This window comes from Medicago sativa, chromosome 4 (assembly GCF_051527215.1).
Source record: "Medicago sativa cultivar Bolivia chromosome 4, Bolivia_mono, whole genome shotgun sequence".
In the NCBI taxonomy this organism is placed as follows: Eukaryota; Viridiplantae; Streptophyta; class Magnoliopsida; order Fabales; family Fabaceae; genus Medicago; species Medicago sativa.
In genome coordinates this window covers 49,293,649-49,365,737 of record NC_140752.1, presented here as the reverse complement: position 1 = coordinate 49,365,737, position 72,089 = coordinate 49,293,649, and the positions used below count along the sequence as shown (strand labels likewise).

At 33.9% G+C, this 72,089-nt stretch overlaps 6 protein-coding genes and 3 pseudogenes across 7 annotated transcripts; 5 read left to right on the top strand and 4 right to left on the bottom strand.

The window, feature by feature from the left end:
• Positions 1–9,299: 9,299 nt before the first annotated feature.
• LOC146929554 (expansin-A23-like) lies at positions 9,300–10,677 on the top strand. The gene is made up of 2 exons (XM_085701425.1): positions 9,300–9,480; positions 9,931–10,677. The coding sequence occupies exons 1-2, from the start codon at positions 9,333–9,335 to the stop codon at positions 10,542–10,544; spliced, it is 762 nt and encodes a 253-aa protein (XP_085557551.1). The 5' UTR covers positions 9,300–9,332; the 3' UTR covers positions 10,545–10,677.
• Positions 10,678–13,718: 3,041 nt separating this feature from the next.
• Positions 13,719–22,085, top strand: LOC146929553 (uncharacterized). Its single transcript, XM_085707352.1, has 2 exons — positions 13,719–13,815; positions 21,673–22,085. Exons 1-2 carry the CDS (start codon positions 13,719–13,721, stop codon positions 22,083–22,085), a joined length of 510 nt encoding a protein of 169 aa, XP_085563478.1.
• Positions 22,086–22,489: 404 nt separating this feature from the next.
• On the top strand, positions 22,490–24,550 carry LOC146929552 (uncharacterized; annotated as a pseudogene).
• A 1,465-nt stretch (positions 24,551–26,015) lies between these two features.
• Positions 26,016–29,680, top strand: LOC146929551 (equilibrative nucleotide transporter 3-like). Of its 2 annotated transcripts, XM_085701422.1 has the most exons (9): positions 26,016–26,186; positions 26,254–26,358; positions 27,772–27,927; positions 28,016–28,159; positions 28,244–28,349; positions 28,557–28,729; positions 28,832–28,992; positions 29,081–29,339; positions 29,424–29,680. In XM_085701422.1, exons 1-9 carry the CDS (start codon positions 26,154–26,156, stop codon positions 29,529–29,531), a joined length of 1,245 nt encoding a protein of 414 aa, XP_085557548.1. In that variant the 5' UTR covers positions 26,016–26,153; the 3' UTR covers positions 29,532–29,680. The 2 variants fall into 2 exon arrangements, with proteins under 2 accessions (XP_085557548.1, XP_085557547.1); XM_085701421.1 differs by having other exon boundaries at positions 28,016–28,349.
• A 7,078-nt stretch (positions 29,681–36,758) lies between these two features.
• LOC146929550 (putative GPI-anchored protein At4g28100) lies at positions 36,759–39,093 on the bottom strand. The gene is made up of 2 exons (XM_085701417.1): positions 38,019–39,093; positions 36,759–37,403 (listed from the first exon to the last, which is right to left on the bottom strand). Exons 1-2 carry the CDS (start codon positions 38,655–38,657, stop codon positions 37,089–37,091), a joined length of 954 nt encoding a protein of 317 aa, XP_085557543.1. The 5' UTR covers positions 38,658–39,093; the 3' UTR covers positions 36,759–37,088.
• Positions 39,094–46,946: 7,853 nt separating this feature from the next.
• LOC146929549 (uncharacterized) lies at positions 46,947–48,913 on the bottom strand (annotated as a pseudogene).
• A 4,169-nt stretch (positions 48,914–53,082) lies between these two features.
• On the bottom strand, positions 53,083–53,809 carry LOC146929548 (F-box/LRR-repeat protein 13-like; annotated as a pseudogene).
• A 1,022-nt stretch (positions 53,810–54,831) lies between these two features.
• Positions 54,832–55,518, top strand: LOC146929547 (uncharacterized). The gene has a single exon (XM_085707351.1). The coding sequence runs from the start codon at positions 54,832–54,834 to the stop codon at positions 55,516–55,518; it is 687 nt and encodes a 228-aa protein (XP_085563477.1).
• A 5,196-nt stretch (positions 55,519–60,714) lies between these two features.
• LOC146929546 (threonine--tRNA ligase, mitochondrial 1-like) lies at positions 60,715–66,128 on the bottom strand. The gene is made up of 14 exons (XM_085701416.1): positions 65,919–66,128; positions 65,573–65,661; positions 65,387–65,483; positions 65,211–65,297; positions 64,840–64,924; positions 64,019–64,227; positions 62,983–63,015; positions 62,808–62,894; positions 62,240–62,332; positions 62,066–62,158; positions 61,654–61,965; positions 61,348–61,419; positions 61,197–61,268; positions 60,715–60,959 (listed from the first exon to the last, which is right to left on the bottom strand). Exons 1-14 carry the CDS (start codon positions 66,063–66,065, stop codon positions 60,864–60,866), a joined length of 1,572 nt encoding a protein of 523 aa, XP_085557542.1. The 5' UTR covers positions 66,066–66,128; the 3' UTR covers positions 60,715–60,863.
• Positions 66,129–72,089: the final 5,961 nt, after the last annotated feature.

The following is a 72,089-nucleotide window of genomic DNA, read 5'->3' as shown; positions in this document are numbered from 1 at the left end:
TAAAAAACCTTACTTTATATATATACTATTGATTGATTGATTGATTGAGATAAAAAATACTGAGTGCATAAGATCAAAAGTTTGTTGAGATATTTATGTTAAATAAAATAGAAAAAATAATAAAAATATTGAAAATGAATGTGGAAGTGACATGTGGCATAAAAAACCTTACTTTATATATATACTATTGATTATTGATTGATTGATGTGTAGTTTGTTGAGATAAAAAATACTGAGTGCATAAGATCAAAAGTTTGTTGAGATATTTATGTTAAATAAAATAGAAAAAATAATAAAAATATTGAGAATGAATGTGGAAGTGACATGTGGCATAAAAAACCTTACTTTATATATATACTATTGATTGATTGATTGATTGAGATAAAAAATACTGAGTGCATAAGATCAAAAGTTTGTTGAGATATTTATGTTAAATAAAATAGAAAAAATAATAAAAATATTGAGAATGAATGTGGAAGTGACACGTGGCATAAAAAACCTTACTTTATATATATACTATTGATTGATTGATTGATGTGTAGTTTGTTGAGATAAAAAATACTAAGTGCATAATATCAAAAGTTTGTTGAGATATTTATGTTAAATAAAATAGAAAAAATAATAAAAATATTGAGAATGAATGTGGAAGTGACATGTGGCATAAAAAACCTTACTTTATATATATACTATTGATATATATATATATATATATATATATATATATATATATATATATATCTGTGTGTGTGTGTGTGTTTGTATTTCACCTTTATATTGTAACAAACTATGCATATCTTTTTCTTATTAAAAAAAAACTAAACATATTTGTTTCCATGTCACCAAAAATGTAACAAATATAATATCATATAATATAAATTCTTATTTTTTTGAAAGGCACCAAAAATATGGTATTCTTATAACGAAATTTATTATAGAGTATAATTGAAATAAAAAAAAACCAACTATTTTGATACTATTTATGTTATTATTTCATCCTTAAATTGTTTCTCCTATTCAAATATTTAACAAGTCATTTATAGGATGATACAAATTTGTATTCATGTTGCACAAAATAAACGTTATTGAGAAAATATAGTATTTGTAAAAAAAAAAACTTTTATTTTTTAACATTTTTAGCCTTCAGAAAATATTTTAAACATTTTTTTATTTAGTATGTTAATTCATAATAAATTCGAAGTTTTGTCCTCTTGAGCTTAGCTCAGTTGATAGGAACAATGCATAAATATATACCAAGTCTGAGGTTCGAACCCCGGACACCATAAAAAAATAATAAATTCAAAGTTAGTACAATATTTTGCCAAACAACATTTAATTTAAAAATAGCTTTAAAACTAAAAAAACAAAGAAACCAAACAACTTTAGCTTCTTTCTTAAAGGCCTTTATTTTAACTTTGTTTTGAAGTAACTTTTAGACCGTAAAAAACCTTGGCCAAACGGTATCTAAGTTCAGCTGGGAACACTGTTTCACTTTCTTCTTCAAAAGAGGTCATTTTCTTCCTTTTTTCATGGTTCTAAGACCATGCATGACTTTATTTGACTGATTTTTATGGCTTGAGGGGTTCATTTTTCAACACAGTTTTAGTTTTTGCTTCATCATAGATGGTTTTCTTCCTTTTTTTCACGATTCTGCATTTTAAGGGTTTTTTTTTTCAATTGTTATTGGATTGTGTACCAGATATTGGTATGTTGCTTGGCTGTAGAAAAATCTTTCTTTGTTATGTGGAGTATAGTAGAGGTCATGATGATTGAATTTTAGCCATGATAAGGTTTTGACACAATTGTTATTTTAGCTTATGGTACTGTAGTTGAAAAAAATTTGATGCATGTGGGTTATTTTAGTTTTTGTGAGTAATCCTAAAGTTGTAACAGTTTTCATATTTGGTTTATGCTTTCCTATATCATTGAGCCGTACGAAAGTTGATTGGTGTAAATTTATTTTTGTCATATCATTGAGGTCCATAAAGTTGATGATACAGAAATTTGTGCATTTAAGATCAGATCGATTTGATGATACAAAAATTGATCACATAGAAATATGTTAGCTTCTTTCGATATCAGAATGAACTGAGGGAATAAAATTAAATGATGTATTATTGTATTTCTATATAGGACTTTCAATATCAAGGGATTATGACTACATTAAGGATCTCAAAAATGATTTGGACATTTAAAAAATAGGATTTGGAGTGCTAGATTCTTGGATTGTGACTGGTAGCAATGAGAATTAGCATATGAATTTGTGATGCAAAGGTTAGATGAGTTAGTTAAGATTTGTTGTAATTTCCTTTATGATTTATCAATATTACTTATTAATGTACATTTTGATTTATTTATATTTTTTGGTTTCTTTCTCGGATTTAGGGTGATCGAGTTCATGTAATAATTCGATATAGAGAATTGGAGCATTGAAAGGCTTTGATCGAGGAAAACAAGACTTATACTTTGTATAATTGTCATGTGTTTGATAATGACATTGCATTTAATCCCTTTAACGTTGTTTTTGGTTCTAGTACAAAGGTGCAGAAGTATGACAAGTTAACTAATGTTCTTACTCATGAATTTCGCTTTAAGTCATTTAAGAAAATTCAAGATGGAAAATTCAAAACTGACGTTTTATATGGTATAGTTATGTGCTTTAATTTATTTATGTGTTTTCTCCGATTATAATGTTCTTATAGATGTAATATTCTTTTTAAGAAATCATCGGGCTTCTTCATGAGATTGTCAAGACAACGTCAATTGGGACTGGAAAGAAAACGTGTACGAACATTGTGTTGAAAGATAAAAGGTATTATTTTCTAATTTGCCAGCATCAGATGATAGGATTTTGAATAAGTTTGATAATGATCTGAAAGATGTCTTTTCTTATGCGGTGGGAATATGGTTGATGTAACACTATGGGAAAAATACTTCGTAACTTAATCATTTACCATCTATTTACCTTGAGTTCTTTGTTTCCATTTTGTAGTCAATGGCAACCTAAATATATGTAACAATTGGTCAGGTTCGAGGCTGCTCATCAACCTACATCATCCGGTTGTTGAGAATTTTAAGAGTTAGTAAGTTTGCATTATGATTTCACAATACAGTGTTAGAGTAACTTATTATTTCACAATATGATTTTATTGTTTTTTGACCATGTTTCTTGAATTATTTTCGTGACCTTAACATTTCTCAAGCTCAGAGTCAAAGCTTCAGTCAGAACTTAAGTCAGAGTTCAGCTTCTTCTCAACGTACTTCGTACAACGATTTTTCCAATCTGTCTCAAGTTAGGCCAATTGCTGAATTTATAAACTTAGTCAATGTCTGCTTTTTTTATACACAAACATGCTTTGAGTTTTTTTACGCACAAATTAAAAATACATATTGCATTATTCTTTATTTCATGTGCATAATTTGTGTTAGGATACATACTGCATCACTATTTGGAAAACAGCTAAATTCAATCCTAACCAGTTTGGATGGTATTATGACAGTTGCACCAAATGTTCGAAGACATCAATGTCAAATGGTGCTAGCTATAGATTCACATGTGTGAGTGATGCTTAATTTCCATTTGTTTCAACATTGTTAATTGATCAACGGGTACATATAATCCACTTGCATGCATATATCTAAACTTTATAGGAAGATAAATTAGAAGTCATGGTACATTTTCTTTAGCTTAAAATCAATTATGCTACCTTCATTTTATAAATTATATGTAACTATATTCGCATACATCTTATCCATGTAAATATGCATTAGACTAATATTGCAGTTATTTCCCAGTGGTAAGCTCATCTTTGATCTCGAAAATTCACTGAAGAAATTGCATGTTCGAGTTGTTCCAAAGTAGATCTTTGCTGCTGAAATATTTGAACTTCTACTATTTTGGCGTATTGTTTTGAACTGTAATCGTAAACTATCTTGACTTTTGGACGCCATTTGTTCTTTTCATTTTGTCTGATGTAAATATTGGCAAAAATCCATTTTTGGTTAGTCTATGACACTTGCAGTCTCTTTTATAAACCTAACTATTATGTAACGTTAATCTGCACATTGTTGGTTCCTTCATTGGTTCCAATTAGTATCATGATAATTATAATGTTCTTTTCCTAATCTCTTGAACAAAATAGAACATGCTCTTTTCCTACAGCAAATCTTTATAATGCTTTGGTAAATGTTTTAGAAATGTACATATAGCTGAGATTTGTGTAATATGCTTGCTTGATTTTCACATTTATGAACGGCAGCAATTTCTTAGAAAGATGTAGCTATTTCCCTTAATTTGCCTCATGTTTTGGGGTTTTCGTTCGTGGCCGTTTTTCATGCATGTATCTGGATTGTGGTGTGTTATTGTGATGTTATATGTTTTATTTGATTATTGAATACTTATGATAAAGAAAATTCTGTCAATGATACAGAAAATTTGCTTCCTTTCTCATTTGATGTATCGAAAATTAATGATATGGAATCTTTTGATATTGATGGTTCTCAAAGGTTTGGTTCTTCTACACAATTTGTTGAATGCTAATAAATTTACCTTTCCCCTTCCTCAGGATTGATGGTTTCGAATTTTTATATGATTATGGAATGTTTATGATACAGAAAATTGTCCTAATGATACACAAAATTTGCTTACTCTCTCATTTGATGTCTGAAAAAATCATATAGAATTTTTTGATATTCATGGTTTGCAAAATTTATTTGGCATATTCTCAAAGATTTGGTTCTTCTCACATTATGCAACGCACATAATTCATTTTTGTTGAGTGAGGTTTGTTAATGCACAAGATTTTTTTGTGGCCTTGGCCCAAATATAGCCATTTTTTCGGTTTATTTGACTGAGGACAGTAGAAACACAATGTATTGAGGACAATAAAAGTTGAGGTTCCTTTAAAGGGTTATAATTTGTTCAGTCATTTGGATTCAGCTTTTTTTGAAATAGTGTATCAGCAATTATGAGTATAGATACTAGAGATTGCAACTGATTTGTGTTGGTTTGTATTGACAATTATATTCCTTAACAAGAAGAATCTAGAAGTAATTGGTGATTGATGCAAAAACAGTAGGCAATGAGTGCGCCACTATTAGTCTTGCAAAAACACAACGAGCTAATTTTGTTCACCCATTTATTCTTACCTATCTCAGTCTCAATTGATTAGCAATTTACTCAATTTCTTGCAATCTCTAATTTGTATTGATGAAAATGTCATTTTCCATGCAACAACATGTGCTTAATCATATGTACTAAATTTGTTGCTTCTGACTGTGTCTTTGCATCCTTTCACAACAATAATCGACGAAAATTCTGTTATTAGTGCAAACACAAGTTTGTGAGGTGTTGCAATATGGTATGGTGATGAGTTGCTTTGTTTTTATGTAGGGTTTTCAATGTCGAGGGATTATAATTATATCAGGGATTTCAACAAGGACTCCGACATTTGGAAAATCGGTTTTAGGCTGCTTGAGTCGTGAACTGTCATTGAAAGTAATGGAAATCAGCTCGTGAAACTGATTATCAGTGATGCAAAGGTTAGAAGGATTTGGTCATAGTTGTTGCAAAATCTTTTATGGTTTATTTACGTTGTTTGATGTTGTGCATTTGGATTTACCTCCGCATCTTTGTTTTCACAAGTTTAATGAGTTTCTAATATAACTACGATTTTCCTTTTCAAATTATATTCATCACACAATTAGTGATTGTTTCCATAGTTTCTATACTGGTTCCATTCAAAAAATTTAATGTTAGTGAAAACTCCTTTAAAGTTACATTAGTCATCATATAACTTGTGCACTGAATGTACATAGACTTGTGCATTATATTCAGTGAATGAAGTCTTATTGTGTATATGCCACTAATAAAATACTCCATAATTAAATGTCAATCTCTGGAATTATAATAGCAGGCAACTTTTCTTCAAAAAAAAAAAAATAGCAGGCAGCTTAGAATTTGTAAGTTAACATCTTAATATTTTATTTTTACTATGAACTCTATGCTTGAGTTTTTTTTTCCTACTTCTTTCTTGAGTTACTCAAAGTAAGTTTTTCTTTCCATTCATTACTCCATTAACATTATTTTATTTTAGAGTCACTTTGAATTTCTGTAATGTGTTGTGTACTTTCACTTTGTTTGCTTACGGTTTGAACATCAAAGTAGAATTTTTTGAGTTTGGCTCTTTACAAGGACTTGAATTTGAGGCATTTATCTTAACACTAAAATCATCACAATGGTGTCTACTTGTGTGAACTTTAAGGCCAATATCAAATTTACGAAGAATAGCAATGTTCCGTAATTTGAACATCTCTCTTTTAGAGTAAATTTTTAAAAAAATAAGTAATTCAACCCGTGAGAAGCACGGGTTTGTAACTAGTGATACATTAAAAAAAAAAAAAAAACAAAGGCAAACTATTTGTTAATAATAACTTTGTTTTCCGTGATGCATAAAAAAAATACTTAAGGAATGTTAGTCACTAAAAAAACATAAAAAACCACGGGATAAATATTTGTAAGTAACACGTAGAATAACATAGGTCTAATATTTTTGACAAATACAAAAAAAATAATAGAAGACAGATATTTATCATGGATAACTATAAAAAAAATGATACAAATTTTTATCTTTTTTATGGGAGAATAAATATTTATCACTAATCTTCTTCAAAAAAAAATATTTATCACTAATACATTAAAAATGAGACATAAAATGAGACATATATTTGTCACTAATAAATATTAGAAATAACATGAGATCTAATTTTTTTTTTTTTTATACACAAAAAAAGCATAGCAAATCTTTGACATTGAAAAATATAAAAAACTAAAGGGACACAAAAAATTTAAGTGATACATTAAAAAAAAACACAGGCAAACTTTTTGTTAATGATAACTTTCTTTTTTGTGATGCATAAAAAAAATACTTAAGGAATATTAGTCACTAAAAAAATAAAAAAACAAAAAAAAATGGGACAAATATATTTGTTTTATAAGGCAAAAGCCCAATGAAATAAAAAAGGAATAGAAAATACTCCAAAAGTTAAAATTTCTTGCAGATTCCAGTATATGTTAGTCTTCATATATATTATTAAAAAAAAGGAAAAAATAAATACAGAAAAAGAACTGAGGGTACATAAACATAACCCAATCAATCCACACAAAGTGTATGCCAACCCAATCGGGTGATACAAAGAAATAAAAAAACAACACCAGTGAATGTCTAACATGCGGTGTAGGGCAAACCGTCAACACATAATGGATCCAAAAACCAACAACTCCTTGCGACAGCAACAAGCATAACGTCTCGTTCGAACCAAACAGTCCAACATCAGGTAGACTGATGAGGATTTTCAAACTTCCCCCATGTTATATAGAGCCAAACTTCGTGAAGGTGGGAGATTCTACCACCAACACGGTAACACCCGCACCCACCATTCGCAACAACAACGCACAACAAGTGCATGACCATTTCTATCTTAGAAGACTTGTTACGAAGCACATCCATGATCTTGGAGGAGCAATACAACGCTGAGGGTGCCAAACCATTTTATCACATGATATTTATCACATGATATTTTTTTTCACATGATATTTTTTTTCTTCATAATTATCAATGATAAATATGAGTCTCATTTTTTGAACGTGTATATTATTCTCATATTTTATTTATTTATCATGTATTAGCCTCATGTATTTTTTTCCTTCAAAAGAAATTATTAAATAGAGTAACTCATAGAATCAATTCAACCTTTTTTCTTAAAAAAAAAAAAAAATCAATTCAACTTATCCTCACTCAGAAGAAATTGAAATTCAAAATTTATGTTATTTTTTGTGTAAAAAAAATTGTATGTTATTTTTCTTAAAATAAAGTTGATAGTCAATAGTTTCAAATCAAAGGAAATATCAAAGGAAATATCATTATATTTTAATGTGAATTAATTAGCATAGTCAACCGTTTAATGTTATCAGTAGAACAAAAAACTTGTTTGTGATATGTTTTCTGGAAATATCATTATATTTTAATGTGAATTAATTAGCATAGTCAACCGTTTAATGTTATCAGTAGAACAAAAAACTTGTTTGTGATATGTTTTCTTAAAATTGGACATGTGGCAATTGCAATTGCAAGTATAGAGAATTTTGGAATGTGAATTATGCATTCTTTTTTTTTTTTTTTGGTACAAAATATGATGATTCTTTTTAAGGAAACTATGATATCATGATTGATGAGCAATATTGATGATTAACATTTATTTCCTTTTATTTTATTTTTTTGGTCAAGTATTTATTTCCTTTATTATTAGTTGGTGATACATGATCAGCGTGAATTAAATTTTTTTTGACAGGGTCCGTGTGAATTAATAAACGAATGATATCATATCAAAAAATTCTCTCAAAAAGAAATCATATAAAAAAATTACAATTGTGTCAAATAATCTTTGAAATGTGGATCGTGGATGGCCAAAGATACAATTAATAATTAAATTGGAATTCTCTCAAATAGAAATCATATCAAAAAAATTACAATTGTATCAATTAATCGTTGAAATGTGTCCTCGTGAGCTTAGCTCAGTTGGTTGGGACAATGCATAAAATATGCAAAGGTCCAGGGTTCAAACTTCGGCCACTACCAAAAAAAAATATTAATCATTGAAATGTGGATCCGTGGATGGCCAAAGTTACAATTAATAATTAAAATTAAATTGGTAAAAATTCATAATAAATTTAAATAAAAATATCTTCAAATATTTATTTTTGTAGATTTGTTTTATTTTACGAATTTTGTATATCTGTTTATATATAATTTTTTGACAAATGTATATATATATTTATATTAATATGTACTAAATTCACAAAAAGAAAAGTTTATAATATGTAATAAATTCGTAAAAAGAAATTTTTTATTTCTATTATTCTATAAACTCTATATATGTAAACAATTCTGCAAATATTTTTTGAAAAACATGTCGAAATTACTATTTTTAAATTTATAAAAACAACGAAGGAAGACAAATGTTTATTATAGATATATATATAGAGATAGAGATATTCTCAAGTCAAATTACCAAATCAAATATCAATCAAATCATTAAAGTACATCAATTATCAATTAAGGTACACGTATGTAGTTTAATGAGATATTAATTTTCTTTGTCAATAATAATGATAAATTAATTGAATTTTTAATTATCTTTTAGTATTTCCTAAACTAATGGTACACTAAAGCCTATAAAAATCACCTTTCTTCAGCTTCTGTAACATACAATTCCTACCTTTTTGTGCCTTTAACCACAAAAATTTCTCCCCTTTGAGTGCCTTTTACCTCAAAGAAATGGCAAAGTCTAGCTTTTTGGTTCCTTTGGCCTTTTTCACATTGCTCTTATTCTTGCATGAGACCATGGCTCGCATTCCCATTAACTCAAAATGGCGCAATGCACATGCAACCTTCTACGGTGACATCAATGGTGGGGAAACCATGCGTAAGTATCAAACTAAATTAACTCCCCTTTTGCTAATGAAAAACTATATAGGATCAATCTCATCAAGTTGTAACTTTTTTGTAATTTAATCTTTATTTTTATTTTTTGATTGATTTTATATACATTGAGTAGGATCCTCAATAGTATTGGTTATCCATGTTGATTAATTTTGAGGTATTCTATTTTACCTTGGATTTGGTATAATTTGGTTGTGTACAATATTTCTTTGACTATGTTATATAATTACTACCGATATTTGAGATATCTATGTATCTTAAACAAACCCAAATTGGTGATTCCTACAAAAACTAGTATATTTAATAATACAAATATAAATTCTTCAAAAAAAAATAATAATACTAATATAACAAACCCTAATTGGTGATTCCTACAAAAACTAGTATATTTAATTTAATAATACTTATATATTGTATTTATCTGTTTCTGCAGAAGGGGCTTGTGGATATGGAAATCTCTTTGATCAAGGCTATGGGCTTGAAACAACAGCACTGAGCACTGCACTGTTCAACAATGGTTATAGTTGTGGTGCCTGTTTTGAAATCAAGTGTGTCAATGACCCACAGTGGTGTAAAAAGGATGTAAAATCAATAACGGTAACGGCCACCAATTTTTGTCCACCAAATTACATCGATGGCAGTTGGTGTAATCCCCCACAAGAACATTTTGACTTGAGCCAGAAAATGTTCACGACAATTGCCATATACAGAGCAGGGATAGTCCCAGTTCAATATCGCCGTGTTCCCTGCCACAAAAGTGGTGGTGTTAAATTTCAACTAAGCGGAAACCCTTATTTTTTGATGGTTTTGATTTATAATGTTGCCGATTCTGGTGATGTTTTACGTGTGTTAATCAAAGGTTCTAATACCGATTGGTCTCCGATGACACATAATTGGGGACAAAATTGGCACACTGGAGTAAAATTGGTTGGACAAGACTTGTCATTTTGGGTTACAACAAGTGATCGCAAAGCATTGAAGTTTTTATCCGTTGTTCCTTCAAATTGGCAATTTGGACAAACCTACCAAGCATCGATCAATTTTTAGATGTGTTAGAATTTTGTTTAGAATTTAAAAACACATCTAGTTATTATGAAATAAATTAGTAGGCATTTTAAGTTATTTCTGTTTTCCTCTCAAAAGAAATTAAAAATGCAGTTTCTGTTTTGTGCACTAAAAACATTTGTCTTTGTTATTTTGTTCCATGTTTCGAGGAAAACCTTATTATACTTGTTCCTTGCTTTGTGGAAAACCATATTATACTATAATAAATGATTATAACAAGTCCTTGACCAAAAAAAAAAAGATTATAACAAGTCCCTTTGGGCACAACCGATAAAATAGTAAGAAATGATTTTCATTAATAATTCTCCTTTCTTTGATGATTTTTCGTATCAATTTTCCTTTAATAATTTCCTCATGGCCAATTTCCTCTTAATATTGTATGTCAACGGATAGTTCCTTTCTAATAATTAAAGATTTTTATTTTAAAGAAAAGGATTAATGATTTTTTCTTTGAAAGAAGAAAAGGATTAAAGATTAAATATTAAATGGTAGCAAATATAAATAAATCAAAGATTAAAGATGTGAACGTACTTTGACCAAAAAAAAAAAAAAAGATGTGAACATACCTTCATCTTTTTGGCCAAAGATGTCTACATATTTTTTTACCGTCAACATAACTTATTCTCCATACCAATTACCTGGCTTGGATACATTTTTAACATATCAATTACCGACCTCTATTTTGTTTATCATAAAAAAATTCTTATATATGTTGAAAAATGATTTTGCATGGTCTAATGTACGATCACTTATCATAAAAAAAAAAAAATCTTATATATGTTGAAAAATGATTTTGCATGGTCTAATGTACGATCACTATATTGATTAAGCAGATATTATTGATACTATTGTATTCAATATCTTTCACTACCCCATATTTTTAGTGAAATGATATTGATACTATATGATCCTGCTATTTATTAGTTACAAGTGAATTATTTTTTTTTTCAAATAATTTGGTAGCCAGACGTTCAAAACGTAATCCTTACATATTAATGTCCAAGAAGCGATCTACCATGCTGCACTTCCATTACATTACAAATGATTTTTGGTTATACAAATACAATAATGTTTATATGTATTAACTCTAAATTTGATTCCTTCAAAAAAAAAAAACTAAATTAGATTCCTTCAAAAAAAAACTAAATTAGATATGCAAGGATTAATTTTCATTAATAATTTTGACGATTTTGCATATCAATTTTCCTTTTTTTTGTGATGGTCGGGGTTTGAACCCTGAAGCTTGCATATATAATGCATTGTCCTTACCAACTGAGTTAAGCTCACGAGGACGTATCAATTTTCCTTTAACTAGTGTGTAAACTCGTGCAATGTGTAACACCCTAAACTCTCAAAGCGATAAATTACGTTAATGATACGGCATATCAAGATGTTACTTCGCCTATAAATCACCAAGCATGCATAAAATAACAATTTTCTCAAAACATCGTAGCGGAATAAAAACAACATCACAACCGTGTTTAATAAAACATCTCCAAGTAGTCATGTCTCAAAATCATAATACATCACCAAGATAAAAATCTCATCTCAACAACTGAGTCATAAAACAATAAATAGTCATAAGACTCCAAATATAAAGACGTCATAATCAGAGCCGACACACTAGATTCCAAAAAAGCAATAAACGAGGTAGCTCCGAGCTATCCTCAAGCAACTCACTGATGAGTCAATATTTAGTCTATTTTTATGCATTATTTAGTTTAGTTTTATTTAGATTTGAATTTATTTTATTGCAATATTATTTCCTTTTTGAGTCTTTTTACTTCAATTGCATATTTTATATTTCAGGAATGAATATTGGATGGAAGGTGTCTTGGAGCAAAAGAAAGGAGTCTGGAGCTGATTTGGAACGAAAATACAAAAGATTCGGAACAAAAATATAAAGCCCCCAAGTCAGAAGCTTGGCACGGCCCGTGCCAACATGTGGCACGGCCGTGCCACCTCTCAGGATGCCTTTTGTTGCTTTTGCTTGAAGCCCAAGTTACCCTGTTTTAGTTTTACCGAATAGCCCTTGTAGTTGCTTACATTTTAAGTCAATTGTAAAGCTATAAATAGAGTAGCTCTCCATCACAAATATTCATCTTTTGTTCTTGGAATAAAAGTTCACTTTTACTTTACTGTTTTATTTTATATTCTTCTTCTTCTCCTTCCTCTCTATGTCTATAATGAACGTTAGTGAGTAGACTCTTCTTGTCTTGGGATTGTTGGATAAGTCTAATGACGTCATCCGGATCAAGCCAAGTCTTAAACCCTAATTATATGTTACCTTAATCTCTAATCTAAATTCACCGCTTTAACATGAATTAACTATTATCAAACTGTGGAAGCGAACGCGGAGGGTTTGATAATGGTTAATTCATCATCTCAAATATCAATTCATAAAGCGAACGCGGAGCTTTGATATTCGAACAAGTGAATTTAGACAAGGTTTGCGAAACATGAGAATAGTCTAGCAAACCTTGAGACATATAAAGTTTCAATCTTCAAGGGTCCCAAAGGCAATCACCCATGAGAATAGGTGTGGTTGTTGGAGGGATACACTCACTGACTTCGAGAGAAGCTTTGATACGCTAAAGAGAAACTTGTCTTTAGAAATTAAGAATAACGCATAATTATAAGTTTAAGGCTTGCTTGTGAAAAATTCGTTGTTATGATGAACCAATGATCCCAAGGCTCTTTATTATTATTGTTATTTACCTTCAGCAACTAAACCCCCTATTTTATAATCTTTCTTCTCTTCTAATCATTCTCTAAAAGTTAATTAAATTCACAACTCCCTAGCGGAACGATACTCTCTCATACTACTATTACTTCGATAGGTCGTGCACTTGCGGTTTGCCCTATCAAGTTTTTGGCGCCGTTGCCGGGGAGTTGTTGCAATTTGATAAACTTTTTTTTAACGATTAGACTGAAAAAAAAAATATCTTTTTCGTTATTTTATTTTATTTTATTTTATATTTCTTTCCGAAAATAAAAAAAAATTAGTTATTTTATTTTATTTTATTTTATTGTTTTTCTTTTTATATTTCTTTCTTAAAATATATATATATATATATATATATATATATATATCTCTTTTAATTTATTTATTTATTTATTCATTTTTTCTATCTTTTAACTGTTTTGATTTCAGGCATGGCTCAAAACTACTATCAATGGACTTCTACCCCTGTTTTACCTCCTTCAAGAGTTTATGGAATATTTGGTCACACTGATGTTGAATGTCAACTAGGTAGTGTTGTTAGAAATCCTGAGCAAGTTGCTCAATTTAACCAAGGGTTTAGGAATAGTCAAATTTTTTTTCAAAACCCTCAAAAAAATTTTGGACAACAAACAACACCACCTGTTTTTAACAACCAAGGAGTCCTTCAAAAATCCGACTTGGAACTTTTGATAGAAAATTTTGAATTAGATAACATCAGGCATAACCAAGAGTTTAAAGTCAAAGATGGAATTTTGAATGACTCTCTCAATAGGTTTTCCGCAAAAGTGGATTCTCTTTTTACTCACAACAAAATGCTTGAGGTTTAAATCCCTCAAGTAGCCCAACAAGTAACCTCTTCCCCACAACCCTCCGGAGTCTTCCCGAGTCAAACTGAAACCAACCACAAAGGCCCGATAAATGCTATTACACTTAGGGATGATAAGAAATTAGAGGACCCTGTTGTAGAAACCAAGACAATTGAGGGTGGGGTAGAGAGTGAAAAACCAAACAGTGAGAAAGTTGTAGTAGAGAGTGAAAAGCTTAACATACCACCCCCATATAATCCAAACACTCCTTTACCACAAGGGTTTGATGAGTCTAAGTTAGATGAGCAGTTTAGGAAACTAATTGAAATAATTCAAGATAAATTGCCATCTAAACTTAAGGATCCAGAGCGTTATTCCATACCATGTGTCATAGGATCAGAGAAAATAGAAAGAGCCACGTGTGATTTGGGGATAATATTAGTTTGATGCCATTGTCCCTTAGTGAGAGATTAGGTATCGGATAGAGAAACCTTTTGATCGTCAAGCTAATGACATTAAACGAGCGCTTCGTGGGAGGAAACCCACGCATTTAATTGCTTTTGTTTTGTTTGTTTTTGGTTGTTTTAAGTGTTTTGTAGGTAATTGTCCAAGTATGATTCAAGAAAAGTGAAAATTTTTGAAGTCCCCATGTCCAGAAAGCTGGCACGGCCCGTGCTAAGGTTGGCACGGCCCGTGCTAAGGTTGGCACGGCCGTGCCAACCCAAAACCACCCGAAACCAAAAAAATGGCAGAATGTTGGCACTGCCCGTGCCAAGCTTCTGCACCACATACCCTCAAAAATTTTCTTCTCCTTCCCCATTCTCTCACTTCTCTCTAAAAACTCCATTAACCACCAACCTCCAAACCTCCATAACTCCACCAAATCCAACAAATTCTTAACCAAATTATCCCAATTCATCATTCCAAACTTAACCACCAATCAAAACCAACCTTCATCCAACCAAACACCAAATTCATACACCATTAAACCCTAACCCAATTTCTTCACCAATCTTCATCATCAAACTCATAAACCTTACTCAAACATCAACCCCAACCCTAAACCAATCCTTTCCACCACAAATCGTCCAAAACCCTAACCTTCAACCAAACCACACAAAGTCAACCCAAGGTCAAGGTCTAATGGCTTCAAGAAGAAGTGGTAAGGAACCAGCAAGGTCTCAAGGAGGACCTCCCTCAAAGAAGCAAGCACAAGTCAAGAATCATGGGATCAAGTTTAAGGACAACTCACAAAGGGATAGGTATAAAATTCTAATCTTTAAACCCTTGCATCCTTCTCGATATCCTGATTCTCATACTTTGAATATGCTAGAGCTTAGAAATGATGTCTATAGGTTGATAGGAAGGCTAGGTTGGACTGATATGTTAGAACCTATGACGAATTATGAGAATTTCACCTATGAATTTTTGAGTTCCATTGTTTTTACTAAAGATAGGTTGAATTATGATAACCCTAACCATAGAGTTTCCTTTAGGCTAATGAATATTGATTATGATATGTCTCTTCAGCACTTTTGTGATGCCTTAGGTTTTGCAAACGAGGGGTATATCCATGATTCTTGGGATCCTAGCCTTAAGCCGGTTGACTATCAACCCGCTGTCTTTTGGGAATGTATCACCGGCCTTAGCTCCTTTGTCACTAGAGCCAATAAAGCTAGCAACATTCACAACCCCGTACTTAGGTACCTTCAAAGGGTAATGACTTGCACTATTTGGGTAGAACCGAGCTAGGAAACACTAGAACCGATGAGCTCTTCATGTTGTGGGCAATGCTCTACAACCACCCCGTCAACACTTGTTTCTATTTGATTGATTACCTAGACTTCGTAGGTACTAGGCCAGCCGGTAAAGGAGACATAGTGGTGGGTGGCATCATTACATACATAGCTAGGTGTTTTTGAGTGAGTGAGGATGAAAGGATCAAACAAATTGAGGGCAACAATAGGCTTAACATAGACACCCTCATTGCTATAAATTTCATTAAACCTCGTCCACCCCTCCATCACCAACTCAAGCTAAATGTGCCAATCTTGTTTTTACTTCCTAACCCATCTCGGACTACCGCCGAGGTGGAAGCAAATTTGTTGTATGTTGATGATGTGCATGTTCTTGGTGAGCAAGATTATGATGAAGGAGAAGGTGCTAACTTGCATCATGATGTGGGAGGAAGTGCTAACTTGCACCAAGAGAAGCACCATGGCCATGACACCGATAATCTAAATGAAGATCAAAGATGGGCATGGATACACAATGACGTTGAAAGGATGAGCACCGAGCAACAAAGGAAAGGTGTTGAAATCTCCGGACTTAGAAATGAAGTCCAAAAGGGCAACCACATCAATAAAGAAAATAATGAAATGCTCCGACAGATGATGCAACACCTTCATCTCCAAGGTCCTCCTTATGGACCTCAATGAACAATTGTGAGATTTCCTCTTCCTCTCTTCCCTTCTCTCTTCTCTCCTTCTCCTACTCTTTCTTCTTCTCCTTCTTCTACTCCTTCTTCTTCTACTTCTTCTTATTCTCTTTTAATTTCTTTTTTTTAAATCATTGAGGACAACTTCCCCTAAGTGTGGGGGGCCTAATAAAGTGTCTAGAGTCGTAGTGTTTCCAAACTCCCTTGAACTTTATTCTTTTGTTTGTTTTTATAGCGAAAGGCATGATTAAAGTAGCTTGTTTTTAATGTAAAATATGGCATAAATTTTTTTGTTTTGTCTCTTCTTTAAAAGGTTGTTTCTTGTACATGAAAGTGGTTTCTTGTGTTTCTTGTGTTCTTGCTATACCCACATCTTGTTTTATTGTGAAAAATTTCCAATGAGAAAAGCACCCAGTTGCAATCTTTGAGCAAGTGTATGAATAGGTATTTTAAGGAGCACGTTCTATCTTTAGTGTTAACTTAGACCCTTTAAAGTCTTTAAAGTAAAAGTAATATAAGTTTGTGTGGGAAAATAATCAAATGTTCTTAATTTTTATATGCTTAATTGTTAAAGTTATAATGGGGCGGGAGAATGGCACCAACATGTGGGGGAAAGGACAATCCCTAACTTCCTAATTGTGGTGGTGACTCCCTAATTTGAACTTAAAGTAAAATAAATTCATCAATGCTAAGGGAAAGGACAATTACATCCAAAAAGACTTCCTACGCGGAGATGAAATAAAAATTTTGCAGCACTGCTTAGGGTGATTTTGAATCTAGGGGGAAAGGACAATTAGATCCAAAATGACTTCCTATGAGGATAGATAGCCCCTAAGCATCTGCAGCCCCTTTGTGCTTAATTTGTTCATCTTAAATTTAATTTTAACTAAATTCCCATCACTCTTATATGAAATGAAGAAAGGACTTTTCCCGGTTACTTTAGCATTAAGGATAGAACATGTTCCTCATAATATATGTCTTATACAGGAGCAAGAAAAGGGTTGGACTGCACACACACACTCACTTAAGACTTGTTGTTGGGTTGAATAGGTTCACAAGGAATGTTTAAAATTATGATTAGTGTACTTGAAACAAAACCTTCAAAGAGACATGTTATTTTCAATTGCATTGCCATAATTAATCTTTTTGTTGCTGCTATGTCCATTGCCTTTTGCTGGAGGACAAGCAAAGATTCAAGTGTGGGGGAGTTTGATGAGTCAATATTTAGTCTATTTTTATGCATTATTTAGTTTAGTTTTATTTAGATTTGAATTTATTTTATTGCAATATTATTTCCTTTTTGAGTCTATTTACTTCAATTGCATATTTTATATTTCAGGAATGAATATTGGATGGAAGGTGTCTTGGAGCAAAAGAAAGGAGTCTGGAGCTGATTTGGAACGAAAATACAAAAGATTCGGAACAAAAATATAAAGTCCCTAAGTCAGAAGCTTGGAACGGCCCGTGCCAACATGTGGCACGGTCGTGCCACCTCTCAGGATGCCTTTTGCTGCTTTTGCTTGAAGCCCAAGTTACCCTGTTTTAGTTTTACCGAATAGCCCTTGTAGTTGCTTACATTTTAAGTCAATTGTAAAGCTATAAATAGAGTAGCTCTCCATCACAAATATTCATCTTTTGTTCTTGGAATAAAAGTTCACTTTTACTTTACTGTTTTATTTTATATTCTTCTTCTTCTCCTTCCTCTCTATGTCTACAATGAACGTTAGTGAGTAGACTCTTCTTGTCTTGGGATTGTTGGATAAGTCTAATGACGTAATCCGGATCAAGCCAAGTCTTAAACCCTAATTATATGTTACCTTAATCTCTTATCTAATTTCACCGCTTTAACATGAATTAACTATTATCAAACTGTGGAAGCGAACGCGGAGGGTTTGATAATGGTTAATTTAGACAAGGTTTGCGAAACATGAGAATAGTCTAGCAAACCTTGAGACATATAAAGTTTCGATCTTCAAAGGTCCCAAAGGCAATCACCCATGAGAATAGGTGTGGTTGTTGGAGGGATACACTCACTGACTTCGAGAGAAGCTTTGATACGCTAAAGAGAAACTTGTCTTTAGAAATTAAGAATAATGCATAATTATAAGTTTAAGGCTTGCTTGTGAAAAGATTCGTTGTTATGATGAACCAATGATCCCAAGGCTCTTTATTATTATTGTTATTTACCTTCAGCAACTAAACCACCTATTTTATAATCTTTCTTCTCTTCTAATCATTCTCTAAAAGTTAATTAAATTCATAACTCCCTAGCGGAACGATACTCTCTCTTACTACTATTACTTCGATAGGTCGTGCACTTGCGGTTTGCCCTATCACTCACCAAAGCAAGCAATCTAATCCTGCACACCGTCTACCCATCCATAAGGATAAGGAAGGCGCGGTCAACCAACCGACCATTGGGTTAGTTCATAATTCACAATTTAACATAATCAAGCATAAGCATTCAAGGATTCATGCATAACACATATACATACTTTAGAATACTACCATCACATATATATTATCCCCAGTTCGACATCATTCATGTTGTTATACTTCTATCTTAACACATCAAGCATACTCATACCTCGAATCATCATCAAATTTCATCACTTAACAACATCAATCAATATAAGAATTACTCACCTTATTCCTCATAATAAACTCAACAAATACAATTCATCATTTCAAAAGCATAAGCAAGGAAACCATCATCACCAAAGAGATCAAGTACATATCAAATTTCACCAAATACACCATTCACCAAATTCACCAATGCACATAAATCATCAATGTTCACCAAACATATAATTAAATATGACACATTTAACAACTTCACCAAATGTATGCAATGTGCTTAGACACGACTGTATATGTATGTGGTACCGAATCATCGTCAAGGTCGTCACCTCAAAATATCGCCTCTTGATACGAATTAGTATCATAACCATCGCCTCTGAACACTTATGAATGCATGAAAATATGACACAACTATGCATACGTTCATACAACAACTCACCAACATTTTACATACATGCATTCATCACTAATAACATCACCTATTTGCATGTAAGAATTCACCACAAAAAATAAATCATTAACATAATCATCACCAAAACATAATCATATGTATCACCAAACATTCATCAAGTAATCATCACCAAAAAGAAACACATTTACCTCATAATTCACAAGTTTTATTCAAGAAGGGTTATCATCAAATTAATGTCACCAAAGAATCATCATCAACAACAATCACCTTAATGAAAACACCAAGGTTCCACATTTACATTTCACTTAACAACAGATATTTAGCCACATCTCGACATCTAAGAATTTAAACACCCAATCCTTAACAATTCATTCACATTAAATCTTACTAACATGAATTCAAAGTCTCCTAAGAGTTATCCGACCATAAGACATTAGTTTGATAAAGTTCGGCTAAGTTTATGAAAACTAGCATTTTCTGACAAATTCTCCAAAATCAAAGTAAACAAATACAAACATCTCAACCGAGTATACACACAAATACGAATTAAATCAGACTTTATATTATAAGCTGAATAAAAACTTTATTAATAGAATCCATCAAATAAGAAAGGGTTCATTGTGGAACCCTAATCAGAGAGGTTTAGTTGCTCATGGCAACCGACATCAATACAAAACAATATAAAAACATACCCTAGAGAGAACAAGAGGAAGATGGAGGTCCTCTTCCTTGAAGTTCCTGATGCTTAACCCTTGCCTTATACTACTAGCTTTCTGAATGCATAAAAGAGTATGCAATGGTCTCTATTTATAGTGCATGCTTACTAAGGGGTTAAGAGAATGAAAATAGGGTTTTCCACCAAAAACAGATTAGAAATTAAGCAAACAGCGACTACTGGTCATGTCCATGCTCAGGGGCGCATGAGGCAGCCCCTCTTGTGCGAATTTTGCAGTTTTCAACCGTTTTTTCAAGTGTTCTTCCATCTTGTAATGCCTTGGAACTTCAAATAAATTTTCTTCACTTTGTATTGTCTTCAAATGTCTTCTAAGAACCATTAAACTTCAATCTTCAGATCCTCGAGCCTTCACTTGATGTCTTGTTTTCCCGATTTACATGATTTCTCACTAAAAATACTCAAAACACATATGAAGTTGCATGATTTAGGATAAAACTTAATTACAACAGCTTGAATAAAAACAATACAAAAAGTTCCTCAAACTATTAACAAATCCTCTAACTGATCTCTAATTTTCCTTCAAATGCAAAAAAAAAAATTAAAAAAAAACACTAAAAACATAGCTAAAAACATTATATGTTATTTTATCATCAAGAATATACTTGGGCGTGGCAGAGATGTCACACTTATATACACGATTTGGCTGCAAACGTCCTCGTGTGGACCGACGTGGGTTACGAAAGACGGTTGGATGCCAAATGAACGGCTAAGATCCTCTTGAGGATAAGTTCCTATATGGTTAGGCGCACAAGATACTCTCCTTAATTTGAGGTGGTGTATTTGTTTATTGGACCTTTATTAACGGACCTTGTTCGGCCGAGGTCCGGTCTATAAGAAAATTGCTTTTTTGACACAAGTAATTTACCAAAAAGCCCCCCGCGGCAGTTAACTACCGCTGGCACATCCGCCGACAGTTAACAACCGCTGGGGTCCCGGCGGTTGTTAACTGCCGCTACTGTCTTTCCCCCCAAAACCAGCAAACCCCTACCTCACCTATTCATTCATCACCTTACATCATTCCTATACCATACCCAAAAAAAAAACCCATTTCAAAATTTTTGTGTCAAAATCTTGCCTCAAAATTATTGCTGATCGATTGCTAAGACATTTCTACACACAAAATGCATCAAAGAACAAGTATTACAACGTTAAAATCCATTACATTTGATTGATTTTTCTGGTTTTTTTTGTACTGTCACGCGTTGTAGCGGCAGTTAACTACCGCTGGGATGAGCGGCTGTTAACTGCCGCTAGACACTTAGAAATTTCAAAATTTTCTAAGTGGCAGTAGCTACTGCCAAATTTTTTTTTTCCAATTTTTTTTCTTTTGTTTTTTTTGTTTGTTTATGTTATTATATGATATTAGATACATGTTTATTAATTAGTTTAGTAATTGTATGTTGTTTATTTATAGATAATGTTGAGAATGCGGGTGATGATCCGGTTGATCGAAAACCTAGAGTTGTCGATTCCATTAAGGTTGAAGCTCCCGCTAAGGTCGAAGTTTCCGTTAAAGTTGAGGCTTCAAGTGTCAATTCCGATGTGTGGAAACTTGGTGACAACGAAGTGGACACGGCTCATTTCTTTTCAACCCGAGACACATGGAAAGATAAAGATGAATTGCTCAGTTGGGTCCGTCGACAAGCAAATAGGGCTGGATTTACGGTTAACATTAGAAGATCTTGTGATGGAAGAAATGCTATGTTGGAGTTGGTTTGTGAACGGAGCGGCGAGCACAAATTACCAAAGAGAAAAGTGAAGCATGAAGCAACGGGATCAAGAAAATGTGGGTGTTTGTTCAAGGTGCATGGATATGTCGTTAGGTAAGACAATGCTTGGAAATTGTCTATTCTTAATGGCGTTCACAACCATGAGATGATGTCGTATGTAGCGGGGCACCTTCTTGTCGGAAGATTAACGGAGGACGACAAGAAGATTGTACATGACTTGACCGATTCTTCGGTGAAACCAAAAAATATTTTGACAAATTTGAAGAAGAAAAGGAAAGAGTCCATGACAAATATCAAGCAAGTCTACAATGAACGTCATAAATTCAAAAAGGCAAAAAAGGGGTGACTTGACGGAGATGTAATATCTAATCACAAAGTTGGAAGAGAATTGATATGTTTATTACGTAAGAGGAAAAAAAGGAAAGTCAAACTATTCAAGACATATTTTGGACTCATCCAACATCGGTAAAGTTGTTTAACAATTTTCCTACTGTTTTGATAATGGATTCCACGTACAAAACCAACTTGTATAGGATGCCATTGTTTGAAATAGTTGGAGTCACCTCAAGCTATTTGACATATTCGGTTGGTTTTGCATTTATGACGTCGGAGAAGGAGCATAACTTTACTTGGGCTTTGCAAATGTTGCTTAAACTTCTTGGACCAAATAGTGATATGCCTAAGGTGGTATTGACCGACAGGGACACGGGTATGATGAATGCCGTAAAAAATGTTCTCCCCGATAGTAGTGCAATACTTTGTTATTTCCATGTTGGCAAAAATGTTATATCAAGAATCATCACCGATTGCGAAGTTAAACAAAATGTTGTTGTGGTGGATGGGCAAAAGAAGATTGTCGACGAGGAGAAGCATAGTAATTTGGTTGATACCATATTTGATGCATGGGAAAAATTGGTTGAATCTCCTACTCAAGAGTTATATGCGGGTAATCTAGTGGAATTCCAAGATGCTTGTAAGGATCATCCAAACTTGCTTCACTATGTTCAAGAAACCATATTGAATCCTTTTAAGGACAAACTAGTGAGGGCATGGACGAACCTTGTGTTACATCTTGGGTGTAGGACCACGAATAGAGTTGAAGGAGCTCATGGTGTGGTGAAGGAATATTTGTCCACCTCCAAGGGTGATTTGGGTACTTGTTGGCAAAAAATAGATGAGATGTTGGCAAACCAATTTGGGGAGATACAATCATCGTTTGGTAGGAGCGTTACGGTATTGGAAAATCGATACAAAGATGTCACTTTGTACTCCAGGTTGGGGGGTCACGTGTCTAGACAAGCCATGAACTTTATTTTTGTGGAAGAAGAGTGTGCTAGGAAAACCTTGTGCATCGAGAAGAAAACTTGTGGTTGTGTTCAAAGGACATCGTATGGCCTACCTTGTGCATGCTTCATTGCTATGAAAATCCGTCACAACAAGCCCATTCGATTGGATGAGATACACCCGCATTGGCATAAGTTGTATATGGGTGAAGAACAAAGTAATGAAGATTTCTTTTTGGTCGCGGAGGAGTGGTGTGGTATCCAAGAACGTCTCCAAAGAGCTCCGTTCCAAATGAAACTAGAAATCAAAGAGGGTTTGCGGTTGTTAGCGTTTTCGGAGACCACATTGTTGTCACCACCTCCAAGAAAGGTGGCAACCAAAGGAGCTCCCAGAAAAATCAAAACTACATGTAGTAGGATCCCATCTTTATGGGAGACTATTGATTCTCAACATCCGGAAAGTCAATATTCACCACGGAAAAAATCTTCACAACCTAAAACAAAAGGTGCTCGCATTGACATTTCTCCGGTTTCGGTTCCTAAGCCTAACTTGGTTTCAAGAAGTTATGATCCATCCAATCCTATGTATTACATGCCAAAATTCATGAGACCATACATTGAGAGAATTGTGGATGTTATTGGTGACGGACATTGTGGGTTTAGGGCTATAGCCGAAGTCGTGGGTTTGACGCAAGAAAGTCATGTTATGGTGCGGAGAGCACTTATTCAAGAGTTGAAAGAGCATAGGAGCAAATACATCGAGATATATGCGAGCGAGGACCGCTACAACTACATCTTGGATGGATTGTATCCTCCCAAAAATGCTAGTAGTTTTGCACCTCCCGACAAATGGTTGACATTGCCGGATATGGGACACATCGTTGCATCATATTACAATAGGCCGGTGTTAGAGATGACTACATGGAAAGACTACATCTCCGAGACTTTTTTCCCACTTAGAGGTCGGCCTCCGGTTAACCCGAAAAGCAACATGATTTGCATTGGTCTAATCCCAAATCATTTTGTCCTTCTTTCGTTAAAAGATGGTTGCCCACTACCTCCAGCATCCACGGAGTGGAGAAATCACAGGAGCGAAGAGGCGGCAACATGGGAGGATTAATTCTTGGATCAACACGATCGTTTCCGAACACTCATGGACATTGAGCTCAAAGAGAGACCGGTTCCACCAAAAAAGCCAACAAATCAAGACAATCCAATTATGTTTGATGACACTCCGCTTAAAGAAAACACCGAATTTGAAGATGTTACATTTAGATGATTTGCTTTTATTAGATGAAATATGACACTTTTTGGTCGGTGTTAATCCGTTTTTTGGTTGATACGCGCCGACGTATTTTTTTGGATATATAATGTAATGACCAATTTTTTGGGTGATATGTAACTAACCTTTAACTATTTATATGTATATCAATATATTTGAGTTTCACATTTATTAGTAATTAATGTACATTACGTGTAATGTTTTGCATAATGTGGAAAATTTGACGAATTTCAAACAATTGTGAAACATTAACGCATTATCGGTTTTGTTTAATGTTACCGAATAATTGATAAACTATAAAATGCTGATGTTCGTGATTGTTGGATGTTGTTGTTTCGGTTTCATTTAATGCGGAATTGCCGTTTGAAATTACAGGTACAAACAGTCCAAAATGGTTGGAAAAACCACTGCAGACTGCACTGGTTCTGTTAACTGGTGTGAGCGGCAGTTTAACTGCCGCTAGCTTCCAGCGGTTGTTAACTGCCGGCGCTTTAACCAGCGGCTGTTAACTGCCGCTGGGGTAAAGGCATCATTTACTTGTGTCAATAGGAAGTATACTATGTCAGAAAAGCAATTTTCAGTCTATAATACTACTACTATTCCTTCTTAAGGAAATATTGAAAGTGCAACGATTTTTTTTTTACGAAAGAAAGTGCAAATTCAATGGTAATCTAATCAAAGGGTTATTTTGTGGGTTCCAGTAAACCATATCATCTTAAAGGATTTTTTTATTTTTATTTTACATTTTAACTGAATGGCTTAATGCAACAATTCATTCTTCACTATTGGTTCCATTTGAGCCACACCTCAATAGAATTTAAATAAACTAAATTAATTTATTGAGTATTGTATCCAATGTACAAACATTCATTCAATTTTTTATTGTCTTTAATTTTCAATGTAACCTTGCTTTGCTTCAGTAAAGTACTTTTTAAGATTCTTTTTTTTTTTTTATTTAATTTGCTGCAACTTTTTAAGATTCCATATAAGCTACTAAACATATATTATTATTAATTTATAATATTAAATAATTCGTTCATTCCATGATTTTTAATTATTTTTAATTTTTCTAAAAAATATTATTTTAATTAATATTTTTGACTTCATTATTCAAATTAATCTTCAAGTCCAAAATGTGTATATCTTACACTTTCCCGAAATATTCCACCTGAAAATTGACCCCTACGGCCAAAAATACCGCAGCAAGTGCTTCAAAGAAGTTTATTATCAACTAAAAGAAAAGTACTTACCACAAATTAATATTTTTGTGCTGTCACGGTATCTCTTGTTATTTGTTACGTGCAGATTATACACATTGAGTTTGTTACGTGCAGATTATACACATTGCGTCTATTTGTAGTGACGTGTGAGTCATTATAATTGTCATAAAGACAAATTAATGCACCGTTTGACTTATGATAAAATCTAGTTTATTTAAACTCAGCATTCACTTCATAAACTCAAATAAATAAATAAAGCCAAACCCCAACTTTTTTTAGCCAAATGTACAAAATGATGGTTTTTTTTTTTTTTTTATGACCTTGACAAAGGTTTCTTCCTTTCTTGATTGATTGAAGTGAATTAAGCATCTAAGGTAGCCATGGTCATCAGTGAGACTCCACCACGTCTTGAGGTAATATATAACTTTTGTTAAACAGACATGCAATATTTGTGGATTTCAATTCTTTGGAATTTGGCAGGGCAAATATGCAGCAATGGTGATTTGCTGGTTTCTTGGCATTGGGGGTCTTTTCGCTTGGAACAGTATGCTCACAATAGTAGATTACTATATTTACTTGTTCCCGGTAATTTATCTATTTTCTCATGCATTTTTTAGTTGAAACCTTAGTCAAGGTTGTAGCAGCATTAGTGCATTACATGCATGCTAGTTTCCTGAATTTGAGATGGGCACAGCTCCACTTTCATGTTTCTATCAAATTAAGATTTTTGTTGAGTTCCTGTTATAGTCCCACATCGACTAAATAAGAGTGCTTAAATCCCAACAATTGGTGCTTTTATTGAGAGTTGGAACACAGAAAGGGTTACCTCTAGTCTGGATTAAGGTGTTCCACCGAATACTAATAGGTGAGTGAAGCCGCCATAGAGGAAAGGGCTATCATCGGGTCAATGCCAATAGAGTGAAAACCGTCGTGGACGCGGCTCTTAAAGGGCGTGAAAATGTTAATAAGAGTGCTTAAATCCCAACAATTGGTGCTTTTATTGAGAGTTGGAACACAGAAAGGGTTACCTCTAGTCTGGATTAAGGTGTTCCACCGAATACTAATAGGTGAGTGAAGCCGCCATAGAGGAAAGGGCTATCATCGGGTCAATGCCAATAGAGTGAAAACCGTCGTGGACGCGGCTCTTAAAGGGCGTGAAAATGTTAAGAGTCCCACATCGAGTAAATAAGAGTGTTTTATGTGGTATTTAAAGTTTTAAACCATGAGGCTCTACCCCCTAATGGACTAGTCTTTTGGGTTACGCTCTCCTCATGGGCTTAAATTCTAACAGTTCCATGTTGGATGAGTTTTTACCTAAAAACGTGTTTACATGGTGGAAGACATCTCTTACCTCACAAAATCTGTTGGTCCACGAACGCTATCTACCACTCTTAGTCCTGAGTATGAGGAGGTGTGTTGAGAGTCTCACATTGGATGAGATATGACATGAAAATGTGGGATACATCGTCATCTTATAAGCCAGTTTTGTAAGTTGAGTTGGGCCCAGCCCAAATCTTAAGATTTTACAATATAGATATTGTCATATCATAGCTAGCTGACCAAAATTCAAAGAATTGGCTTAGACAACATAAGAATACTCAAGTAGTGCCTTTAACAAACTCAATAATTTTAAGGAAAAATGTAGGGTTAACCAATATCCCAGATTGTTATTTTGATAACATAGAATAAACAACAGAGCTTGCCTTAGTTCAATGTTAAGTGCTTGATTTCTGCTTTGATATCAAATTTAACAATAAAGGATTAATCGTACTATCATGAATTTCTTTTGTCATTGTCGTTATTTACGTAGAAAATCACCAAACTTTCTGAACAGAACATTGAAGTGATTGTATGCATATCACTAAATCTTCTAGTGAAGTGATCATTGTTTGTTTTCTTCAAATCATACGCATCTGGTTCTCCGATATTGTCACTAGCGATGTGATCGTAGGACTGCCTTTGAATAAAAGTTTTTAATTTCCTTTCTTCCTTGTGCAGAAATACCATCCTTCTAGGGTGCTTACCATTGTATATCAGCCATTTATATTTGGAACACAAGCAATATTGGCTTACAATGAGGCCAAAATCAGTACAAGACTGCGGAACCTGTTCGGATACACTGTCGTTTTCTTTGGCATTTTGGCGTTGTTAATTGTAAATCCTGTTCATTTGTTTGTATACTTTTGTTCCTCTAGAATATGCATTTATGTTTTATTTTACTTCTCCTATTTACTTGCCATAGTTGGATTTAGCAACATCTGGTAAAGGAGGGATTGGAACTTTTATTGGTATATGCATAGTTAGTGGTGTCTTTGGAATAGCTGATGCCCATATACAAGGCGGAATGGTGGGAGACCTGTCTTACATGCTTCCGGAATTCATTCAGGTCAGCATCACAATTGTAATTACTACTATGAGGTTCAAAAGTTACTTTCAACATATACATTTGATAATGGTTTTATTGTTGCAGTCGTTCCTTGCTGGTTCTGCAGCGTCTGGTGCTCTAACATCTGCTTTGAGATTAATTACAAAAGCCGCGTTTGAGAATTCTCCTGGTGGTCTTCGCAAAGGAGCCAGTATGTTTAACTCTTCAATGCTTAGTTTGGAAAAATTTGTTGAATCAGAGTTTAGCTTCACTAATGCCTCAAAGTTTTGTATTATTGTCCCATTTCGTGTCTGTTGTCCTTAAACTATATAGCATATACAATTACAACTCTTGTCTTAACTCCCACGGTGATTATTTGTCATTATACTGATCATTTGTGATTATATTGACCCTGCAGTTCTGTTCTTTGCCATATCATCATTTTTTGAGCTTCTGTGTGTCATTCTCTACGCGTTCATCTTTCCCAAATTACCAATCGTGAAGTACTACCGTTCGAAAGCAGCCTCCGAAGGATCCAAAACTGTTACAGCTGATCTTGCTGCAGCTGGCATCCAGACCTCACCTGACATAGTACTGTTTCTTTTATTTTCCTTTGTCCCTTTTCAATTTGTCACGGACATTCCTAATTGTTAAGATTCAGATTACAAGACTAACTAATGTGCTTCTTTCCAGGACATGGAAGATTCAAAACAACAGGATCGCAAAGGAATAAAACAATTGTTAATTGAAAACATTGATTATGCAATTGACTTGATCCTAATATATGTGCTAACATTGTCTATTTTCCCCGGCTTCTTATCAGAAGATACTGGATCACACACTTTAGGGACCTGGTAGGTTCATATGCATTTTTACTTCCTTTGTTCTACATTGTGTATATGTGATGATTTAAGAGCTGGTTGATATTTCCATTTGTTTCAGGTATGCTCTTGTTTTAATTGCCACGTTTAATGTGTTTGATCTTATCGCAAGATACATTCCACTCGTGAAAATCTTGAAGATGGAGTCTAGAAAGTTGATCACTACAGCTGTAATTTCTCGGTTTTTACTTATACCAGCGTTTTATTTCACCGCAAAGTATGGTAAGCAGGGCTGGATGATATTCTTGACATCATTCTTAGGGTTATCCAATGGTTACCTCACTATCTGTGTTTTCACTTCTGCACCTAAAGGTTACAAGGTGGGTCTGTTAAGGAGCATAAACTTTTAAGGGGTTTAGAATTGTTCAAATATTAATACTTGTGTATGTTTTTTTATTTTGTAGGGACCTGAACAAAATGCTTTGGGAAATATGTTAATGTTGTGTCTTCTTGGAGGTCTATTTGCAGGGGTAACACTTGACTGGCTATGGTTAATAGGTAAAGGATGGTGAGATCTCAAACAAGCTAAACTAGAAAAATGGCATAGGCACATTGTTCACAAATAGATGGTGGAAATGTATTTCTTTGCACTCTTTTTATTTGAATTATAAATATTTAACTATGGCTTTAGTCAAATACAAGACATTATGCTTTCTAACAACACTACTCACAATTACTCATTCTTATTCTAAAATCATAGATCAATAATGAGTGCATGGACATTCTAATTTCATCAATACATATGAAAGAAATTATGCAATTTGTTATTGTAAGGAACCTAACGAAACGTTATTGGTCAAAGTGTAACTAACCGTGTAAGACACTTGCACATGTCATACGCTTAATTATGTTGATGCCTCAAAACTTATGTCAATATATATAACTCCTCTTCAATATGTTAGTAGTAAACCCCCTATTACAAATAGCTATGCTAGAAAGAGTTTAGATCATTCTATCTAAGAGTTTCTCAATAATACACAAGAATTCGATTGTTCTTGGCTTTGCTATCTTGGTTTTTTATTTCAGTCATAATTCTATCATATTGATTGATCAATTGTTTCCATCTTAGTTTGGAGCATCGTTCCCTTCACAGGCAGGGCGGAAGCATTTGTAAGGATGTAAAAAAAAAAAAAATATTACTCAACATGCCCCTTCATTTGCTTACAAACCCCTCAAAAATAAAAAAATGCCTCTCGCGGTAGTTATTTATCGAACCTGTCGGGTCGTAACTCCAGCTCGATCAAGTTTGGAGATTACGACCGAGTTTGTCTTTTCAATATTACTACACAACTTCCCGTATAATCTATCTTCCTATTTCATCCTCCAAACTGAAGTTTCAATTTTATGTATTATTTTTTTGCGAAAAATTGTCTCAAATCATCACCAAACGATTGTTAAAAGATTTCTATTTCTATACTCATTTGTCGTCAAAGAACATATATTTCATCTTTTAACCGATTACATTGTTTTGCATTTTTTAAACATGAACTAACGTTTATTTGAAACCAAATGCTTATTCTAAAGAGAATATTGTTAAATCTGATGTTTCTAAACATGTTTTTTTTTTTTTTGAATCAGCAAAAGTTTTATTAAAAACCCCGATCCTGCACAAGACGAACAGAGATCGGTGAAGTACAAACAAAAGACGTCGTATAAAGGCGGAACACCTGAAAACAAAAACCCCAACAAAGACACCCTTGGGATCAACACCCACCAAAATAAACATCCCCACCTAAAACTGACTCCTAGACAACCGACCACTGAAAACGGCATCCATAACACCCATCGTCACTACTCACCCCAAAAGAACACCCTTGTAAAAGAAAATCCAGTCCTCAGAACCCACACTGAACCATATCCACCTTTTCGAAAGATCAATCAGCCTCCACCACCGCACAATCTCTGGTCCACCGAGAGAAAACCCTAAAAAGCCCAAAACCAAACTTGAACCAAAGAACTGACTCCCGATCTCGAATCAAAAGCGACCGGCCCACCAGACTTCAGCACCAAATAGTTTCTAAACATGTTGAATCTAAAGTTGATATTGTTGGATTGTTATGCAATGACACAAGTGTGTCTACAGGTGAGGTGAATATATTCACAAAATAGTTTTTAAGTTTTTCAAAGTTGGTGGAGTGAAAAAGTAATTATTTTTATATTATACTTATTCAAACAACGCAAATGAGAAATTGACCGTTAATGAAGATCAACACAAAACACATGATACCGAAAAACCAAAAATCAAATTAATTAATCAAATTAAATAAAAGAGACAATCACTTAATTTTTATTTTTTTTAGTAAACTAAGAGTAGTAAGATGCAACAAATTGTTTGATGGACATCTCACCCAGGTTGATACCCCTCTAAAACAAGAATAGTTGCATGCATATTCATGATATAATATAAAATAAAATAAAAAAAAATTACATCTAAAAATGGGAGCATCAAACTGTACCCATAGAAGAAAAAAATAAAAAACAAAATAAGAGAAAACTAGGAAAACAAAAAATAAAAAAGAAAGAAATAACAAAATAAAAGAAGGAAAACTAAAAGCTAAGAGAAACAACGTCATTTGGTCCTCGTGAGCTTAGCTCAATTGATAAAGATAAGGCATGATATATGCAAGAGCGGGTTCAAACTCCGACCACCAACAAAAATGACATCATTTAAAATGATGAGATGACGCACCACTAGGGCGGATGTTGCAGTTGTTATTTGCCCTTCTTAACTTAATCTTACTAGACCAACGACCCGTGCTGCCGCACGGGTCATATATAATTTAGTATATTACTTGCAATTCATTATAATATTAGATGCGAAATATTAGAAATACCGTGTCAAAGAACTCATGAGTACGTTTCTATCTTAATGTGTTTTTTTAAATAAGTTTTTCCTTGTCTGTAATTTATTTTTTAAATAATCTTTTTCCTAGATCGTCGACCCATGTTGTCGAACAGGTGAAATATTTGTTAGATTTATTATTTTTTATTTTTTAGTCAACTTGATAGTTCCTCTAAATTAATTGGTGCACCAAAAATAAACCAACTAACGAAGAAGTTAAGTGTGAAGAAGTTTGATCTTTTAAGATCTCCGGATGATATGTCTATTATTGATTCACACACAATGCTAATTTTAGTCCCAACCACAAAACTCTTTTTCATGAAAAAATCACTGGCTAAAGAGCAATCATGTTGGCTTCAGCTGCACCATGTTGGCTATAGATTACACTACCATAAATTCCAAAAATATTGAAAATATAATCCAAATATTATCTATAATATTTCCATTGCCTTTCGAAACACCAACATTAATATCATGTTACAAAGGTTAGATGACGATAGGAAACAAGTTGTCTTTAAAAAACCACAGCAATTATAATATTATGATTATGATATGATTTTAGGTATTTTAAGGTCACTTGATATCAAATATACAAATCCTATAAAGTTATACTTTTTAAACAATGAGAATAAAATTACTTATTGAAAGGAACTGTCCTATTTTGCCATTAACTCTAAGTCTCTAACAACAGTAAATTACTTTTTAAGGACTATCTCAGAGGTGTTCTCAGATGTAACTTGAAATGTTTAGAATGATCAGTCTCAAAGTTGTCGAATTCCAATACTTCTTGCTATGTTTATCTCTTAATTAAATAGGTCAGGGGTAATACAATAATTGTTAGCTTAGGTTTTAGGTTAAAATTAGGGCTAAAATAATCACCCGGGTTAACTTTTATATAAAAGAAGATTTTATACTTCTTGCTATGTTTTTCTCTTAATTAAATAGGTCAGGGGTAATACAGTAATTTTTAGCTTAGGTTTTAGGTTAAAATTAGGGCTAAAATAATCACCCGGGTTAACTTTTATATATAAGAAGATTTTATACTTCTTGCTATGTTTATCTCTTAATTAAATAGGTCAGGGGTAATACAGTAATTGTCAGCTTAGGTTTTAGGTTAAAATTAGGGCTAAAATAATCACCCGGGTTAACTTTTAGATATAAGAAGATTTTATACTTCTTGCTATGTTTATCTCTTAATTAAATAGGTTAAGGGTAATACAGTAATTGTTAGCTTAGGTTTTAGGTTAAAATTAGGGCTAAAATAATCACCCGGGTTAACTTTTACATATAAGAAGATTTTATACTTCTTGCTATGTTTATATCTCTTAAGTAAATAGGTCAGGGGTAATACAGTAATTGTTAGCATAGGTTTTAGGTTAAAATTAGGGCTAAAATAATCACCCGGGTTAACTTTTATATATAAGCTATGTTTATCTCTTAATTAAATAGGTCAGGGGTAATACAGTAATTGTTAGCTTAGGTTTTAGGTTAAAATTAGGGCTAAAATAATCACCCGGGTTAACTTTTATATATAAGAAGATTTAATACTTCTTGCTATGTTTATCTCTTAATTAAATAGGTCAGGGGTAATACAATAATTGTCAGCTTAGGTTTTAGGTTAAAATTAGGGCTAAAATAATCACTCGGGTTAACTTTTACATATATGAAGATTTTATACTTCTTGCTATGTTTATCTCTTAATTACATAGGTCAGGGGTAATACAGTAATTGTTAGCTTAGGTTTTAGGTTAAAATTAGGGCTAAAATAATCACCCGGGTTAACTTTTACATATAAGAAGATTTTATACTTCTTGCTATGTTTATATCTCTTAATTAAATAGGTCAGGGGTAATACAGTAATTGTTAACTTAGGTTTTAGATTAAAATTAGGGCTAAAATAATCACTCGGATTAACTTTTACATATAAGAAGATTTTATACTTCTTGCTATGTTTATCTCTTAATTATATAGGTCAGGGGTAATACAGTAATTGTTAGCTTAGGTTTTATGTTAAAAGTAGGGCTAAAATAATCACTCGGGTTAACTTTTACATATAAGAAGATTTTATACTTCTTGCTATGTTTATCTCTTAATTAAATAGGTCAGGGTAATACAGTAATTGTTAGCTTAGGTTTTAGGTTAAAATTAGGGCTAAAATAATCACCCGGGTTAACTTTTATACTCCCTCCGTCCCTTAATGTGACCCCCCTTTGTATTTTTCACATTTCTTAAGAAAAGTTGTCAGTGTAATTAATGTGTCTGTTTTGTGTATTAATATTACCAAATTGTCCTTTGTTTGTATGTGTATTAAATTTGATTATTCATATTTCAAGACAAGTTAGTAGTATTAATTAGGGGTATGTTTAGGAAAAAAAGTAATAAATGCATCTAGTAATTTGAAAAGGGGGTTACATTTAAGGACAAAAATAAAATCAAATAGGTGGTTACATTAAGGGACTGAGGGAGTATATAAGAAGATACTTCTGTTGCTTTGAAATATAAGGTGCGAATATGACTTCCTTATTAACATTGGTACATGCGGCACTAGCTTCCTATAATTGCCGAATCACCTCAAGATCCTCCTTCACCACTTTTCCAAGATCATTTGTAGGATTTGAGATCTATATTGTTAGGGTGCTATAAGATATTTGTAAATATGGTTTCTTTCAAGGATCTTTGTGGAATATCAAGGATCTAAAGCAAAAGGAGATATTTTTCCCCTCCAAAGGTAATTGTAAGGGTTGTTTCTCAAACAATCAAGGTTCAAGGGGATCGAGCGGAGACATAACAAATAAGATTTCTTGGGGAAGAAGATTGAAGGATTGCATGCAAGCTTAAGATTTGAAGACCTCAGGATTATCCGATTTCAAAAGAGCTTGAAGAGAGGATGTACCCTTAGCGAGGACGAAAAAGGGGAACCTCTATAAATCTTTTGTTCTTTTCGCCTTTAACTCTTTAATTTCAACAATTAACTTTGATATATGATGTTTATTGATTATTTTAATTACCATATGATTACGATTGAATTTTTTTCTAAAACCTAATTTCCATTGTTCATTATTGTGATCAATACATCACCAATTCAATCACCTTGCATATTGGAGATTAATTAACTTGTTGATAATCTTTTTTCATATATCAAAGTAGCTTATTTCTTGTGGAAGTTGTCGTAGTTGTTTCATGTTTAAAGTTAGGTTTGATTTGACATAGTTATTGGTTTTATGGATTATTTTATGTATTGATAATTGATTGTTATATTTTAATTCATGTGTGAATCTCTCATTCAAATTATTCAAATTGAATTGCTCTTTACACATTGTATAGCTTATTATCATTTGTATCTTATGCGCAATTTCGAATAGTCAAACAATTTTCAAAAGAATTTCAAAACCACACTATCACAAAGTTTTTAAATGGAAAAAGCTAAGCTACTTATAATAAAAGACAAACATTTTTTTTAAGTAACTTATAATAAAAAAGCAGGTGATAGAGAGTGTTGATATAGCTCCTCAAAATTTAAAATCAGTTTTTGTGTCAATATAATTTCTCATGTTACCAATTACTACTACTATCATTGGATTAACACAAAAAATAGAGTACTTGGAAGGAAAATACAAAACCATTGGACTAATAAAAAATGACAGACATTCAATGATTCATCCTTTGTTCTCGCATAAACTTGCAAAACCGCAATTGTACCCGTGAGTTCGTACTTGCAAGTTGTTTTATTCAAGTAGTGCATCTGCATCGATAATTTTTTCTTAACAATGCATAAGGCATCGAAATTTGTAAATTACTAGTATTTTCTGTCTAAATTGTTAATTTACACACTTGTTTAAGTAAGACGACCAACATACTCATTCATTGGGAGTTGCTCCTCCTTGAGGGTTCAACATTGTCACCATCTCAGCTTATACACTTGCTAGCCATTATTATGAGTAGTGATATTTAAACAACCATTTGAGACAACTCACTTATGCATCGAAATTTGTAAATTACTAGTATTTTCTGTCTAAATTGTTAATTTACACACTTGTTTAAGTAAGACGACCAACATACTCATTCATTGGGAGTTGCTCCTCCTTGAGGGTTCAACATTGTCACCATCTCAGCTTATACACTTGCTAGCCATTATTATGAGTAGTGATATTTAAACAACCATTTGAGACAACTCTTGTGACAACTTCTTTTTTCTCTCTTTTCATTGGTCAAAAACAATGAAGAGAGAAAAAGGAAGAGAAAGAATAAGAGTATAATCTGAGTATGAGAGAGAAAATTATCAAAAAATTGTCACAAAGTGGTTGTACAAATATCATTTCTCTTATTATAAGGTCAGTGTTAATCGGTGTTTTAGAGATAAACAACCAAAATAAGTAGGATTTTATAAACAAATGATAAAATTATTACTTGATCAAACGTCAAAATTTATATTTTTAAAACAACTTTTATTTATAAATTTTTTAACCATTACTTGTAAAACACCTGTTAACAAGATCTATAAATAAAAATGAAAGACAAAAGATTCCATTTCAATCATACTACAACGGCAAGCATCCAAAGAGAACATCCAAAGATAAAAATAGTTGTAGTTAAAAATATTGCATGCAAAATTTTACTTTTTAAATATATTGATTAATTAAAATATTTAATCTTTATTATATACAAAATACATTAATTATTCAATATATCTAAAAAAAAATGCGTATAATTGTGACCGGAAAAAGTACTCGCTCTATAAACAAAAAACTTACTAAAACTCATTAAGCAACATCTTCAATTTGAAAAATGTAATTTGATTAAAAATAATATGTTAAACTTTGATAACAAGTATCCGCTCATGAAAATGAAAAACACTCATAATAACTTCAACCTAACTTGTACTACTAATTATTAATAATTAATAACAATTAAAGATGGCAATGTATTAAGAAGAAATATATGACACCGATAAAAGCCTACCATTTTTGTTTTTTCTATCTAAAATGTGAGGTAATACTAATAACAGACATGAATAGTGGAATACTCATTATCTGTAATTTACAAGGCAACATAGAAAACCTCTTGTTACAAAACATCTTCCACTGCTGATTTTGTCCACTAGCCTAACTTCTTCACGTGACACAAGCATCCAAGAATTAGGCCAAAAGAGAAGAGGGACAAAAAGAGAGAGAGAAGAAGAGGATGGCACTGATAACCCAAAAAATTCAACTAAACAGTTACAACCTTTTTAAACAAAAGAACAAAATAACATGATTAAAGTTAATATAGTAGCCCATAATTTGGACGGCCAAGATGGAGCACGACCACTTTCAAATTGAAGTGAATCAACGGCTAATGGCATGTTCTCTTGATCAGGACTACACTTTGATTCATGTGGGTGTGCACTATACATCATTGCACGTAGAACTGCTGAAACGGTGGGTATGTATGTCGTTTTGTTCTTTGCTAGTAACCATGTTAAACCCATTAGTTCACAATCTCTGTTAAACATCTTCTTAACTCTTTCACTAGCTCCCTTTGTAGCATTTTTGTAACTCTTCACCTGTTTAAATAACCATGTCACGTTATTGATTATTCATAGTAAAGAGTGAAGTAAATGAAAATTAAAAAAATGCACTCATTTCACAATCACAAATTAAATTATTAAAAATATGAAAAAGGTTGTCATAATTGGCAAACTCATGTGGAAAGTCATTTTCTTATGTCAACATGAAAAGAATTAGCAATATATTTAAAGAAATGAAAAATTTGATGTGGTCCTTTTCCCTTATAGTTCTAATTTTACAATTAGAAATAAAGGGAGTTCTCAAAAGTTTCATTGTGCAAGGTTCAAAGGTCTTGGTAGCAATTCTATTCCAAGTTCCAAACATCAAACAAAAAAATGTGTTTCCTATTCTATTCATTTTTTCTTGTTAAAAAAAATGATAAAACAATTGCATTAGTATAAATTAATGATATATGATTTGTTGTAGATATTTTCAACCAAACAAAATTCCATTTCACCCAAAAAAATAACAAAGATTACACAGTGAATGAGTAAAACAAACCCAAAAAAACTAAACTAATAGAAATGGGGACAGACAATGTACCCACAAAATAAACACAACAAATATTATCCTAAGTTAATGATAATTTAAAGATAGTAAAAGTAAAGAACCTTTTGTAGGGCAGAGAGACATTTAGTGCAACCCTGATAAGAAGCATTACGACAATTATTTTCCAAGTTACGAACAGCAGCAGTTGGAGTAGCAGCAGCATTTTTATGCGAACCCGAAACATTAAACGCAGCAGAACAAGACAATGAGCTTATTTGATGTAACCTAATACCACAAAAACAAAGAATCGCATCACACGTTGCATTAGGTTGAGGGATTCGAATATTTCGACTCATAAGTGAGTCTTGTAAGGAATTTACGCATTTTTGTGAGTCATCAGGCATCATAGGAAGTTGTTCTCCTGTTGAGGATGGAGCCGAAGCATTATTTGCTCCGGCTCCGTTGTTGGTTATTTCAAGAGCCGAACGAGCGTGGGCGGCGAAAAGCCACGCGGCAAGAACCGGACAGCAACGACTGCGGTCTAGGTTTTTGCCGCACGCGGCTTTTACACCGCCGAAGAGCTCGTTGGAGAGGTCGAGTTTGCAGATTTGGGTTTGGGTTTGAACCGGGAATGCGGGGACTGTGTTGGAGGATGGGTATGAACCCGGTTGGACCGGTTGGGAGAGTAAACCGGCATGAGTGAAGAGTGGGAGTAGAAGAAGGAGTGAGGTGATGAAAAGGAAGGATTTGAATGATTGCATTTTGATTTTTGGGAGAAGATAAAGAAAAAGGAAAAGTGGTTTTGAGAGAGAGATTATTTGTGTTGGAGTTGAAGGAGATGGTGATGGGTGGAAAAAGATGAGCTTTTTGAGGGAGAAAGTGATTTTGGGTTTTGTTGAAAATTATAGGTTCTGAAAAGCAGAGAAGAAGGTGGTGTAGTGTAGTGTTTCTCTGGTTTTACTTTTTCTCTTGGATAAAAAGTAGACCCATGATTTGACTATTTTGCTTTTTTGTGTGGAAATAATACTACAGCATTGTTAAAGTACTATAGGCATGGGAAATGAAAGGGTGATGTGCTTAAAATCAACTTGGGTTACCTGTTATATGTTACTTAACCCATCTCACTGATTTCTGTTTCTTTGCATAGATAATGGTAATTTTTTTTGTTTGAAAATAGATAAAGGTTAGTCTAGTCACGACACTTTTAACTCTAAACATAAAATTATGTTAAGTAATTCTAACAACTAAAGCAATATAAAATTTTAGAGTGGTTTCTTTTTTCCTTATTTTAAGAGTTTATATAAGATAAATAAATATGTTTTTATGCATTATTTGTAAGCTTTTAAGGTAGTTTATGAAAAAACAATTTACGAGGATACAATTTTTGTTAGTGAGAGTTTATAAATTAAAATAAAAGCTTATTTATTTATATAAACTATTTTTTATAAGCTCCCCTAGCATATGTTTAATTTCAATTTTGAATATTTTATCTTTGATTTAGCATATGTTTGATTTCAATTTTAGATGGTTATAATTGGTTCTCCACATTGGATAATTTATTATATCATGTTTGGTTGATTTAACGTAGAACAGTTTTTGCTTAAAATAGAATTTGTAAGTTTTCTTCTAAAACTGATTTTTTTTAGAGGAGTTTTAAATTATTTGTTAAATCTATTTTTATAAGAATATATTACAACATAAATCATTTTACATTCAATTTACTTTTGTTTTAAATTTAATTTTTCACATTCAACTAACTCGAAATCAATTCTTGACATTGCAAAAATAAACATACACTTAAATTATCTTAACTCAATTGAATTGTTCTAATATATATATATATATATATATATATATATATATATATATATATATATATATATATATATATATATATACTTTATTTATAAGGAGATATTATATTTTGCCATAATCTTCTTAGAATTTTTTTGGTGGTGACCGGGATTTGAAACCCGGACCTTGCATAATTTTATGCATTGTCCAAACCAACTGAGTTAAGCTCACAAGGACATAATCTTCATAGAATAATTGGTATAATCCTATTGGCAATTGGGAAAAAAAATATTTAGAATTTATTATTTTTTTAGCATATATAAATATATATATATATATATATGAGACAGGATCCGTTGACACCAGGTGTCAACGGATTCGTTGACACCAAATCCTATCCGTCCAATTTTTTAATCCAACGGCTGACAATCAATCACACCATAACTAGAATGGGGTGTCTCCTACACCCTCCTCGTGTTTGAGGTTTTGATTCTTGGTTGATAGTATCAATTCTCTCTATTGCTAGCGGCCATTCAAAACATCAGTCTTATAACTTCCATTGCAACGAAATCTTAAAACTTTGTAGGAATGATAATCCATACTTTTCCTCCATTATAATATTCATTTGTCGTAATATGCTTGATTTTAAACATTAAAATTAGAATTGGGAAGTTGATCATATAAAATAAAATTAGGGAAGCCAATCAATAGAGAATATTGATAATAACAATGAAAATTGATAATCATGTTAACTAAAAAGTGAAGTTTGGTAAAGTTTTAAAATTGTGAGAAACATAATTACAAGTTATTCGCTTTTTCTGGACAAATCGATAAAAAGAAAGCATGCCTATCATATCAATATTTTAAGATAAAAACATTGAGAAATGTAATTACCACTTTTATTGTATTCTTTTACGGCTATGAAATTGAAATTAAGAAAAGTTATGATCAAACCATTTCTGGAAAAAATAAATAAATAAATACACAGGCATGAGTTCAGGAGGAGGAAGGTGTGGTTTCATTTATCTCCTAAAGAGTGTGCACGTGAACAACTAAAGCAAATAAATATGAGCCATTAAGATGAAAAATTGGACGGATAGGATCTGGTGTCAACGAATCCGTTGACACCAGGTGTCAACGGATCCTGACTCTATATATATATATATATATATATATATATATATATATATATATATGGGATTTGCTAGAACACACCCACTAGTTTTTATGTGGGAGTGTTTTAGCAAAGCTACACCTTAGGGTGTATTTAACCACTTTTTAGTTATTCACTTGCTAAAATACTCCTTCTAAAAAGTAAGTGGGTGTATCCTAGCAAACCCCTATAGGATTTGCTAGAACACACCCACTTGTTTTTGTTAGATGTGTTATAGCAACATACACCTTAAGGTGTATTTATTAACTTTTTAGTTATAACTTGCTAAAACACTCCCACATAAAAACTAGTGGGTGTGTTCTAGCAAACCCCTATATATATATATATATATATATATATATATATATATATATATATATATATATATATATATATATGTGTGATTTATAAGATCTCAGTGTAGTTTTTTTCTTCAATTTTAGCTTTTTAATAAAGGGCAACACTTATATTTGATTTATAATGATAATCTCAACTCAATACTCCGTAATTTACTTAAAAAAGTTAATTGATTATTGGTTTTAGATAATGATAATGAACCATAGTTGCAATCCAAATGTGAAAAGTAGGGTGCGGTCAGTGATCTCTCTCGATTCATGCGGTATGCTGACACTCCAATCTCACGAAATAAAGTAACCACACAATAATTTAAAATTGATAAAATAAAAGTATATTTGCTGTTTTTGAATATTATATGTGGATGTAGTTGGTAAAAGCTAAAGAACAAAAGGATTTTGACGATAAATAGAGAGATTCGTTTTGGGGTTGCACAAGGATACAGGGAGAGTAGGACGGGAGAGGGGGCAGGTTTTTGATATGAAAAAAAGATAAAGCTGTCCTATACTTTGTCAGCTTGTGTGAGTCCTTTCCATTTTGTATCAGTCTCTCTTTTCTCCTCAACTCTCTTGTTCCATTGTTTTGGTAATATTGGTGGGGGGTAAAACCTCTTGATGTGGGTCCTTGTTATGCTAGAGATGGTGGAAGTGTTTCATTTTTTTTATTTAAGGCAAATAACTTTTAGAATGCTAAAATAGTATCAATTAAATAATTAGAAATGATAAGTTGGGACATTCTTCATCCACAAATTATATAACTTGTTAATATGGCTAGATATATGCTAAGGATACATAGATGTTGAGGCATTAACAAAATAAATTTTAAATTACGATCAAACTAAATTCTTATAGTCAGCTCAAATCAAGATTCACTATTTTGAGTTCATCCAACTTCAAAAAAAGATATTTGTATGTGTTTACTCAAATCGACTGTTCGTGATTTCTGAAATAATCAATTCTACCACATGTTAACAAAACATTTGCGAGGCTGAAAAGACATTGAATTTAGTGATAGCCGTCAGAATCCTCCTACTTAAGCATTTTATGAAGTGAATCCTTCTCGAGCATTTTAACAAACATATAAGGTACATACAAACTTGAAGCAAATTATTCCTGAAAGCGGAAAAAATAAGCACAACAATGAAAAAAAACAGGAAAAGAAGAATAACAATTAAACAAAAAACAACCAAGAAGACATTGAATCTCAAACGAGTTGCCCATGGTGACTTTTGAAGGGGGTGCTAAGATGACTTTTCAATTTAGATGACAACCATAACAACGAAGTACGAGGCAATGGATGTGGTGGTGGGTGATCCTTCAAAGGAATGCACAAATCGGCGTCTACAATGCATTTCAGAAGGAAATGGCTTGGACTAGAAACGTGTTGGGTTGAAGGCAATTGAGGGGTGGAGACAATTTAGGATTAACAACGATTTGGGGTTGAAATTGAAATGGAGAGGCCGTTTTTAATCAAAATCAGTTTTTATCACCTCAAAACCAAATATGCATGTATCTATCACACCAATTCATTCAAATTAGTAGAAAAAAGATGACAATCCAGGTGGTTAAAAATTTGAAGCAAATATTAACTAGTGTCTCTGGGACACTTTGTCTTTGGGACACTAGTTATCAAAACCAAATTTAAAATCCCTAAAATAACAAGGACTATTCTTCAAAGTCATGCAAAATGTAAGGACCAAAAACATATTTAACCTAAAAATAATTGGGATCCACTAACTATCACATCAGCATTTCGTTGGAGAATTAACAACAGGGACTAATTTTGATAACGGAGATAAAATGTGAAGATTTTAAAAACATTTAATGAAATGTAGGGACTATTCTTCAAAGGAACGCGGTATGTAAAGATAAAAACATATTTAACCCAAAAATTTAATTAACTACCTATCTATCTAAACTGTTTTGACATTTAAAAATTGTGGCTAATGTTGTCTACAGATACATAATTTTTTTGTCAATATCTCCATAAACCTTAATTAATGTTTGATATATATATTAAAATTACGGCAATGTGCATTAATTTTTTAAAAGTTACATTTTATAAGTTATGTAAAATCACTAGACCATGATTCTAACACATCAATGGTGATATCAAAGATACATTAAAATTTATTTTAATTGTAAATACTAATAGATTGTGCCAAATCCATTACAATCTTAATTTATGTCAAGTTTAATGGGGTAATAGTCATTTTAGTCCCTGAATATGTAATGATTAGTCATTTTAGTCATTCATTGTATCCAAAATTTTAAAATAGTCTCTGATTGTGCATTTTGTTAGTCAAAATAGTCTTTGACACTAAAATAACCTCTCAATGTTCACAATAACTCTTTTCATATAGGGACTAATAAACATGTACTTATAAGGATTGATATGACAATAAGTAAGTATATTGAAGGACTAATCTGACAATAAGTAAGGATTGATACATTGAAGGACTATTTTGACTACTCATTACAATTTCAGCGGCCAAAGTGACTATTACCCCAAGTTTAATCGTTCTAGTCAACTCAGCACCAAAGAGTGTGTGTACGCTGACATAATGTAATCTTCAGAGTATTTAGCTTTACTTGTTATGGAGTCCTGCATGGCAGCCAACTAAGGCCATTTTCATTTATTTTTTTCTTCCAAAGATAACATAATTTAAACACACACAATTGCTTCAATCAATAAAATAAAAAACATGAACAATTGATGGGAGCTAATATGGACAAAATTAATCTTCCATTCACATGGAATTGTCCAGCCCCATTGCTTGTTTTATTTTCTTTTCAACACTACTATTTATACAAATCAGCATTATTTTGCAACCATTTTTAACAATGAAAACAAACTTTATTAATTATTACAGCTAATATTCGTTTCGTCTATGCATATTCCATTTACACTAGAAGACAAAGTATAGCACGATGCAACGTCCAATGAGAACAAGAAGAAGAGAGATAGGGGCATTATTAGTTTAAAGGACAAACACAAAGTGTCAACCAAAAGAAAATTGTTCCCTCAAAAAGTAGTTGCTTTGGGAAAAACTTCTAAACTCCTTTTCATGCCCTCAATAATCTGGTCCCTTTACGTCTTTGTTGGGGTCACATAATTCAAAATCATGCCGTGGAAAAAGGAGGGATCAATGCTTTTAGTAGGTACATATTTCATATTCATAGTATAATTCAATAGAAAAAAATAAGTATAAGGTTAGGTTCCAAAAGGAAGGTGGTTAGCTACATCGTGTTGGTATTTGAGCTCCAAAAGTAGAAGGAAAAAGGTGCAATCATGGTGTTTCAAATTTCAAATTGAGGTTTCTGGGCCCAGAGATGCACCTTCCAACTCATAAAACTGCTGGGTTTTTGTTTGAGTACTACTAATTAATGATTAGTGCATCATTCGTGTTAGAGGAGTGTTGATAGACACCATTTTTTTTTTACAATAAACATCCTATTTCTAACTTTTTTTTTTAACATCTATTGTTTTATTGGATGAAATTAACATGTCTCATAATTTTAAAATGAATTTCATATAAGGTGGTGAGATTATGAAGTAGTAAATTATCAGTGGAGCAAAAAAAATTGATCTAGGAACTAAATTTTCTAAAAAATTATCTTAAAAATAGTCGTAGCAGTCAAAACAATAAAGTTTGTACACCATATCAAGGTGGCGTTTAGTGTACCCAAGCAAAAGAGTTGTGTATCATAAACAAGTTGTGTAAAGTGTTGTTGAAAATTGATTTGGACCGTTGATATGATATTATTATATATCAACGGTCGAGATCTATTATCTGCAACCTTTTGTGACCTGTTGTTGAGATATAATGAACAATAAACGTGACCCCAATTAATTTGTCAATGCTACACAAGTTTTACACTTCATTTCTTAATTTGTGCATGCTACACAAGTTTTACACTTGTGTAGGCTAAATGCCACCCCATATCAAAGGTATTGCACTTGTTTGTTTTCACAAGTTTTACACAAAGGTCTGAAAGTCCTTTCAACTTTGCAAAATGAGAACCACCTCGAACATTTCAAAAATAATTCTGAAGCTCATGGCGCACCGCCACTTCCGGCATGCGCTTAAAATCATTTGGATAATGCTCAATCATTCTTAATAATTTGTCCACTTAAAAAGCTACAAATTATGATGTTGGACTCAAGCATGCAACACATTGTACAAGTTCGATATTCTCTTCATCAAATCTAGCATTGATCTCCTACAATTACAAATCTCCAATACTAAACAAACAATCATGCTTATGATGAAAATTAAGGACACTTGAATCTTGTCGCCTAGCTTTCTTCCGTTGCACATATGCAGCATCAATATCAGGTACATCAATATCAGGTACATCTCCCTAGGGTGTCTATAATTTTTTTAAGAACCCCTGGGGGTATAGGTATGACTTGTTCCTAAGTTAACCTCCTCCGAGCCCCCCAAGCACGAGCCTTTGAAAAAGAGCGAAGAGGTTTGTGCCTTTCTGATGGGCATTCTCATTTTTGCAGGGCGAAAGATTCCAAGGCGAGCTCTTGGATCTTTCTCGCAGATCCAAGGGTTCAGATCTCATGACTCTTCAATGGCAATGACATGTCTGAATCGTTGTTTTTGTCTCCACGTGTCTCCAATCGTTTGTTAGGACGACACGTTTTTCGAGGTGACCTAGTTTTAATTTTCTTTAAACGCCTTTTCCCCAATTTTCTGTTTTCAGTTCTGGTCTTTGTGTTTCGAAACCCTACCAAATTCGCTTAGCTGCTTTTCTTTGATCTCTCAAATTCCAGCCTCCAAGCTTTCCAGGTACTTCCTCGTTTTCGTTTCTCTTTAGTTTTAATAACTCTTTCGTTTTTAGCTTTTAGCGATGGTATTGATTAGGGATTGCGACGAGTCAGGTAGAGTGGATTTCTCCTACTAATTCTGAGGAAAGGGATAAATTAATTGCTTGAAACATACAACACGTCCTAACAGAGTGATTGATTGGGAAGTTTACGAACTAGGAATGGTGATAGACTTTTTGGTGAGATTTCAACTGATGGTGATAGTGGTAGTAGTTGCGGCTCTGATAGTGATTGTGTTTTCCTCTATTCTACTCCGGGGCCAGTTCAGGGACAAGAGATTTGTCATTTCGTTTGTGATGAAGAGATCGAGTCGGTTGGTGAGATGGAGTCATTTTCTGATGAAGTTCTTAATACGGCGTCGTTATACACTGAGATTGGGAATATTAACTTCATTAGGAGTGTGAGGGATATCTCGTCTACCAGACATGAGGAAGATGTAGAACTGATGCCCTGTGATGAGGGCGAGAGTGTGTGTACTCAACATCTTGAGGGCGGCGAGGTATACTACATGTATGCGGCGATTTCGGAAGAATTTGGAGTGCAAATCCCTTTTAATGCCTTTGAGATGAACGTATTAAAAATTTTGAATGTGGCGCCTTCACAAATTCGCCCTAATAGTTGGGCGTTCATACATGGTTTCGAGATTCTCTGTAAGGCATTCGAGATTGAGCCTTTACTTGGTCCTTTTCTATATTTCTATGGGACCAAAGATGTGAATAAGGGGACCTGTGTGTCTATTAGCGCCCATCCTAGTAAAAAACTCTTTCCCCCTACGCTTCTAACTTTAAGAAGGATTGGAAGGATACTTTTGTCAAGGTGAAGGGAGCGCCGAATTGTGCAGTTGCCTCTGTCTTGATCGAAGGAGAGCCAAAGTTTCATTTGAGTTATTTGTGTTGGACCCCTGTTCTTTTCACCACATTGTTCTTCCCATGTTGCACATTCTTGTGGGTCGACTGAACCCATTTTTGGTTTGGTGCATAAGGGAACAAAGTTTTTCCCTGACCACTTTGATTGACATAATTGGTGGTCGAAGGGTTATTGAAATATAACTCTTTGTAAAAGAAAACTTAGGTCTATGATCTGCAGACCATTTCCCCCTTTTCTTAGGTTTCGGGATAGAACCTTCGAGGCCTTTAATTGCCTCTTTGTCAAACACAGCACTACATCTGGGGCAGAGCATTACCTCAGAATTATTCAGCTTGCATCGATTGAGGAGGTTAATCAATTCTTCTTCAGTTGTAGGATAGGTTGTCTTTAACTTCTCGTTGAACTGACGCTCTGGAGCAGTCTCCTCGACGTGTTCTGCATCTTTCGTGATGTCCACCATTTGACATTCTGCAACTTCGGTTTCTGCTTCCACTTCTGCTTCGACAGAAAGGTTCTCGACAGCATCAATGATTGCTTCGACCATATTGCAGCCTGCAATGTCAGTGTACATCATGCTCGCATCTTTCAAGGGATCAGAGTCTACTTGCATTTGAGGCTTTGGCTTGTTTCCAAACTTCAGTCTGCCTTCATTAAGACCCTTATGAACCAAATCCCTGAAAAGGGAACATCGAGAGGTGTTATGTCCCATGAAATTATGATATTTACAAAAACCTCTTTCCTGACGTTGTTCTAGTGGTGGGATCTTTACATCCTTAGGAACTACCACTTGACCATCAGCAACTAAGAGATCATAAATCTCGTCGCATTTGGTTACGTCGAACATATATGTCTTAGAGACATATCTTTCATTGCTTGTTTCGACATGATTATTCCCATCGGAGGGCCTCAACGATTTACACGTATAAGGGGGCCCAGGTTTCAACTCATCAATATCAACCTCCTTTATTTCGACATCACTAAAGGCTATGTCAAATACTTGGTTGCTTTCTTCTGATGCGATGTAAGCAACCTTTTCTTTCCTGAAATGTTTCTGAGTTCTGGCTTTTTCAGCCTTTAGTCTTTCGATATGTTGAACTCTATCGGCCAACTGGGCCATATCTCTCAAGTGTTGAGTGTCGAGCTTCTTCGTGATGGAATAATCTAGGCCACCAGCAGCCATTTCGACTAACTCATGTTCGAGCACTTGAGTGAAACATCTTGCCTTTAACAATATGAATCTATAGACTCAGTGGAACTTCTCTTAACACTCGCCAATTACTTTAGACTGATCTTCAATTGGACCATGTAAAATTGTTCGTGGAATAACCTTTCCAATTCAATCCAATGTTGGATCGAATGCGGTGCAAGAGTAGTAACCCATGTGAAGGCATTCTTTGTTAGAGAATTGGGGAAGAATTTCAACCTCAAATTCTCATCATTTGCTAGGTCTCCTGCCTCCATCAAATATCTTGCGATATGTTCGATAGTGGACTCACTGGTATCCCCTGCAAATTTAATGAACTTAGAAATTTTATAACCCCTAGGAAGTTCAGATTGTAATACCAATTCCGACAAAGGAGAAACAAAGTTTGGCCTATGAAGGTCAATGTTTAAACCATTTTGAGTCATTATGTTTTTGACCAAATTGGCTATATTGTTATGTGCTCCTATGTTTTGTTGTCGGACATTCCGAACAACTTCATCGGCATTATCATTTCGATCTATCAAGATCACTTCAGGTTGACCCTATATTACTGGTTCGAGTGGTTGGGGTTGAGGCACAGGTTGTTGCCTATAAACCATTTGTTCAACTAATCACAACGGTTGTTGATTTTATATTTGTGTGGTAGGTTGGTAAACCGGTTGTGGGGGTGCAAAGAAATCTACTATTCTCCGCATTTGTGTGGTTAAAGCTTGGTAACTCCGGTTTGTGTCCCTTATCAAATGATTAAACACGGTACCATTTTGTTGCGTTAACAAATTAACCATTTCATGGTTACTCTCTTCCATTTGTTGTCTCAACAAATTCATCGAATCTGTTGTTAATGGTAGAGTATTTCGACCAAAAATGTTAGAACTTGAGGGACTATGTACGTTGTGCATTGCGAACGGATTTGCTTGGTCTGAAAAAACGGAAGCACTATTATCTACATTTGCCATCATCGAAGTTGGCATACCATACAGTTGTTCCCTCGAAACGTTCTGTATATTTACATTTCGATCATCAGATCTAGGCCTATTCGAATGAGCACTAGAACTTGGCATGCTGGTAGTCAATGGAACACCAGCGGTGAATGAGGGTATAACGGTTCCCATTTCTGGTCGTGTCATTTGAGTGGACGTAGAAACGGTCGAAGGAGCGGTTACTCCCATGTCCGTCGAGCCTGGCATAGCCATGGTTGCCCCCACAGGGGTCGACACATTTAAATCTCCTAAAGGAGAGGTCGCTTGTAAAGGTTGTGCTTGTGAAGATGATTCTAAAGAGGATGAACTGGCACGAGCCATAAATTTACCACTTCTCAAATGCATACACAAACAATCTTGGTGTTTTTAGCAATAAAGTTACCCGAAAATAGTAACAAAATTCTAAAAACGGATCTCTTCAAAGAGATGGGTTTTTGAAAAAGTTTTTGTAAACGGTTTTTTTGATTTTGAAAAAGTTTTTGAAAATCAATTGCACAAATTGGGTCCCACAGGGCGTGCCAATTTGTTTACCTGTGATTTTGGCAAACAGGGGCTAGTTCTGATTATTACAAGCGAGATCAAACTAGAAATCTCAAGACCATTGTGCAAAGGTTTTTTTAGAGGAAAAGGTTTGAAAAAAGGCCACGAAATGAACTCAGGTTGCTTAGAGAGCAGGACGGGTTTGAATGAAAAAACACTGTCACTCGACAGGTTTGATAATGCGATAAAAAGGCTTAAAATAAATCAAGATAAAAGTAATTTTACGCACGTAAACTCAAGGAAAAGGTAAAACGCAAATGCATTAAAATAAAAGGGGTGGTCTATAAATCAGTTTGCAAACATTCTGTATAACTCATTTCCCTAGACGCCGGTAGTTTGAGTGTTGTAGAATTATGTATATGATTTGCGACCTACTTTCCGGCTTGGAAACTACTATTTATACTAAAAAACTAGATGGCGAACCACTAACTCCATGATCAACACTTATTCCATCTTGGAAAACCACTTGCCCCATGTTTTCCACTAAAAGGAAATCGCCTATTTGCTTGAGATCGTGCTTTCCCGCCCTTTTGCTTGTCTTCGAAGTGAAACTGCTCTTTCAGCCTTACTTCGTCGAAACTCCAATTATGCGCCTTAGGCTTAAAGCTTCGTCGAGATTCTCCAATTAAAATAAGAAAACTTCTTCGATTCCTGCAAAGTAAAAAGGTCAAACAAATATCGACCATATTAAATGATCCTGTCAAATTTATAGGCAAACAGCGCCTTAGGCGGCTTAGATCGTCCCGACGACTTTGTGGGCTCAGGGTCTTCATGATTCGGCGCCTTTGGCGGCTCAAATTTTTCTGGCGGCTTAGATCATCGCGGCGACTTTGTCGGCTCAGGGTCTTCATGATTCGGCACCTTAGGCAACTCGAATTTGTCTGGCGCCTTAGGCGGCTCAGATCGTCCCGACGCCTTAGGTGGCTCAAGGTCTTCATGATTCAGTGCCTTAGGCGGCTCAAATTTATCTGGCGCCTTAGGCGGCTCAGATCGTCCCGGCGACTTTGTCGGCTCAGGGTCTTCATGATTCGGCGCCTTAGGCGGCTCGAATTTATCTGGCGCCTTAGGTGGCTTAGATCGTCCCAGCGACTTTGTCGGCTCAGGGTCTTCATTTGTTTGGTGATGTTGAGAATTTATTTGTCGAATAGTACAGTTCCCTCGATTGTAGATTTCCACCCCGTTAGAGCCTTTGAAAAGGTTGGCGTTTAGGGTGCCTAGTCGATTGTAGATTTCTGTGGATATTGTAGTAGTAACACCTGAACAAAATAACAAACAAAAATGACAAGGTATTTTTAGAAAGTAGGGTGCCTCGATAAAAAACATGCAAAACAAATGGTGGGATCGTTGCTTCTACATTTCATTCTGGCATGTTGTTTGGTGAGTTCTTCATTTAAATCTTGCCCTCAGTGGGTTTGTTTGCCTCCCAAACTTTATCTAAAATATAACGCTACTTCCAAATTTCCAAAATAAAGGAGTCTTAATCATACTCAATCTTATTTAATGAGAACTAATTACTCGTTGTCTTCTCTTATTAACTCGCCCATATTTTCTACTTCACTTCCTATTCTTTTCATTCTCTTACTAACCTTCTTACTTGATTATCTTGTGCTTTTAATACTTTTCTTTCTTCTATTAGATTGGAACTGAGTCTTCCTACTACTTTTCTTAAATCGAAATTCACTACTTCCTAATTAAACTAACTCGCCCACTTCGTCCCTCTTATTTTATACTCCCTCGTTTTCTCCTACTAACTTGAAGTTTAACTTGCTTGATATTTTATTTTCTATGTCTTTACTTCTTCCTATCAAGTCGGAACTAAGTCTTCTGTTCAATTTTATTCTTCTACGTGGGTCTGGCGCTATTAATCCATTATTTATATTTTTACTAAGCAGTTAGTTCAGTTCGCAAAGTAAATTGTACATGAAAGGGGTTCCCAGGAAAGGGAGGTGGGTCAGTTGGAACTCTTAAATACCAAGACTTTCCTTGCCAGAATCCCTTGTATGTGACCTTTTAACAATACTGCACTTAACCTTTGCCACGAGGTACCTAGAGTAGTATTTTTAGCTTGGTCCTTACCTCTTGTGTTTTACTCATCTTTCTTTCTCTATTAAATTGTAACTAAATCACCACCCAAAAAAAATTGTAACTAAATCGCACAACGAGAATTAATAGCAAGTAAAACAAGTTAAGTTAAAGCTAATTGCCCATAACTAAGTATCCACATATTATGTATGTACACCGAAAAAACGATTGCAAAATAAACAAAATCGATAAGAGCCTTCAAAAAAGCCTGAGGACTTAAAGTTGAAAGAAATTGTGGTTGATTTATTTTTGCTACGTATATTTGGATAGCTTTACAAAATGTATGTATCAAAACAATTTAGATGTGTAAATAATCTTCAACGAAAATTCTTTTTCAAATTAAAGTTGTAAAATATTGTCTCGAAATATACTGAGCAAAAAATCTGCTTCAAATCAAATATTGTTTCAAAATATGTTGAGTAAAAACATTTCTTCAAATCAAAAAGTATAAATATATTTTCTCAAAATATAGTAGACAATAATTTTTTTCAAATCAAAAAGTACTCGTCTACTTAGACGCAGCCCATTACGAGCCGTCACCGATCCTAATACTCCCTCCGGTCCTATTTACAAGAAACAATTTACTTTTTAGATACATTGAATAATTTATGCATCTAGACTAGAATCTAAACCAAATGCATAATTTATCTAATGTATCTAAAAAGTCAACTGTTTCTTATAAAAAGGACCGGAGGGAGTAGTATGGCAGGGATTTAGCACTTATATACCAGCGTTTGTTAATGATATGAGTCTCTTTCTTTCTTTTTTTTTGGATGTTTCGTTACAAGTTAAGTGAAGCAAAAGAAATATTTATACTGCAATCAATCGTGGTAATAGAGAATTTTATCAAAGCTGAAAATAAACACAACATACACATACCTCTCTGCTTCAATTAGGAACTTTGTATGGAATTAAACCACTACTTGTGGGTTTCTATCTTACATGCCTACACCTCTTATTTCCATAGAGTAATATATCACACCATATCTATCATGGTAATTGGTAGGTAGCTCGGAATTTCACAACAAGGGGCAAACATTAGTACACAATAAAACTAAATTACTTGTCTCAATATCATGATCAATAATTAGGATTAGAAATAAAACCACGTAACCAGCATACCATGCGACATGGGATTTGACAATAACAACGATTTTATAATCCAATTTCCACGGTATAATCGGGTCAAGATCCTTTCCATTATAAATTTCTCCATTTGTTGCAATTTGGAGAGAGATAGACACAAAAAATAAATGGTGGGTCCCATCACTAAGTGGGTCTCACCATCATTAATTATTTTGTACTTTTTATGTGTCTTTATCTCTCTAAATGGAACAATGGAGAGGATTTTGACCCGGTATAATCGAATTAAATTATATCATATTTATGAACTCTAAAACATATGCATCTAAATTTTCTAGAATTGGACATCCGGCCAAAAGCAACACAAAATCTCGAGCATTTATAAATGTACACTCCACTAAACGAAGGATTTTGAGGGAGGGGAATGGAAGAAAACCCCTTCACTGTGAACCCACAAATTTCGAAAACAACAAGGGTCCGACAACTGAGAATGCTAATAGGCAATTTGAGATTATCATGAACCCCTGCACTGAATTCAAGACGTTCAACTCCGCGTTGTACCACAACATTGATCCATTTGATGAATTTGGGAAAGCCAAGATGATCAAGATGAGGATCATTATACCAAATGCCAAGGATGCAACTCTTGATGGAATTACGTGCTAGCAAAACAGAGTAGACAAACTCGTTAAAGAGAAAATAGGCTTCTCGGTCATTCACCACGATGTTCCTAAAGTAGAGAGTTGGAACTGATAGCCAGAGATCCGTCCACCTCTTTGAAAGGATGCTGGTGGAAACAGCCTGTTTGGTTGGGAGAAAAGAGAGAATATGGCAGAGGACAGCGTCTTGTAAACTGCTGATCCAATCGATTGATGGCGCCATTACTAGAGTAGTAAATTTGAAATTTCTGCAAAATTCAAAGCAACCAAAATGCTTGGTTTCAGCACAACAACAAAAAAAAAACACTAAATTTGTGCTACAAGATTTACTACATAAACACCACAACTGAAAGCAATGAGATTACACGTTAATGTGTAGACAAGAAAGGAAACTGATCAAGAGATAATTACAATTGCACTGAATTTATTTACTGCTTATATCCCAATAAATTATTTCTAAAATAAAGTTAAATTATTTTTGTACATGTTTTAAGCTGTTTTCATAAGCTGAAAAACATGCCATAAGCTGTGTTGAAAAGTTCTTCAAAACGATCTAGCAAAACTTATGCGATTAGATTAAATCAAAAAAGCCAATACAAACAGGTGTAATTAAGAACAAGTTATTTATACTCACAGGAGGGTTAAGTAAGGATGGCATAAATTTTCCACTTTCAAGATAACTATCCAACGGCAGAGACGCAGTGACAGAAGAAGGAATCGGACGAGAGAAGAAGAGATTGCAAACTGCGGCGTCTTTTATACGTTAGGGCTTCTGATATAATTTTATAGGAAACATAATACTATATAACCTTCTTATTTAACATCTAACACACTCCTACTCTAAATATTGAAAAAATCTACACCCGCACCATGTGAAAATAGAAATTCTCTGACAAAATCAGGGTTGGGTTTGAAATTTATGTTGCCATGCCAATTGATCTTATACTGATTAAAAAGAAAAAGAGGTTAAATTGGTTTTCTCTCCGGATTGTGAGAGCTTGTTTGTTCTCTCCTAGGGTTTCACTGCCATCACCCAAGTGAGAGCTTGTTGTTTTGATCAGATTGTTTCTCAACCTTGATCACTGTTCTATTTGTTCTCCTAGTGCCTCGACCGGTTAGTTTTTTCAATTTCAATTCCATGCATATTAGTTTTTGCCAGCTTCCAAAGAATTGAGATGATGAATTCAAATTGTATTATGTCAGATTCTTGTGACTCATGATTACATGGTAGTTGGATGGAGTGGTTGGTAATTGTTGAATTATGATGTTTTGGTAGTGGAGTTCAATTACGACTCTAATTGTTTGGATGTTGCTACTACTGATTTCTAAATTTGCTTCCAAAAAGGGATTGATCATGAAGATGTTTAGTTGTCGAGGAAAATGAGCCTGATAAGTTGGAATTGCAGGGGTTTGGGTAGCCCGAATGCAATTCCATATTTAAAGTACCTAGTTCGGCACTTCAATCCGAACCTCTTATTTTTAAGTGAGACGTTAGTCCACCGAAATAAAATTGACGAATTACGTTACTTGCTTGGTTTCGATTTTTGTTTCTCTGTTGATCGTGTTGGCAGAGGAGGTGACCTTGCTTTATTTTGGCGCTCCTCTTTTAATTGTCAAATTGCAAACTATTTGCACAATCATATCTCTGTTGATGTTGTTGATCCTATACATGGTTTGTGGAGTCTCACGGGTTACTACGGGTACCCTGAAGGGGGACGCAGACGACTTGCGTGGGATTTCCTCCGTCAACTGTGTAATAACTTTTCAGGTCCTTGGTGCATTCTCGGTGACTTCAGTGACATTATGGATGCAAGTGAAAAAAGAGGAAGGAGTTTGCGGCCTAATTGGTTGATAAATGCGTTTTGTCAAGCAGTCCTCAATTCTGGCTTGATGGATATCCCAGTTGAGGGATACCCGTTCACATGGTTTAAAAGTCTTGGTTCACCTTCTGCAGTGGAGGAACAACTTGATAGAGCTTTGTCTAACAATGGCTGGTTCAATCTTTTCCCCATGGACATGCTAGAGAATCTTGCAGCCCCGTCGTCCGATCATTACCCATCCTGTTGAATGGAACCCCTGTGCAGCGGCCTTATTCCCACAAGCGTGGTTTTCGTTACGAAAATGCTTGGCATGCTGAACCGGGTTTTAAAGAAATCGTGACTGATGCATGGCACTTGCACAGTGCACATTCGATTATTCTAGACTCACTGAATGCGCAGCTGATATGAAAACATGGAGCAGAGATCATTGTAACAAGCTGAAGTCAGGCATTGAAGAATGTAGGCGTAAAATCCAAACCATTAGGCTGAGTAGCACAGGCCTCGACCAAGATGAAATTGTTAATTTAAGGAAGAAAATGAGCAGACTGCTTTATCAGGATGATGCATATTGGAGACAACGTGCTAAGGTTCATTGGTATAGAGACGGAGACCGTAATACTATATTTTTTCACGACTTTGCCACAGCAAGGAAGAAGGTTAATCGGATTTTATCTCTCAAGGATGATTCAGGTAACAAGGTCTCTGATAGTCAAGGAATGTGTGGTGTTGCAAAAAATTATTTTTGAATCTATTTTAGAAACATAATAATGTTGCGGACCCTGTCACTCAATTTATTTATCAGTCTATTTTTGATGAGGACAATGTGTTACTTACTGCACCTTTCACTAAGGAAGAATTCCGGGTTGCGATTTTCTCTATGCACCTGGATAAATGCTCCGGGCCAGATGGCTATAGTCCGGGTTTTTATCAAAATTTTTGGAGTTTATGCAGCGATGAGATCTTCAAAGAGTGTTGTGCTTGGTTGGACATAGGTGCTTTCCCACCCTATTTGAATATGACGAATATCACACTCATACCGAAAGGAATCTCTCAGACAACCATGAAGGACTGGCGGCCCATTGCCCTTTGTAACGTGCTTTATAAGCTTGTGTCTAAGGTGCTTGCCAATAGACTCAAGTTGATTCTTCACAAGTGCATTTCTGATAGCCAGTCAGCTTTTGTCCCTAATAGATCTATTTTTGATAATGCGATGGTTGCCATTGAAGTAATCCATTTTATGCAAACGAAAACTAAAGGTAATGATAAATTTGTTGCTCTGAAACTTGATATTAGTAAGGCTTATGATAGAATAGATTGGGACTATTTGAGGGCAGTGATGACGAAGATGGGCTTTTATGAAAAATGGATTCAGTGGATGGTCATGTGTGTTGAATCGGTTGATTATAGTGTTCTTGTTAATGGGGAGCATGTTGGTCCGGTTATTCCAGGGAGAGGTCTCAGACAAGGTGATCCGCTCTCTCCGTACCTCTTCATCATATGTGCAGAAGGACTTTCCTCCTTAATTCAGGAGGCTGAGTATAGTGATACCATATCGGGCACATGTATCTGTCGTGGGACACCCCCCATTTCTCATATCCTTTTTGCCGACGACTGTTTTCTTTTCTTTAAAGCAGAAGATGATCAGGCCTAGGTAATGAAGAATATCCTTAACACTTATGAGACTGCCTCAGGTCAAGCTATCAGTTTACCGAAGTCCGAGATTTTTTACAGCAGGAACGTTTCAGATGAGTTGAAAAACAATATTACTAATATCTTGGGGGTTCGTTCAGTGTTAGGCACTGGAAAGTATTTAGGTATGCCGTCTATGATTTGGGAGGAACCGAACAGCCACCTTTGCTTACATTAAAGATCGGGTGTGGCAAAGAATAAATTCTTGGAGCAGCAAGTATTTGTCCAAGGCAGGGCGCGAAGTTATGATCAAGTCGGTTCTTCAAGCCATTCCCTCCTACGTTATGAGTTTGTTTCATTTACCGTCAACGCTGATCACTACTATTGAGCGTATGATAAACACGTTATGGTGGGGCCATGGCAGAACTAATCACCGAGGTATCAATTGGCTGAGTTGGGAAAAGTTATCAATGTATAAAACACATGGTGGCATGGGGTTTAAGGACCTCTCAACTTTCAATCTATCGATGTTAGGCAAGCAAGGTTGGAAGTTTCTCACGGAACCTAATACTCTTGTATCTCGTATTTTCAAGGCTAAGTACTTTCCAACGAAATCCTTTCTCAATGCATCCATTGGCCATAATCCGAGCTATGTATGGCGCATCATTCTTCGTGCCCGATTCATTATGTGTGGTGGAGCACGATGGAGCATAGGCTCTGGTGAGATGATTCCTATTCTAGGAGTGCCCTGGTTGTCTAATGGTGCATGTATTAACGAGAATATTGTGGGAGGTCATTTTGTTCAAGGATTTATGATCCAGAGTTTGATGTCTGCACAACGGAAAGAGTGGAATATGCCTCTGGTTCAACAGGTTTTCAATCATGATGTTGCTGATAGTATTTTACATACCCCTCTTTTCGAACAAGTTCAGACGGATCATTTAGTTTGGAAAGCAGAACGGAATGGCTGCTACTCCGTTCGAAGTGCGTACAGATTATGTGTGGAGGAATTGATTGATGTCACTCATCTTCGTCGACCGGGCAATTGGAAAGATATTTGGCGTCTGAAGGTGCCACCAAAAATCAAACACTTGTTGTGGCGCATGTGCATCGGATGCCTTCCTACTAGAGTTCGGTTGCAAGACAAGGGTGTAATGTGTCCGACTCGATGTGTTAGCTGCAGTTCGAATCATGAGGACTTAAATCACATTTTTTTAATGTTCTTTTGCTATACAGGTTTGGCTCTCAGCTGGGATATGGTACGAAGTTCAAAACGCAGCAATTCATAGTAATTCTGCAGTCGAAGCTATATTCTATCTGCTGCAACATTTGTCCACGAGCCATCAACAACGTTTTACTACACTTTGTTGGAGCATATGGAAGCACCGCAATCTGAAAGTTTGGGAGGGTTCTGATGAGGTAAGCGCTGCTGTTGTGGATAGGGCCTGTATGCTGATTGCAGACTGGGAGAATGCGAACTCTATGCCTTCAAACATGGTGCTGCACACACGGACAGCAGGTGCAGAATGCCACACATCTGCAGCAAGTCACGCATCAGCACCATCCTCAAACAGGTGCTGTCACGCTTCAATGGCTGCCACCGAGTCCTGGGAGATATAAATGCAATATTGACGCGGCCTTTTCGGATCAATTTCAGCGGACAGGCATTGGTGTCTGCCTTCGAGATGAGTCCGGAACCTTTGTGCTGGCTAAGACGTTACACTTCAATCATCTTTATCCCGTAGCAGTTGGTGAAGCTTTGGGATTGTTTCACGCTCTACAGTGGCTGCAAGACATGCGTTTTGACTCTATTGATTTTGAGCTTGACTCCAAGGTTACACGAGATGCATTCCATTTACACCATAGCGATGTTACAGAATTTGGAAGCATCATTGCGGCTTGTAGAGAGTTGTTCATTGGACAGTAGGTTAATGAAATAACAATATTAATGTGCATGCAATTTTCATGTTCATTTGTCTTTTTTTTTTTTTTTTTAAACGAAGACCGTAGTGAGCCTCCATTAGAATTAGAGGTGTTCAAAACCGAACCAATCCTATAGAAAATCCTCAAACCGAACCAACCCATACCGAAACCGCAAAAAACTGCATTTGGTTCGGATGTATTCAAATCATTTTTTTACTCAATTGCATGGTTTGGTTTGGTTTGGTTTGCGGTTTTTATTTTACCAACCAAACCAAACCAAACCAAACCAAACCAAACCAAACCACAACATAAGAAAAACACTAATTAAACATATGTCACCTAGAACAATATAGAAACTTAATGAAAACTTTAATAAAATGACATATTTTTTCTCTTGATAAGTTTCTTCTTTGCTTTTTATTTCAAAAGTGTATTCATATGCTACTTGAACTTTTAGTGAATGATAAAATCTTATTCTTTTGTATTTTTTTACAAAATATGATTACTTTTTGTTCACTTTTTAAATTTGGTCTATGTAGTTCTGAAATTTTTTAATTGAAAATTAAATCGTAGTGTTGGATAAAATTCAAAACATTGTTAAAAATATATTTTTAACCTGATTTTAAATCAACGGACGAGATAGGTTACACTGTGGAATTGCGTGTAACCTCTACAACAATAAATCCACATCCTGATTTTTGAGCTTGGCCCAATCACAATAAACATCGTTAAGAAATCTAATAAACTTATTGTAAAGAAAAATGGTAGCAACACACATTTTAACACACATTTTCTAGCACAGTCTCTTTGATTTGTTAAAATTTACATGGGACCCACCAAATTTATATGGGACCTACATGATTTGGTGGAACCCATGTGAATTTTAACCAATCAAAGAAAGTGTGTGTTAAAATGTGTGTTGCTAGCATTCCTCATTTCTAAAACAATATAACCTTTTGTATTTATAAAAACAATATAATTTTTTAAAGGTTTAAATGCAATTTTGATCCTCCTGATTTCGAAATTGTTAATTTTTGATACCTCTTTTTTCTAAAACATGTTTTTTGATCCTCATATTTAAAAAATCAACAAATTTATTGGTCTCCGTCAAGATGATGTGGCATGCTCACATGAGCTTATGTCGCATTGCTTACATGATTTATCATTTAACACCTTAAAAGGATGAGCTTTCATCCTTTGTTTTTTTGCTTGAAGTTAAAAATAATGTTAGTGCCAACTGCCAAGTTGTTCCATCTTATGAGTTAAATTTTTGTACAAACTCTTATGTTGTTATGGTGCACGTATATGTTCGAATTTATTATTCTCATGACTTCATTTTTTGAAACTATCAAAGGTTGTCGGCTCTAATATGTGGTTGCTTTAATTTTTTGTCAGGAACTGAAGTCTAAAGTCTAAACTTTCTAATGGTGTTGAAGACAGCACAGCCAACAAAATCAAGATGATGTTGAAATTTGAATGATATCCACCAGATGTTATTGAAGAAAGCTATAAAGATTTTTACCTTCAGTTCAATGAAGTTGGTTGTACCATTTTAAACAATGTTGTTTAGAATAATGAAGTTGCAGCTATAAAAATTTAGACACATTGGCTATTAATTTTTTTGCAAAAGGTCACAATTTAAAATAGTTATGGAACTACATAATGATGGTATTTCTATCTCTAAACCTAGCACTTTCTCTTGGGAGGATCGTGTAAATTGACTTTTAAAAAATAAGTCAAGAACAAAAATGTGTCAACTATTGCAACTATTGTAGTATATTGCTAACATTACTCCTCTCTAGTTTTTGGATACGAATGACATGCTGTCTCAACAGACAATATATGAATCTACATGATTGCGCTAAAGGTATAACCAAGAACATAAATCATAACAGTAATGAAAAAATACATTGAACTTCAAAATCATGTCTGAAATTGGACTACATTGTCAGGTTGAAATGCAAAAAATGCACACAAATGTGTGTGAATAGAAAGTTATTGGTGTATAAACTTGCTTTAACAGTTTTCACAAACAAATGATCAGTGGAAAGCTGCAACTTCGTCTCTGAAGTGTTTGAGCAGCTTCTCGATACTCATAACACTATGTTCTGCCTTATCCCTAACATGTACACTCACCTGGAACAATGAAACAACTTTTAGCTTCCTATTCGAAATAAAAGACTTGTTAAAATGAGCACTGTTTGAAAGGCTCGTTAAAATTTGTGATTGACTACAAACCCTTGATCAAACACAAATATAAAGACATGTTATCATAGCAAGGAAAGGGTAGAGGCCGATTGGAGGTTTTGGTAACAAAACTAAGAGTTAAAATTGAAACCAATTTATTTATTAGATAGCGGAAAGAGGAAGAACCTGTCCGGTATTGGCTTCCTCCTCTCCAACAACCAAGATGTAGTTGTACTCTGCTAGCCGGGCTTTTTGTACCTAAATAATGACATAACTTCTTGTTAATACAATTTTTTTATTTTAACCTTAGATTTTAACAATAAAAGCATAGTAATACCTTCTTTTGAATATTCATATCAGTTGTATCAACATCTACATAATACCGTGCTCGATGGATCTGATTGAGTACCTAGAAAATTGCAGAACAATAATATGTTATGAGGTTAATAAGCACCGTGTTTTTCACACCAAATATGGTACAAGTACCCAGACAACAATATAATTAGAAGAACGACAAAAGCTAGGTCATAGAACCATTCAAGGAAGATTGCTCAAGCTTCATGAGGAAGTTACCACACAAAAAGTTAATAAAAAAAAAAAAAAACACATGTAGCAGACTCAAAATATACAAATTCGTTCAAACCTGCAGTGCATAAGCTTGTGATTTCTCGGACACGGGGCACAAAATTGCTTGACGAGGGCTAAGCCAGAAGGGCCATTTACCCTTGTAGTGCTCTAAAAGTATGACAAACATGTCTTCAATAGTTCCTAGAATGGCTCTGTGTATCATAACAGGTCTCTCAACTTTGTTTTCATCCTCAGCAGGTCTCTCAACTTTGTTTTCATCCTCAGCAGGTCTCTCAACTTTGTTTTCATCCTCAGCAGGTCTCTCAACTTTGTTTTCATCCTCAGCTGAGAATCCCAACTTAAAACTATCAGGAAGCTGGAAGTCAAGCTGCAAGCAGCCAGTTTATCCAATTATCAGTAAAAAGATAAAATTAACAACTGAATCATGTGAAATTGTGAATGCAAGTAAAGTGAAAAAGAGTATAGACCTGTAGAGTTGCACACTGTAATTTCCTACTCAATGCATCAGATACACTGATGTCTATCTTTGGTCCATAGGATTCACCACCCCCTTCATTCAACTGCAATCATAGTCAGTGTTACATCAATACATTCGAAGCACCATCTTATCTTATAGCAAGTATTTAAGATCTCTAGAATACCTGCCACGGCTTGCCAAACTCATCCAAAGCTTCCCTGAGAGCGTTTTCAGCCTTCTCTGACATTTTAAAATCTTTAAGGTATCTCTCTGGCATCTACTCAAGTATATAACACAAACAAGGGAAAATAAATAACCGAGTCATTAAATAAATTATAGCAATTACTATATGCAATCTGTATTTTTGTATCATGTATCAAAAGAGAAGAAAATAACAAAGAGCAGAAGCTGATAATGATGAATAATCCCTAAACTATGCATGTTTGTTTTATTGATCAATAGAAAAGAAAATAAAAAGAGAAAAATCTCCCAAACGTGAATGATCTCTTGCCCCAAAACTATTCGATTACCACTTTCCTATATAACATCCGTTACTTCTCCACGACTACCCTTTCCGCACTCATTTCCCACCTAAGGTCCTTGAAAGAGTAATACGGGCATAGATTGGCCACAACACCTTTTCGTAAGCGGGAAGCCAAGATAAGGAAGGAAAAATTAATTTCCTTCTTTATATCTTACGAGCATCAGAGCTAAGCGATGGGAATTGAGAATAATAAAGAGCAAAAACATACCGTTGAAAGTTTCAGTTCATATGTGAAACCAAATATTTGATAGACATAATCTACGAAATTCAAGGATTTTATGACTTCATCTTTTATCTGTAAAATGAATCGAAACAATAATTTCAGCTTCAGCTCAAAAGATATTTTAAAGATTTATATTGCATAAACTTATGTTCTAACACACCTGGGACTCCCTGCAGAAAATATATGCATCATCCTGTCCAACACACAAAGCAAATGGCATAAATAATCAGAACTACTAATAGTATAGTAAATAGAAGTTAAAGAAGGTGATAATCAAATCACTAGGTTGAAAAATCGTGTGAAGCATCAAATAATTGAATGAATGGTTTGATTTAATTTTTGGTAGGTAATTTCTGTTGATCCATAATTTGATTTATCGCTATTGACTCAGCTTCAAATTCATTCCCTGATTCTCCGCACACCTTTCCCCCACCTCTCTAGTCTCACATAGAAGATGTGGTATCCCCTTTGTTTGTGACCGCAAGCCAATCATTCACGTGCAGTACAGAGACCTGGTAATTACTAAGGACCAAATCTAAGGAATCGCGAGTGGTTCCAAACAAAGCCGAAGGACAGGTTTTGGGGTCTCTGCAAATGGAATTCTCCGGTTTTGAAGTGCAAATAACTGACTGAGTAGCGTGCATGCAACGCTGGCAAAGTCAAGTATGATGCAATTGAGAGATCAATCCCATTGTCAATCCACTGCTCCCCCACCTCCTCACACACTAATAAATAACCCTGGTAAGGTGTGCATGCCATTTCCCCAAAACAGTGAGGGGATCACCTACAACCACAAGACCTTCACCACTCCTCCAAGTGAGTTTGGATTGTGGTGTTCACTTTCAAAGCAGCAGATTAAATTTCAGGCCAAAAGCAAAAGCCACGGCCAATGTCGAGGATCTGCATTCTGGGGATGGCAATCCGAGAAGTCCTTTTGAAAATGCTTAACCTTTTTTTTGTCGATTTTAAAATATTTAGGGACTCTACGTTGAAGTTGCATTTTTAAAATGTATATATATATATATACACACTAACTAACACCAGGTCATTTTACTTATGTATTGGGGAACTCCACAGTTCACATTGCAATCCATATGGAAATGTATCCAAGATAAAACAAAGAAAACATATCTCATTCCATGGTTCCACCAATTTTTGTCGTTGTTCCCATATATATAGCACAGGAGAAAGTTTACCTGCTGAAATCTCCTAACATGTGTTTTTGTTAATCCACTCGGGGCAATGCTGGCCTCCTTCCGATGCAAAACCCCAAAGTCAGCAAAACAGCACAGGAGAAAGTTTACCTGCTGAAATCTCCTAACATGTGTTTTTGTTAATCCACTCGGGGCAATGCTGGCCTCCTTCCGATGCAAAACCCCAAAGTCAGCAAAACGAAGAGGAAGTTCTGCAAAACAATGAAAATATTGTGAGGAAACATTTCATATGAGAGTATCCGCTCAACTGAAATCTCTTCAAACTATACACTCACTTACTAACAAAAGAGAAACTAAATTATCTCTACCCCCCATCTGTTAGGAACTGCAGAATTGAATTGATAAGAAATAACAATTTTATTGAAAGATTGAGACAGAATAAAAGAGAATCGGAGAGAAATCTCTCCTCCAAGAGTTTCCTCTTCACAATAGAGTCACTACCCCTCTATCATTGCATTCCCCTATTTATGCAAACACTTCTCTAACTGAACAAATAACTAACTAACTAACTACCTTTCTAAATAATTCTCCCTATTCTATATCCTAACACAATCACATCAAAGTTATAATTTTATATAGAAAAGGTACAGATTATAAATAAGTCACCCCCTTGAGCTATATGTGAATAAGTAAGTAAGGAAATATGGAGCCATATAAAATCACACTAGACATGCATTTTTCAATGTATGCAAAATCAATTAACTGTCCATCCATTAACCAAGAAGCTCCAACAGGTGCATTGTCTCAATTTCACCACCCTAAGATACCATATGAAGACATATGTCTATACAAATGAAAATTACCTCTGCACGATCGACCCTTGCGCTTAAACACCAGGCAGTGTCCTGGGCCATTTGTTGTTTTCAATCCAAACTTCTGTTTCTCAGTCTAAAACATACAAAAATATATATAGTTTGGTTAGACAACTTGATTGCGTTCAAAATAAAAACCTCTACTGAAGCTTTGGTAGATGTCTTCATTAAAAAAAAAAAAAAAAAGACCTAATTAATACGAGTACTTCTTAATTTTGCAATTAAAATTAAAAATTATTTACGAATGTATGCACAAGATTTACAAGGCCAGAAATATGATTCAACTAGCAAGGTAAAAAGATGCTACATCATGCATCCAACACTTACTCTTTTAGAAAACCACATGCAAACAAAAAAAGTACCTGAAAGGTAAACATGTCCTCTTTATAATGTTCCATTTTATCTTGTTTGTCCCACAGATCCATTTTGAAGACTTCCGGTGATATTACCTGATGATTCCAAGTAAGTTGTACAACCAAGCACCAGCAAAAAAGATTGTTTTTAGTCATATCAAGAAACTTCTATGTTGAAACTTTACCTCTTCATAGCCCCTGACTCTGTACTGACTTTGAATGAAGTCAGTGAGTTTGTTGTAGATTCGAGCACCATGTGGAAGAAAAAACAAGCTTCCAGGGCTAACATAAACAAGACAAACCAAAAGAAAAGAGTAAGAAAAGCTTACTAAGTTCTGCAATCAAACAAGAATGAACCCACTATAGTATACCTCACATCATCACAAAAAATAAGCTCCTGTTTCACTCCCAAAATCCTGTGATCATACTTTTCAACCTCTTCAAACTGATTCAAATGATCCTGAAATAAAGAGAGAAAAATAAAGAATTAAGGTCTTGTCTTGGAAGGTTGGAGGTTGATGATTTCTGTTTGGAGGGTTCTCTGTTAAGTCCTCGTTTGCGTTTTCTGCTTTTTGCGGCTTCCCTATTGGGTGTAATCTTGCTTTCTTCGTTATTAGGTGTGCCTTGCAAGGCAAGGCGCTAATAATATTCATTGTTTAAAAAAAAAAAAAGGAAAAAAACTTCATACTATTGAAGTAAAGTACGAAATAAAATCACCTTTGAAGTATTCTTTGTGAACATTCGCGAACAGAGGGTGATCAACTCTTTGTGAACTTTCGCGAACAGAGGGAGAACGTTCGCGAACAGAGGGTGATCAACTCTTTGTGAACTTTCTCCAACTTCATGCTTTCCGTTGACGGCCATTGCAGCGGCGGAGGAGGAAGATGAGAGAAGGAGAACGTTCGCGAACAGAGGAAGTGTTGACTGCAATTTATTTTTAGGGTATAAAAAGAGTATATTTATACATTTTCAAGTTTTTTTTCCTTGTATTGCAAGTTTCAAGTTTTTTTTCTTCTTTTTTTCTTGTGTTGCAAGTTTCAAGTTTTTTAGATTGCATAATTTTAGGAACATATCTCTCAAAATAATATTATTATTATTTTTACCAATCAAAATAGTATAATATGTAAAAATATATTTTTCAATAAAAAAATGTAATTAAAAAGATGTTTTCTTTTCATAAGTATATATTTTTACCTTTAATTAATATATACTATATATAAAGTAAAGTACCCTTTTCAGCACACTTTTGGGTTTGACTTTTCTTTCCAAAAATACCCTTAATTTTTTATTTTAATTTTAAATACAAATAACACATGTAACAAATAGATAAGAATAAATTTAATTTAAGGAGAAAACTTACGCACAATTCCTTATGAACTGTTCTTACTGTTAGCCAATTATAAAATAACACGTGGATTATTAATCCATGTCACTAATCGTCTCCGTTAACCCTCTTTTGCCTCCGTTAACCACAGATCTCACAAAAAACTAGCACAAAACAAAAACTCATGTTACTTTTTTATCAGCGGATTTTATGTTGTACATCTGTGTTGTTCCCCTCAATACAACCAACAAAGATTGCCAAGTATTTTCATATCTCTTCCACAAAAAACAGTATTTTCATATTATTTTATTCCTTCCACAAAAAACAGTATTTCCATATTATTTTATTAATATAAGTTACTTTTCCTTAGCCTTTGATCAATTGTAACAAACGTGAGCAAAAAATAATGGTAAAGATTGGACTTTAAATCCTCTAAAAAAATATTAGTAACAAACGTGAGCAAAAAATAATGTTAAAGATCGAACTTTAAATCCTCTAAAAAAAAGATTAGTAACGAACGTGAGCAAAAAATAATGTTAAAGATTGGACTTTAACTCCTCTAAAAAAAGATTAGTAACAAACGTGAACAAAAAATATTGTTAAAGATTGGACTTTAAATCCTCTAAAAAAAATAAAAAAAAATTAGTAACAAACGTGAGTAAAAAATAATAATGTTAAAGATTGGACTTTAAATACTCCAAAAAAATATTAGTAACAAACGAGAGCAAAAAATAATGTTAAAGATTGGACTTTAAATCTTCTGATAAAAAGATTAGCAACAAACATGAGCAAAATATAATGTTAAAGATTGAACTTAAAATTCTCTAAAAAAAAAAGAGTAGTAACAAACGTGAGCAAAAAATAATGTTAAAGATTTGACTTTAAATCCTCTAAAAAAATATTAGGACTCAAAATATTTTAGAAAATGATTTGTTAGCACTATATTAAATATTAATAAGTAGGGTTCTCATAGTTAATAGTTTGTTCCCACATTGTTTAGTTTTTCTCAATCTCTCTCAACCCTCTGCATCAGAATTCATAATTAACCTCTTTAGTTTTTTTCATTTTCTTTCATGTTACAATTAATCAAAGTCGATTAATTTTATGGATTATATATTTGACTTTGCAATATTAATAAGTAGGGTTCTCATAGTTAATAGTTTGTTCCCACATTGTTTAGTTTTTCTCAATCTCTCTCAACCCTCTGCATCAGAATTCATAATTAACCTCTTTAGTTTTTTTCATTTTCTTTCATGTTACAATTAATCAAAGTCGATTAATTTTATGGATTATATATTTGACTTTGCTGGTTTATAAGCGATTATGATTCAAATTGTTTACGATTAATTTTAAGAATTATTTGACTTTGCTGTTTTATAATTGCTTATACAAACTATGATATCGTGTCTTTTTATTTATATAAAGAGAACCGTGGTTTTTTTAATTATTAAATAAAGGAAAAAATAAGCAATAGCATCCCTTGCCGTTAAGCTCCTTCCACTGCCGTTTAAAGGAATAAAAACATTGTTTTTTTTCTTTGTGATTCCAAACGTTCTGCATGTATACAATTAATAAACTGCTCCCATGGCCCCTATCCAATATCCAACAAAATATAGTGAAATCAAAGTGTTAAAACCATTTAAACAATTCAAAATTGTTAAACGATAATCACACTCATGTTACCAACAACTAAAAACAGAAACACTAGAAAGCTTCAAACCACCATCTTTTGTTTTTGGTTACATTCAAACCACCATCTGAGAGGCCATAAAAAGAGAGGACCGCTAAGAAGTATGGATACGAACACCGACACCAGATACAACACGGATACTAACACGCCAATAACGTTGATAATTTGAGAAAATCACATAATTTAAAGTAATTATATTTGTGGATGTGGATGCATCATGTGTTCAGACACATCTAATATGAGGAGTGTATCTGATTCATAGGCGAGAAGTAATATCATAATTCATATATGGTCGAAAGAGCCATAATTACACCTACAAATGATGATGTTCAAAAATTGAATGACATAATTATCAATTAGTTTTCACGAGAATAACATAATTTGTTGTCATTTAACGAGGTTGAAGGGGGTACTCATAACTTATATCCACAGGAATCCCTAAACTCAACTGCTCAAGGAAGTATCGCACCACATATTTTAAATGTAAAAAAAGGGGCACCTTTGATGTTGTTGCGAAACATAGACCCTAGATATGGCCTGTGTAATGGAACACGATTGTCATGTCGTGGTTTATTTAAGAATATGTTGGATGTGGAAATCCTAACAGGAAACAATGCTGGAAAAAGAGCATTCTTGCCCAGAATTAAATTAAAAACAAATGTGAGTTCATGACATCCCTTTGTGCTTAGCAGAAAACAGTTTCCCGTTAGACTAAGTTTTGCTATTACCATAAATAAGTCACAAAGGCAGACCATTCCCAATGTCCGAATCTATCTTCCACAGCATGTTTTCAGCCATGGTCAATTATATGTAGCTTTATCAAGAGGAGTTTCTCAAAATTCAACAAAAGTTCTCATTAAAGAAAGGAAAATAGAAGGAGAAGATGGAGACTTTACGAAAAATGTAGTTTTTAAAGATATTCTTTTATCGCAATCTTAGCAATGTTTATTTTACATAACATGTCATTTATACATTTAGTTATGATGTTTCTTTTACACAACACACACATTTATGTTATGATGTTACTAATTACTATTAGAATAAACAATAAATGATCATTATTTTACCTTAATTTTATATGCAGGCAAACTAAAATATGTTGAGTTCAAAAATATTTTTGTTATATGCCTTGACAATATTTTGCTTATAAATCAATATATCAATAATTTTCATAATATTTTAAAATTTAAAAATTGTAATCAAAATTATACAATATATCTCCTTGGAAGTGCAAGGGGGACAGGACTACTTCCGGTTTGTGGAAGGAACCTGTATAACTGCTTTGTGTCTTTTTTCTTTCTTTCTCTCTGTTTTTATCCGTTGCAAGTTAGTCCTCAGTACACTTCAAAAGTAGAACTTTATCTGCTTCTGATCAGTGTTTTCAGCTTAGGAGAAAACGAAGAAAAAGCTAACACAATTCAACCTCCCCCTTCTTGTGTTTTTCTCACCTTCACATCTTTCAGGTCATTATCAAACTTATACAAAATCCTATCATCTGATGCTGACAAATTAGAAAATAATATCTTTTATCTTTCAACACAATGTTCGTAGTTTCTTTCCAGTCCCAATTGGCGTTGTCTTGACAATCTCATGAAGAAACCCGATGATTTCTTAAAAAAAGAATTACATCTATAAGAACATTATAATCGAAGAAAACACAAAAATAAATTAAAGCACATAACTATACCATATAAAACGTTAGTTTTGAATTTTCCATCTTGAATTTCCTTAAATGACTTAAAGTGAAATTCATGAGTAAGAACGCTAGTTAACTAGTCATACTTCTGCATCTTTGTACCAGAACTAAAAACAACCTTAAAAGGATTAAATGCAATTTTATTATCAAACACATGACAATTATACAAATTATAAATCCTGTTTTCCTCGATCAAAGCCTTCCAATTCTCCATTTCTCTATATCAAGTTATTACATGAACTCGATCACCCTAAATCCGAGAACGAAACCAAAAAATATAAATAAATAAAAATGTACACTAATAAGTAACATTGATAAATCATAAAGGAAATTACAACAAATCTTAACTAATTCATCTAACCTTTGCATCACAAATAATGAGCTTCATATGTTGATTCTCATTAATACCAGTCACAATCCTAGAATCCAACACTCCAAATCCTATTTTCCAAATGTCCAAATCATTTTTGAGATCCTTAATGTAGCCATAATCCCTTGGCATTGAAAGTCCTATACGAAAATACAATAATACATCATTTAATTTTATTCACTTTGTTCATTCTGATATCGAAAGAAGTTAGCATATTTCTATGTGATCAATTTTTGTATCATCAAATCAACATGATCTTAAATGCACAAAAATTTTTGTATCATCAACTTTCTGGACCTCAATGATGTGACCAAAACAAATTTACACCAATCAACTTTCATACGTCTCAATGATATCGGAAAGAATAAACCTAATATGAAAACTGTTACAGCTTTAGAATTACTCACAAAAACTAAAATAACCCACATGCATCAATTTTTTTCAACTACAGTACCAGAAGCTAAAATAACAATTGTGTCAAAACCTTACGATGAGCTAAAATTCAATCATCATGACCTCTTCTACAGCCATGCAGCATAACAATTTCTGGTACATAATCCACGAACATTTAATAAAAAAACAAAAAACAAAACCCATAAAATGCATAATCGGGAAAGAGATATGTTTTTCCATCTACTTATGTTGGAGGTCGTCGTTTTATGGATCAACTTTACTTTGATGGAATGGCTATATGTAGCAAAGTCGGATTTCCTGATTTGTTTATTACCTTTACATGTAATCCGAAATGGCCAGAAATTTTAAGATTGTTGGCTCCTTTGCACCAGAGAGCACATGATCGACCAGACATTGTATCAAGGATCTTTAAGATGAAATTTGATCAACTATTGTTTGATTTAACAAAGAAGGGAATATTGGGGAAAATCATGGCATGTAAGGTTTCTTTTATTTTTTTTGCTTTCATTGTTTTGTTGTTTTTTTAATTTAGATTTTATCTTGATAATCCGCTTTTTTTTTTTTTTACAGATTTGCATACAATTGAGTTTCAGAAAAGACGATTACCTTGTAACGCCTTATTTTTATTACTTATTTATTTATTTATTTATTTGAGTTTAGAGTCTTTTCCGTTATAATTTAATTAATATGTTTGATAAGTGATATTTTTATTATTATGTGTTGATATTTATTAGTAGCCCCTATTTTATTATTTAGTGGAGAAATATATTTAGTGGAAGAATATATTTAGTGGAAGTATATATTTAGTGGAGAAATATATTTAGTGGAAGTATATATTTAGTGGAGAAATATAATTATTTAGAATAATGAGGCTTTGGGGCAGAATTGAAATTAAGAGAGAAAATAAATAGGTTAAGGTTTATATAAAGAGGAGAGTCAGAGTTAGAAAAGAAGGATTACGTGCAAACTGTTTTTGGGAGAAAGAGGAGAAACCTAGTGAAAGAGGAGAAACCTAGAGAAGAGGAGAACCAGAGAAGAGAAGTCTATAGAATCCTTGCAATCAATCAATCTAAGGTAAGGGTGGGACTATCATTCAATAATCTTGATTCTATGATTCTGAAATTTCATGTAACATGTTGTAGGTTTAGTTTTTGAGACTTGGAGAATTAGGGTTAAGAGTGATAATTGATGATTTATGTTATGTTGTTGTTGATTTATGGTTATTGATGATTGTTGTTGTTAATGTCATATTATGAATTGGGTATGAAGTTGTTGATTGTGATGATTTTGAATGAATGTGAAGTTTGAATAATATAAGTTGCTTTTCCTGATTTTTTCTTATCTCTGTCCCCAATTTTGAAATAGAAACTGGTATTGATCGGTACAGAATTGGT

Excerpts from the sequence above, each read along its gene's own strand:
- LOC146929554 (XM_085701425.1), top strand. The coding sequence starts at position 9,333 with ATGGCAAAGTCTAGCTTTTTGGTTCCTTTGGCCTTTTTCACATTGCTC. Across the intron at positions 9,481-9,930 it reads CAATGGTGGGGAAACCATGC|AAGGGGCTTGTGGATATGGA; the intron begins GTAAGTATCAAA and ends CTGTTTCTGCAG.
- LOC146929551 (XM_085701421.1), top strand. The coding sequence starts at position 26,154 with ATGGTCATCAGTGAGACTCCACCACGTCTTGAG. Across the intron at positions 28,993-29,080 it reads TCACACACTTTAGGGACCTG|GTATGCTCTTGTTTTAATTG; the intron begins GTAGGTTCATAT and ends CATTTGTTTCAG. Across the intron at positions 29,340-29,423 it reads CTGCACCTAAAGGTTACAAG|GGACCTGAACAAAATGCTTT; the intron begins GTGGGTCTGTTA and ends TTTATTTTGTAG.
- LOC146929550 (XM_085701417.1), bottom strand. The coding sequence starts at position 38,657 with ATGCAATCATTCAAATCCTTCCTTTTCATCACCTCACTCCTTCTTCTA. Across the intron at positions 37,404-38,018 it reads GTCTCTCTGCCCTACAAAAG|GTGAAGAGTTACAAAAATGC; the intron begins GTTCTTTACTTT and ends TTATTTAAACAG.
- LOC146929553 (XM_085707352.1), top strand. The coding sequence starts at position 13,719 with ATGGCTCAAAACTACTATCAATGGACTTCTACCCCTGTTTTACCTCCT. Across the intron at positions 13,816-21,672 it reads TGATGTTGAATGTCAACTAG|ATAATGTTGAGAATGCGGGT; the intron begins GTAGTGTTGTTA and ends GTTTATTTATAG.
- LOC146929546 (XM_085701416.1), bottom strand. The coding sequence starts at position 66,065 with ATGGCCGTCAACGGAAAGCATGAAGTTGGAGAAAGTTCACAAAGAGTT. Across the intron at positions 65,298-65,386 it reads GAGTCAGGGGCTATGAAGAG|GTAATATCACCGGAAGTCTT; the intron begins GTAAAGTTTCAA and ends TGGAATCATCAG. Across the intron at positions 64,228-64,839 it reads CAAGGGTCGATCGTGCAGAG|AACTTCCTCTTCGTTTTGCT; the intron begins GTAATTTTCATT and ends ATTGTTTTGCAG.
- LOC146929547 (XM_085707351.1), top strand. The coding sequence starts at position 54,832 with ATGAGCCTGATAAGTTGGAATTGCAGGGGTTTGGGTAGCCCGAATGCA.